This window comes from Desmodus rotundus, chromosome 2 (genome assembly GCF_022682495.2).
Source record: "Desmodus rotundus isolate HL8 chromosome 2, HLdesRot8A.1, whole genome shotgun sequence".
Lineage (NCBI taxonomy): Eukaryota > Metazoa > Chordata > Mammalia > Chiroptera > Phyllostomidae > Desmodus > Desmodus rotundus.
In genome coordinates this window covers 86,360,393-86,432,481 of record NC_071388.1, presented here as the reverse complement: position 1 = coordinate 86,432,481, position 72,089 = coordinate 86,360,393, and the positions used below count along the sequence as shown (strand labels likewise).

General features: G+C 40.6%; 1 protein-coding gene across 4 annotated transcripts; it reads left to right on the top strand.

The window, feature by feature from the left end:
- Positions 1-18,296: 18,296 nt before the first annotated feature.
- CD47 (CD47 molecule) lies at positions 18,297-71,301 on the top strand. 4 transcript variants are annotated; one of them, XM_053918338.2, is made up of 11 exons: positions 18,297-18,563; positions 31,073-31,420; positions 40,584-40,673; positions 54,010-54,117; positions 55,276-55,368; positions 56,413-56,511; positions 57,907-57,999; positions 63,491-63,522; positions 64,873-64,897; positions 65,520-65,552; positions 67,449-71,301. In XM_053918338.2, the coding sequence occupies exons 1-11, from the start codon at positions 18,518-18,520 to the stop codon at positions 67,451-67,453; spliced, it is 972 nt and encodes a 323-aa protein (XP_053774313.1). In that variant the 5' UTR covers positions 18,297-18,517; the 3' UTR covers positions 67,454-71,301. The 4 variants fall into 4 exon arrangements, with proteins under 4 accessions (XP_053774313.1, XP_053774317.1, XP_053774314.1 ...); XM_053918339.2 differs by lacking the exon at positions 65,520-65,552 and having other exon boundaries at positions 18,298-18,563; XM_053918341.2 differs by lacking the exons at positions 64,873-64,897; positions 65,520-65,552 and having other exon boundaries at positions 18,298-18,563.
- The last annotated feature ends 788 nt before the right edge of the window (positions 71,302-72,089 follow it).

The window sequence follows — 72,089 nt, the reverse complement described above, 5'->3', positions numbered from 1 at the left end:
TATTAGCTGAGCTCTCCTTCGTGTCCTTCGTTTCTTTAGCTTTTCACGCATCCATTCAGTATTAATTATGTGTCCAGCACTGTACCAGACAATCGCCCTATTAGAATTAATGAACACATACTGTCGACTTACACTGAAAGGACATTTAGAGTGTCACTAGGACCAAAAGCATCAGAATCACATGTGCTTCTTAGAAACACGTATTCCTGGAGGGCCATCCTGTGCTTAATCAAACTTTCCGGAAATGAAACAGAATTCTGCATGTTTGACAAATGTCCTAGATCATTCTTTTTTACACTCAAGTTCTCTCTTCTCTGTCCTGAAATTGTAAATGTATTAATCAGTGAATTAAGTGAATTTCAATATAAATTTTGCCTATCTAATCTGTAGATGACTAAAAGTTGAAGTAAAAGCTGATAAACCATATTAAATAATCAAACTTGAAAAAGACCTTGACAAAGGAGAAGGATAGAATAAAATTAACAATACACAACTTAATAGGGTTAAATGGTAAGTTCTGCATCTCAGTTCAAAGAGTCAACTACTTAAATATAAGGTAGGGAGGCTCTGAACTGACAGCAGTTCACTTAAAAAAGATTTAAAGTTCACTGAGAGTCAAAAATGTGGTATTATTTCTAAAAAACTAATACAAATTTTATGATAAATTAATAGAAATTGAAATTAAGGAAGGGAGGGGTGAGGTTACACCCATCACATTTTGCACTGACAGAGCACATCTATTTTTAAATATTTAAGTTACTATTTTTTTAAAAAGACATTGTCAAACTAGAATGTGTCCAAGGAAAGGTGATTAGGTAGTAAAGTGTCTTAACCCACATCATATGAAGAATTAATTGAGGAACAATGTTTTACATAGAAAAATGAAGGTGCACACGTTATAATAGCCGACTTTGTGGGATTGAAAGGCTATGGAGTTGAGAAAGGAATTAACTTTTCTCTGTACAGTTCCACAAGAAATACCTGAGAACATTGGGGCAGTCATGCGAAAGTTATTTCTGGTTTAATGTAAGAATTATCTAAGAATTAGAGGGTTCTATATATGGTACAGGCTATTATTCCCTTTAGAGTGAGTTCCAGCTGTACATTAAAACATCCATCAGAGATATTGAGGAGAGGAATCCAATTAATCAATAAGTCAATCAAGGGAGGACTTGCATGGACCAATAGTGATGGGGGGCCAGGAACTAAGGAGTATGTTTAACTCAACCCTCTGTAACTGAAATACAAAACATTTTTTTAAGGGAAAGAAAAACAAATAAGAAAGGATATCTGCATTACATAGGTGGCACCTTCAAACAAAGATCCATTCTTTAAATTTTTATATAATGTTACCCAGAATTTCACTTTCAAGGAAATTTTTCATCCACTATCTTTAATCCTTCCAAAGAAATTCATTCCTGGCATCTTTTAGGACTATCTTGGAACAGACAAGAGTCAGAAAGCCATGACATTTTTTTCTGCAGAAACCTGTATGAGTCAATCCTTAAGTGACATAATTTTAATCCCTAAACTGTGTTACTCTGCTGACACAGTCAGCCGCACCAGTCGTGGGAACTGAACTCGATGACAAGCAAGACATAGGCTGGCTGGTGCTCTAGGAGGAAGGGTGGCACAAAACCTAAGTCAAAATAGAGATAATGGTGATTAATTCAAGGAATTATACTTCCTCCTCCTTTGGAGAGCTTTGAATCTAATTCAAAAATTGGCTTTAGGCATTTGAAAGATGGAACAGAGGCAAAAGATACCCAGAAAGAAAGTGGGCTGTAGAGGCTATGGAAGACCACTGGATATACTGAAATTATTAACAGTAAAAGCTATAATAAAGTAGAAAATGAAAGGTAAAAAGGAGTGGGGAGGGTGTTGGCTGGTGGCAGTAAGTTCTGTTGGAGCAGGCATACGGACCCTTGCTGGCGTTATCTTAAGGATGCAGAACGAAACATTCAGCTGCTGAGGTGATGTCAAGATAATTCGTTTTGTCAGAGCCAACTTGGATTTTTTAGCTAACTTAATATTCCAATCTCTAACAATCACTGTCTTGTGGTTCCTGCTATTTACTGTGTTCATTTCTACCTGAGTCTTACACAACACTTCTCTGACTTTTCCACTTAACCGAAGCTAACAAACAAGTGTATAGTCTGGGACTTGGCCCAGGCAGCTTGTCACAAGTTCAATTTCTTTGCAGTGTCATGTTTTTATCTTTAAAATTTCATGAGACATTTGCATTTTCCTTGTTAAAAGATCTGTACTAAATTTTATATAAAAATTAATGTTTAATCCTTTGATTAAATTGGACAACTTAGGGAGGTATGCCACATTTTTTTTCTAATTGCTTCCCATACCTCCTGGCTGATAACTCATGTAGTTCTCTGAAGTATGGTCTGCATTTGAGAGACATGATGTTACAATAAACTTACATTACTTGAGGTTATCCGGCAGTTTCCTGAAGATTCTAACAAACACAGCGGTTTTAGGGAACTATAAATGTGGGCGGGTGTTCACCCCATTCCAGACTGTCGTCCGAAACACAGAAGCCAGAACAGACAGCATTCTAGATATTTTAAATACTTGATAATCCATAGCAAAATTAAATACATGCTACAGAAAAATGGAATTAAATGTTCAAACTTAAACATGCTTGTGGACATTTTAATATCTTCCTGTATATTAGAACTAAGTATATTTTGTTTGTTTTTATTAAGTCCGTTAATTTCCCCCGCTTCACTGCGATATATTTTCTTTCACTTAAACTTCAATAAAGAAATGATAGGAAAAAAGTGAAAGCTGCGGACATGCGCAATACAGAAAAACAAGATGAAAATTAGAACTCAAAATTGGTCAAAGAGTAGAGTTGCGTGTAATTGTTTCCATTATGTTTTGTTTAACAATTATGTTAAAAATTAAGTGTTTTTATGTGCTGAGATGTCATGGAAGTTATTAAATGTTATTATTTAGTAAAGCTCTAATAACAATTAGATTTTTAAATTACATATTGACTCCTAGTAAACTAAAATTAAATAATTAAGCCTAATATTAATGGTGAGGGATTATAGAAGAAGAAAAAGTCCATTGCGAAACTTACTTTTTATTAAAAATTTTAATCTATAAATAATGCATTTAAAAACTTATGATTTTCCAAACTTTTTTCTTCATTGCTAGTGTGTACTTCCTTTAGAGGCTGGTTTATACTTCCCAGGCCCTATTATATCCAATGAAATTTACTGAGAATCCATGAATGACTGTACACACCAATCAAAAACTTTTATTGTACAGTAATCTGTACCCAACACATTGAGGAAAGAGCACTAAGATATGGCCCTGCTCTTCAGTGGCCCACAGTCTGGAGAGAGGGAAGGACACAGTTACAGAGTAGTGTGGTACGTGCAAGATGGGAAATGTATATAGAGTACCAAGTCAGGAGGTCCCTGGGTAGGATTTTGACAGAATATTAAGTAGGACTTGACAATTGAATATCAGCGAGGAGGATCCCAGGCAAAAGCATTCGGTAGCAGCAGAGGTGTGAAGCACCGTGAGGTGTTTACAGGGGCAGCTATTATTTCAGTATGACTGGGAGAGTTTAGAGGAAATGAATTGTAGCATGAGTGAGCAAAGAAATGAGGTCAAGGCTAGATTTATCATTTCTTCTCTCTGTGTGACCTTAAGCAAATTATCTGACCTCTATAGGCTTCAGTTTTCTCATTTATAAAATCTCTTTAGAGTTATTGTGAAAATTGAAGGAGATAAAGCAGTTTCATACTATAGACAAGGATTAGCCCTTAGCACTCAACGAAGACTAGCTGTTCATTGTATTCATGGAGTTTGACACAATTAAATACAGGACTGGGACTCCAGGCTCATGACCTCACAGGACCACCTCAAGCTCACTGCCATGCCAATATCTGTAAATGGGGGGGGTGGAGCAAAGACAGAACTCTGGTTGTGTGTGTGTGTGTGTGTGTGTGAGAGAGAGAGAGAGAGAGAGAGAGAGAGAGACCCTGGAAAGCAGCAACTTCATTGTACCTGTATCTTCTACTGACAACTGGCATCCAGGTGATTATAATACTTAATCAACTTTCTATAATAAATTAAGTATGTTAGTATATCACCTAGCCTGGATAACCATGGAGCTTGTAGGGACTGTACATGTTCTTGCTCTGTAGTTTCAGAAATCCACTGGAGTATGACAAGTGAACATGCCTATTTGAATGATGCCTAGTACAGTGAAATGCAATACACATTTTTTAAAAAACACTTTAGGAGAACTTCTGGCCAAGATGGAAGCATAGGTAGATATGCTTCACTTCCTTGCACAATGAAAAGGAGGATAACAACCAATTTAAAAACAAAAAACAACTAGAACTGCTCCAAAATCAAACTGTATGGAAGTCTGACAACCAAGGAGTTAAAGAAACATTCATCCAAAGGTAGGAGGAGTGAAGTCGAGGAACCACGGCAAAGAGGACATGTGGCAGGGCTGTGGCTGGCAGACCAAGTGGTCCCACATTCATGTGCAGATAACCTGGGAGGAACAACTGGGGAGCAAGACAGACCGTATAACCTAGGTTTCCAGTACTAGGAAAATAAGTTTCAAAACCTCTGGCTGTAAAATGCTGTGGGGGTTGCAGTGACAGGAGAAACTGCCAGTCTCACAGGAGAGTCCATTGGAGGGGCCCAGGGGATCCTAGAACATACACAGGCCCACCTACCTAGGAATCAGCACCAGAAGGACACATTAGCTTGTGGGTAGCAGGGTAAGTGACTAAAAGTGGGAGAAAGCTGAGCAAGCAGCACTGTTCCCTCTTTGACCCCTTCCCCACATACAGTGCCACAACATATCGATATGGGTTGTCCCACCCTGGTAAATACCTGAAGCTCTACCCCTTACAATGTAACAGGTGTGCCAAGACAAAGAAATATGGCCCAAATGTAAGATCAAAACTCCAGAAAAAGAAATAAGTAATGGGGAAATAGCCAACCTATCAGATGCAGAGTTCAAAACACTGGTAATCAAGATGCTCACAGAAATGGTTGAGTATGGTCGCAAAATAGAGGAAAAAGTGAAGGCTATGCAAAGTGAAATAAAGAAAAATATACAGGGAACCAACAGTGACAGGAAGGAAACCAGGACTCAAATCAGCTATTTGGACCAGAAGGAAGAAATAAACATTCAACCAGAACACAGTGAAGAAACAAGAATTCAAAAAAATGAGAAACAGGAACCTCTCAGACAACTTAAATGTTCCAACATCCAAATCATAGGGATGCCAGAAGGAGAAGAGGAAGAGCAAGAAGCAGAAAACTTCTGTAAAAAAATAATTGAAGAAAACTTCCCCAATCTGACAAAGGAAATAGACATACAAGTCCAGGAAGCTCAGAGAGTCCCAAAGAAGTTGGACCCAAAGACACAACATAATTAAATTACCCAAGATTAAAGATAAGGCGAGCAGCAAAGATTAAAAGCAGCAAGAGAAAAAGAGACAGTTATCTGCAAAGGAATTCCCATAAGACTATCAGCTGTTTTCTTAAAAGAAACCTTACAGGCAAGAAGGGGCTGGAAAGAAGTATTCCAAGTCATGAAAAGCAAGGACCTATATCCAAGATTACTCTATCCAACAAAGCTATCATTTAGAATGGAAGGGCAGATAAAGTGCTTCCCAGATAAGGTCAAGTTAAAGGAGTTCATCATCACCAAGCCCTTATTATATGAAATATTAAAGGGACTTATCTAAGAAAAAGAAGACCAAAACTATGAAGAGTAAAATGACAACAAACTCACAACTATCAACAATTGAACAAAAAAAAACCCAACTAAGTAAACAATGAGAACAGGAACAGAATCACAGGAATGGAGATCACATGGAGGGTTATCAGTGGGGAGCGGTAGGAGGGAGAATGGGGGAAAGGGTACAAGGAATAAGAAGCATAAATGGTAGGTACAAAACAGACAGGGGGAGGTTAAGAGTAGTATGGGAAGTGGAGAAGACAAAGAACAATCCAAAACTGAGTAAATCTTCAACAAAGGTTGTTGAATAAATGACTTAAAAATAATAATTATTATTAAATGAACAACTCTGAGAGCTTGTGGATTAGTGATATAGTCATCATAACAAGTGAATGTTTTCTAATACATCTACACTGAAGATAACTTGATAAATATGGACAATGGTTGGTAACCTTTCTTTTTTGTTCTTTATAACTGCATGCATTTCTGCATAGGATAAAGACATTTGACTCATCCAGTGCCAGCTGTGTGGGCACTGGGCTGCACATTCCTTGAGGAATTCACAGTGCATCGTGAGAAAGAGCAAAGAACATAACCTGGTATACTGAAATCTGATGTTATGCCTCCCAGGTGGCATCAAGGGAAGGCATGATTAATTCTGACCGGGGGATTTGGAATCACATCTTCTACACATAATAGAGCAAAGGATCACATGTTGGGACTCTCACATAAAGACAATATGAAGAAATATGTGGTTTATCTATTGATAGCCCTTTTAAAAAACTCTCTAAAAGAAAAAGAAAAAAGAAGATGGAAAAACCCTAAGGCAAGCGTTTTCCCAAAGGTTCATGGGGTATGGATGGTGAACTATTTGCCCTTGGCTGCATGACCCGGCGCTCTTCCATGGACCTTAGGTCAGTTGTTAAAACTGGCCTTCTAAACGGAATGGCATTCCCATGGTGCTCTGGTCAAATGGGCAATTTGAAATAATGTCATTGTTTTTTCCCCCTCGAACATGTTGAGTTTGGTACTTGTGCTCTGAAGAAATTTACTGCTAAAAAAAATACACTTTTTTTTTTTACTTCAAAGAGTAAATAGGTCTTGAATGTATTTGTATTTTTAAGGGTGGGGATGGTGGTAAGAAATTAAGACAAACATACTTTTGACAGTTTTAATATTTCAGAATTGCAACATATATACATGCCTGATTCTTCTCTATCCCAGAGTATTCCACGGCTCCTGGCATGTCTGAGGCATATAACAAACATTCGTCAAATGAATTAATGTATGCCTTATCAAAGAAATGGTCTGTATTTCCATTTGTCCTGAGCTTCAGAATTTTTATTAAACTTACTAAGTTTTAGGGAAGTCAAACTGTGAAGGGAAGGGACGGTGGAAGGGTTTCCTTCGCACCCCGGAGTGAGTGCAATCTTTGAGGCACGGAGGACTCAGTCGGGGAATGCTGTGACCTCCCCAACCTAGCACAAAGGTGGCCTTTTCTGTTTTCCTCCTTCCCTTCACTGGTTTCAGGAGCTGGTGCCAGCTGAGTCTAGGTGGTGCGCACTTTACACTTGAATGAGACACTCCCTGCCCTCGGTTCTGGGAGCTCCACTCTGTTGCTTCCATCTGCTGCTTCTGATAAATGCTCACATTTTAAATATATTCCTATCAGCTCACTCCCAAAGTGGTGTGCCAGCTCTCCACACAGCAAACAACCCCACTGGCACAGAGCGCCTTCTTGGGTGGAAAGAATTTGGGCAGAGAGAGGATGTATCTCCCAGTGAGGAGAGATGAGAGAGAAGAGAGGGAAATTGCCTGGAGAAGCCGATGACAGAGACCCTGTCTGTGTCCTGTGGGTCTCCAGGGGCCATCAGGATGAACACAGGGCTCTGGGGTATCTATGTGGAGGGCGAGCGGGTCTGAAGTGTGGCCATGCTAAGAGCAGAGCGGCGGTGGAGTTGAAAATGTTTTGCTCTTCCTTGGAAAACCAGTTGAACATTGAATGTGCTTAGCCTGGTCGGCTGACAACCCTCCATTATGAATAAGCCCCAGGGAACAAGGATGCACGGGAATCTGCCTCCAGCCCTCAAAGCCTCCTCAGGCACAGACAGAATTTAAGAGGCTCTTCCAAGTCCCCCTGCTAGTTTCAGCTGGCAGTCGCCTTCCTTTCAGTGTTTCTTCCTTGCAGCAACTGATCTCTAGCCAGCATAATTACCCAGTGCATTTGGGAAAGATGAAGTAATTCGGTGTGGAAGGTCTCCCCAAAGAGCACGATCACAGCGGACGCCAGCAGGGCACATGCTTACTCTCTCACAGTCGCAGGGACACAGAATGTTGGAGCTGGAGGGGGAGGTAGGGATCATTGAATCCAATTCCTTTATCCTAAAGGCATCTTAAATTTTCATGTCCCAAACTGACTCCTGATTCCCCTCCTGTTCTTCCCCACCAAACCTCACCTCTCAGTTTTTTCTCACTGCAGTTAACAGTGACTCCATTTCTCCAGTTGCTCAGGATAAAAACCTTGGAGTCCTTGGTTTCTTTCACAACCCACATCTGGTCTGACCGCAAATCTGGCAGGTTTTATCTTCAGCAGATAGCTGGTATCTGACCCTGTCTTGCTACCTCCACATCTACCACCTTGGTCCCAACCACCTTCATCTCTCCTCTGGATTATAAGAGCCCCCGGATCAGCATGGGCCAGTCTGGCCTGCCACCTGGTTTTGTAAATAAAGCTTTATTGCAACACATACTCATTAGTTTACCTTATGCTACAATAGTAGCTTCAAGGAGTTGCAACAGACACCACATGGCCTGCAAAAAATACTTACCATCTCTAGCTAACCCCTTCAGTAGACTATTAAATTGCAAGGTAAATAATATCATGCCCTGCTCAAAACCCTCTCCCTCAGGGTAGAAGCTAAATTTTTATAAGTTTCTGCAGGAACTGGACAACCCCCATGATCTTCTGACCTCATGCCCTACCATGCTCCCCCGTGGTGTTCATTCTCCACCTGGCCACACTGTCCACTCCCTCCAGCTCAGGTAACCTCTGCCTCCATCCACCGCTTCTCTTCCTCAGACATGACAGGCGTGCTCCTGCTATGGGACCCTGCGTTCACTGTTCCCTCTGCTGCAAATGGCCTCCACATTAACATCTGCCCAGCTCTCTCACTCTTCATTCACTCTTTACTGAAATGTCACCATCTAGTGACCTTCTCTGACCCCCTTATCTAAACTGGCCCTCCCTCCCTATCTCCCTGCACCGCTTTATTTTTCTCCATGGTTTCTATCACCATTAATAAATGTACCACATTTCCCTTGTTTGTTGTGCCTGTTGTCTCTCCCCACCTCACCTCTTATTGGGAACCGCCCTGCCTGGTTTCAGAAGCTGTAACCCCCCACGACTGACAGCTGAGTCAGAGACCTTGGGATCATAAGCCACTAAGGAGACAAAGCTTATCTCCCTGGCCAGAGCACCGCCTCTGTTCACTTTACTTCACCCTGCTTGGCCCCCAGTGCCATGACCTGTTAGCCAATGATGGGTAAGATTCCTCAAGGGAGGGATGACCTACGATAGGCATGGTCACAAAGGGGCCCTCAGAGAAGGACTTGGGGGGCTATAGAAAAAGGGGGTGATGGCCCTCGCCCCTTGGTTTTGACAGAGCCTGAGTCCTCATTCTGTCTGTAAGAAGTCTTCTAATCTCTTGGCTGCCTTACTTCCCCTGCTTGACTTAAGCCTGAAACAATGACAGAGGGTGGTGCAGCCCTGTGCTGGAAAGGGCGGTTCCCTGGGGCAATCAGGCCTAAGAAAGAATGCATAAAATCCTGTGAAACCTGCTTTGCTAAGAATACCCTCAATTTAAATGATAAGGGTCCAAGCATGAAATGAGTTTGTTTCCTATAGTTTGATGGCCCTTTAGCTAACTGACCCTGACTCAGAATAAGCCCTCAGAGTTCTTTGAATGTTACCTATTGTTTGATCATTACTGCCTGACAATGATGAATGAAGACTTTCCTTGAGGTAATGCTCCCAGAAAAGCAATAAAATCCCGTCCAGGCAAGGGTCAGGGCACTCTGTCACTCAGAGAATGGCCATGCCATCCCTTTTTCTCCACAGGACTTCTGCAGTCTGTGTGAATTTGTTCGTCCCGTCCACAACACCGCTGGTCGGAGTCTGCATCGCCCTCTAAAACACCAAGTCCTATGAGGGCAGGGACTTTGTCTGCACCTAGCCATGGACTAGGTGTTCAGCGACCTTTTAAATAAATAAATACATTTTTGAAAGCAGTGTTGCTACAGCAAATATGAAATGTATCAGTGACTCAGCAAGAGTTTCTACAAATACTCCCATGTAGGGAAGAACCTCCAGGAGCTCCAGGCACAAATGACCTGTGGATTTGGGGAGGTGCTTTATTTCCCATTTTCCCATCTTATTTCTTACCAGTAACAAGCATCCTTGTGCTATTCTTTGAGTGTATGGCTATAGTTTCAGTAGCAGTCCAGATCTCACTCTTTTTTTCCCACCTATCATTAACACATATCTCTCTGGCTTCTATTACCAAAAGACTCTGGTCTATTCCCTTCTAAGCTGATAAACTCATTAAAGTCCAAATATTAATGAATAGTAATGTCTCTACCCCCTAGAAAATAATTTGCATTTAAACATCTTTCAGTACCTGAATCCAAAGAGGCTGATGATGTGAGAATTCCCAGCAGGCAACAAGCCTGGGCCAGTTGGAGTAGCCATGGAGAGGTCCCCGCAGCAAAATCAAATCATAGCCCATCGGCAGCTGTTCACTTTGCCTCCACAGGGTGAGCCATGTGTATTTCCATCAGAGTGTCCAAGCACACAGATACACAGGGTTTCGGTTAGGGGCACTGAGAGCACCTTAACTTGCATGGAAATGAGCCTGTCACTTACGATACATGTACACACTTACATATATTGCTATCGATTCCTTCCCTTTGTGCTTTGATAGCTTTTCATCTAGTTTACAGTCCCACTAGCAAAGACACACGTCTCTTTGGGGGGGAGGAAAAGGAAGCTGGACAGGAATAGGACTCAGCCTCCAAAGAGGTAAGAGAGGGAAAGGGGGGTGACTATTGGAGCACAAAGAGCCACAAGCATGTGCCGTTGGCCTCCTGAGGCCGTATCTACCACGCTGCAAAGTGAGGGTTCAGAGGAAGAAAAGATTGAGAAATGCAACTTTTTCTCCAAAAAAGGACTGGTTATGCCTGCAAAACCAAATTCTGGTTTATAAGATTTTAAGCAAAAATCTTATCTTATCTTTGCATATCTGGCTTATGCAAAAAAAAAGAATTCTGGTTTGTAAGATTTTGTGCTGTGCAAGGAACACACTAGACATTTTTAGGCAACCCAGTACTGGCAAACAAAATGAGGAGAATCACCTGAAGAAGAAAAAGAATATACCCTTCATCAGAAGAAGAAGAATATATCCTTTAGCCAATTTGATTGATTTATCTACCAGGATCCGTTCTTACATCTCCAAAGGCAGAAGTGCTCATGTTCATGGACAAGGATGCTGCTTGCCTTTTAAGGACAGCAGAAGTTAAGATGAGCCCTTTACCTTAATATCCCAGAACCAGCTCCAGGTGGCCTAGCCCATATGGCTGTCATGAATAAATGAATCATTTTCTTTTGAATTATGATAGAGTATAAATTGTTTCTCTCCTACTTCATGTAGTGCCATGGAGGTGCGTCTGAATTTGTCATCTGGTGAAATGGGTATTGATCTGTCCTCCCTCCAGGGAATCTTCGGTTTGTTTACCTCATTCTCTAGACAAAGAGATGCAATTATGTAACCATATAAAAGAATGGTACCTTTCATCAAAATGGCACCTCGTAAGTGGAAACTCACAAGAGATTAGCACAGATATCATACAGTCAGTACCTTTATGGACACACGTAAACCATAGTGAAACCAGTTTCTTAAACCACTTCTAAACTCACTGAATATAGAACTAAAGAGATCCTCAAGCCCCTTGGAAATGCACATAGGTTTCCATCAGAACACAAACAGGGTATTGCCCCTTCACAGCCGATATTGTAGAATTCCTGCTCTGCACAAGAGGCTTCCCTTGGAGCTGGCAGGATTCTGCCGCTTGGGCACCGCCGCCTCCCAACGAGCACTTGTGACCACAGCCAATAGAAAATGCCCAGTGCTCCAAGAGACAGTCAGGCTTCCCAGGGATTCTCCGCTGTACTCTAGGTGGGCCTTTCCCACCAAATCAAAGGGGGCAGAATTGCTGATGATATTTTCACCAAGACGGATCACCTCCTTGACAGGCCACCTGACCCTAAGCCAGTGGCTCTCAAACTTGAGTGTGCACCAGAGCTACCGGAAGATCCCTAAACCACAGCCTGCTCAGCCCCAGCCCAGAGTTTCCGGTTTAAGAGGTTTGACAGAAGGCCAGGAATTTGCAATTCCTAGTAAGTTTTCAGGCGCTGCCGAGGCTGCAGATCCAGGTACCACACTCTGAGAACCATCCCTCTCAGCCCAGTCTCTATGGAATTTTTCCTGTTCCTCTTACCGTTGTGGTTCATGGAGCCTGTGTTTGGGGAACAGCGTGTGGAGGTTGCAGCAGCTGGCATGTGGGGGCCTTCAAGCCCAGGCTGCCAATCAAGACAGGCAGATAAGTGAGGTTAAAGGGACATGGAATTGGGCAACCTTTTTCATGATTCCAAATATGCACATCTCTCTTGTCAGGCAGTTTGATGCTAGTTTATCCACTTCACTTTTCAAGTCCATCTGATGATAGTTGGAGTCTGTTGGCCCACACCCATAGCAACTCAATCAGTATCAGAGAAAAGTAGACTGGCAAGTGTACCCAGAGAACTCATGCGGCATCAATAAACAAACATCATGAGGCACAATCAAGCACTTTCGTCTCAAGTACTTTTGCACAAGTGGCTGTAGCACACCGAGAAGGCCCTGCTTCCGGCAGAGAGCAATGGTTTCTCAGCAGAGGTTTCTGGCTGTGGCAGGGGGGGACCTCTTCTGAAACTGGAAATGAGACAGCCTGACATGCAGTCAGCTTGCTCTGTAGTTAATTTCAGACATCACCCATGCGTTCTTGCCTTCATTCTTTTTTTCCCCCTAGAAAACTTCCTCCTCTAAGGACACAAAAGGCTGTTTTGAAAATCTATGTCTTTCTATACCTTAGCCCCAAGGAGGAAATAGAGTGCAGTGAAATACTGCCAACAGAGTTGGGACTACAAGGGCCGGTGAGGCTGCAAACTGGTTTTGGTTAACGCCCACATTCAAGGGTGTTCTCATCTGTGAGGAAGGAAGTGGGTAGCTGCCTTAGCTGCTGGGAATTATCTCCGAAGGGCAGGACTGCAGTTATTGAATGCTGTCAATGATGTCTGTCAGGAGAGATGACACATTTACTTCTATGCTTGTTGTATTTCCTTTGTAGGTCAGCTGGGGCTCTGCTTTGCCTCCTCGTCACCCTAGAGCCCAGGCTGAGGGAGCACCCCCGTCAGAGCCCTGCTGATTGCCATGGGGGAGGGAAAGAGAGAGTGGCAAAACGCTCGCTAGGTCTCGATGCTTCTTTCCAGCAGTAACACATTTACTTCTGGGCTATTGTGGGTTGAACAGTGTCCTCCCAAAATTCATGTCCACTTGCAGAATCTCTGAATGTGACCTTATTTGCAAATAGGGTCTTTGCAGATGCATTCAGTTGAGGATCTGGAGATGATATTATATTGGATTTAGGGTGGGCCCTGAATCCGATGACTTGTGTCCTTATAAGAAAAAGAGAGGACATAGAAACAGAGAAGAAGGCCATGTGAAAATGGAGGCAGAGGTTGGAGTGTTGCAGCTCAAACAGAGGAACTCCAAGGACCGTGGAGATCTTCCAGAAGCTGGAATATGGCTCTGTTGACATCTTAATTTCAGACGTCTAGTCTCCGGAACTATGAGAAAATAAATTTCTCTTGTTTTAAGCCCCGTTGTTTATGGTAATCTCTTAGGGCAACCCTAGGAGACTAATATCGAGCTCAAAGCAAGGCACATTATCCTACCCAAATTCGAGGGGTGGGGAGAGACAGCCCTTCTGTGCTGAATAGCTTCCCTTAGATCCACTTTCTCCCTTTCCATTCCCCGAGCCTTTGAGCGCATAAACAGACTCCTTTCTGCCTAGCTTCTGGTTGCTATTTGCCCAAAGCAGAAGTTCAGCATGTGGGAGGAGAGTAAAGTGAGGGTATTTACTTGGACACCTTCCTCTCCCCCAGGCCGGTATTGGCTGTTCCTCTTCTGAAGGTCACAGCTCCTGCCAGGAAGCCCTCCTTCAGTTTCTCCTTTCTCTCAGGGTTCTTATAAACGTTCTTCTCCTTGCACCTCCAGAACTAGAGACCAGGGGCCGACAGCTGATGTTAGCTAACAATACTTCTCCTTTCCTTGTCACTCTCCCTTAACCCTGCCGACACCCTTGTAAACAGTGCCTTTATTACTCTCTTCTCAGTATCTTCATTGGAGCCTGCCATCTGTTTTCTGCTGAGAATCAGTGGATACATACATCGTGCAATTAGGGGGAGAGCTGGAAAGTTGGTGGACCCAGTGGGGGCGACCTCACTGAGCTGAGAAGCCACACTATTGAAGCAACAGTGGGGACCACGGTGAGAGTGACAATCACACAGTTGCTTCGCTTCCACCTTTCCTTCACTCGCGGAGGAAGGAGCCCCAGCTTGGCAGCAGGACACACTCCAGCTCCACCTTTTATTACCTGTGACGTGAACCTCTCTGGTCATCAGTTTCTTCATATGCACAATGGGTATAACAGTGCTTCCCTTATTGAGCTGTTTAAAGATCCAGGGAGATAAATACAAAGAGAACCTAACTGTGGTAGGCAGAATAATGCCTCCCAAAGCCCTAATCCCTGGGAATCTTTGAATATGTTACTTTACCTGGCAAAAGAGACTTGTGGGTGTGATTATGTTTACAGACCTTAAAATGGGCAGATTATCCTGGATTCCTCAGGGGACCCAATCTAATTGCTTGAGTACTTAAAAGTGGAAGGGGAGACAGAAGAGCAGTCATGGAAATGTGGCAGAGGATGGAGAGGCAAAGGAGGCAGGGGAGGCATGACAACAGAAGGCTTTAATGTTACCCAAAGCAGGCCTGTAGATGCTAACCCCCACCGAGATGGCAGCCCGAAAGGAAATGGGGACCTCATCCTACAGACACTGAGTTCTGTGAACTGCCTAAATGAAGCTGAAAATTAATCTCCCCCAGAGCATTCAGAAAGGAAAGCATCCCAGACAATGCCTTGATCTTGGCCTTGGGAGACCAGAAGCAGGGAAACCACTGGACTTCTATGGAATTGAGAGATAATAAATGGGTACTGTTTAAAGCCCTTAAATTTGTGGTAATTTGTTCTGGAGGCATCAGTCAATAAATACACTAGCGTGGTAAAGCCTTGGTGCACCCACTACATGTATGTTATCTGTCCTCAAAGAGGAAAGTTGGGCAAAGTACAAAGAGGCCTTCCCAGGACCCCAAATATGATGTACTCTCAAAAAAAATACACCCGCTGTGATTTTACAACTAACCTTGGAGCTGGCTTTCTCTAGTGCTTTCCAGCTGTCATGAGTATGGGCCCCCTACCTGAGCAGCCTCCAGTCACAGCAGCAAGAGGAGTAAGAAGTGCTATGCTTCTCCCAATTTAGGCAAAAAAAAGCCTGGGCACAGCGACATCCAGATGGAAATTCACACCAGATCCCACTGTCATCTCTCTGGTAGGATATCCCCTACCTGAGACCCTCAGTCCTGCCATCCTCCTACTTGGAGGCACTTTCTGTTTCTAATATTTTCCCCTAATTGAAGCACAGGCTAGGAAGAAGATCATTTCCTGCTGCTGGAAACATCCTTCTGTTTCCCTAAGCCAAATCCATCTCTGTAACTGCATGTCAGTATCTCCCATCTGCCTGACCATCTAAGCCCAGTCCTCGCCTACTGAGCATGGACACTCATTGCTACCCTGCTTTATTTGATGACCCAGGCAACTATGCTTTAATAAGTGGCGCCAGCTGAAACAGTATCCTAGGACACTGGGCCCTGAGCCAGGTATCAGAGATGTGGGTCCCTCCGTGTTCAATCACCACATTGTGTACGGAAGAGCATGCGGATTAAGGGCTACCCACTGGGCACAGACTTGCACCTCAAGCTTGAATCAAAATTGTAGACACTTTGCCAACTCACAGTGCCTCTTCAACATTTCAGACCAGCAATTGGTGATCCTTTGGATAATAATTTTTGCGGTTCTTCTAGGAGGCTCGTCTCACTATAAGCAGCTTGTAATGACAAGAGCTAATATTGATTGTGTGCTTACTGTGCACCAGGCACTACTACTCTATGTAGCTGTAAAAATGTTAATATTAAATTCTCAAGGCAATTTAAAGAGTTAATTTCTATTATTTTTATCATCCAGCTTTAGAAATGAGGAAAATGGGGCTCAGAAGGGTTAAGTGACTTGTTCGAGGTTTACCATAGTACGTAGCTGAAGCTGAAACTCAAACCTTGGCTAACGTGTTTCTGTATACTACATATCACACTGATCTTCTTGGTTGAGTCAATACACACGGAGCTTTCAGGTATCGACCACACACTGTGACAGACCCTGGAAATACAAATATCCCGAGGAAAAACTTCATTTTCCCCTAGCTAACATGATAGAAGAGGAGACAGATATGTACAAACAGATATATAGATACATTTTATTAGCGGCATAAACACAGTGCAATGGAAGAGCTAATTAGATGTTACGGGGTGAGAAGAAAAGGTAGGAAAAAGAGGACAGAGAGATAGACATACCCAGGACAGAGACAGAAAGGTATCACGTATAATCAGGGGCGAAGTGCTCGTTACCCCTCCTTCCCTTTGTTTCCGCAGCACTAAAATGGAGGCCATAATGCCCATTCCAAGGCTGTTATGAAAATTAATTTTGGTAATAAATCAAATGTGTATTACCTCTGTTCAAAACATTCTAATATGCATTAATTACTCTCTCGCCTTCCACCCAAGAAACTCCTTACATAAAGATGAGCTCAAAATCCAAACAAAAGCGCTTGAAAGTGTTAAGAGAGAATCAGAAATGTAAGGTACTTAGATACTGGAGAAAGGAGCACAAGGTTATCTCAGAGAAAAGATCATCAAAACTAGGCAGCTTGCTTTGGATTCTCTCTCTAGAATGGGCCTCCTCTTGCCCCACTGTCAAAACACATCCCAGCTAGATTCCCCATCATAGAGGTGGTCACTCAGGTGGCCTCTCATTCACCTGACTAGAGATTACTCCATTCCGCACAAAGCTACATTTAACATATAGCCTCAGCAGCTCCCAGTACAAAACAAAGCATCACTCCAACTCTACCTCTGAAGGTTGGGGACAGTCCCTTCCCACGCACCCTTCAGCTTTGGGGGGGTTGGTTACTCCCAGAGACAGCTGACAGCCTTATTTAGCCAACCAGCTGCTCTGTGATACACCATGTCCAGAATGCTCCAGGTCTGGTGGGTGATTCTTTTGTATCCGCATAAGCAGCAGTTGGAGGAGAATCCATCAGTCTCTTTGGTAGCCTCAGGGTGTCAAAGCTGCCATTCAAATCATGGCTACCATGATTATTAACCATTGTTTTAGTGAAATATCTGTTTTCCTTTCTTTTTTTGATCATTAAAGAACAATCAAATTTCACTGGAGCAATGTTTGCCTCAAGTCACATCAACACATTTATCAAACCCCTTTTGTTTGCCCAGTCGAATGGGAAGTCTTAGAGGAGGGAATACTTAAAGCACTCTCTCTGATTTTAAAGAATTGATAATGCTGTGGGAAAGAGGCTACACAAGAAAACCATTACACAAAGTTTCGTAGTATAGACTGCAGTGCTACCGACTGTCAGAGAGCGGAAATTTTGTTTCCTGGATGGTATCACTTGGGGATGGGGTGCGATGGCTGAGATGCCACGGGCAGAGGATTTGGAAAAGGGGGATATTGTGGTGGGAAGTTGGTTTCTTTTCCAGCAAGAGGAAAAACAAGCAGAGGAGCTGCCAGGATAGCAGCTCCTTAGGGTAGCCACCAGAGTCTGACTCTGTGACAAGAGTTATTATTTAGGATAAATTTACAGGTAGTTTTAAAAGGGCTTCGCTTCCGTTTGAATGATGTGGCCTGTGTAATTCGGTGAGATATTCAAAGACCTAGTTGTTGTTATGGCTTGGAGCCACATTTTGAATCCATTTCCCCAGCATGAGCGGACAGCGGAGGGAGGACAGTGGGGCCCAGGGCGGTGGAGAAGCGGGCCGGCGACCGCGGAGAGCGGCGGGTGCAGTCAAGCCCCCGGTGCGCGCAGGAGCACAAGCCCGCGGTGGCGCAGACCGGGGCGCGGGGTGGTGGAGGGCGCGGGGTGGTGGAGGGCGCGGTGGGGCGTGCCTGGGAAGCCGGGCCTCGGCCACTTCCCGGTCTCGACGAGCCGAGGGACAGCGTAGACCCGACTCCACGAATGAGGACGACTCGCGTCAGCAGGCGCTGCGGCGGGGCTGGGCGAGGGCGAGGGCGAGTGCGCGTGCGCGGCTCGCGCGGGCTGGGGAGCGGGTGTGCAGAGAGGGTGCGCGGGTGCGCGCAGAAGCGGGAGCTCGCGTGCGCGCGGCCGGGCATCCTGGGCGGTGGGTCCTGCCTGCGACAGGCGGCGGCACAGGGTCCTGACTGTGACGGAGGTGGTTGCTCCAGACGCCGGCGGCGGCGGCGGCAGCAGCAGCGGGCGCGGAGATGTGGCCCCTGGTGGTGCTGCTGCTGCTGAGCTCGGCTTGCTGCGGTGAGTGGCCCCTAGATCCAGGCTCTGCGGTTCGCGCCTCGTCGCCTCCGCGGCGCCCCCGCGGGCGTGTGGGTTGTGCCCCTGCTGGGTCCGCGGTGCCCTGGAGAGGGTGGCCGGGGTGCTGGATGCGCGGGCCCTGCACGCCCGGATACGAACGTGGGAGGGCCCCGCGGGTAATGAGGCGCCCCCTTCCTTCCTCTTTCCCTCCTCATCTTCCCATGGGTGGCAGCAGGTCTCATCTCCTTCCCGCGCTCTCCGCCTCCAGACGCACACACGGAGGAAGACTCCAAACCGTGCACCTCCAGCGCAAATTAACTAGAGAGAAAGGGCGCGATCGGAGGCGAGTGGGTGGCAGCTGTTGCGGTCCCCCCTCTTTCGCACCCCTCTTCCCTCCTCAGTGCTTCAATGCGTGGGGATGAAGGAGGGAGAGTGGGAGAGCCCGGGCCTCTTGCGATGGGAAGTGCGCATTTTGGCGAAGTCTGCAAGACGGGTTTTTGTTTGTTCGTTCGTTCGTTTTGTTTTCTTCATTTGCCTTCTCACTTGAGCACGGAAGTCAAGGGGACATAACGGATACAATTAAGTTTTATTTCCAACCCACCATTTAATCAGAAGAATCTTCTGGCCGCTTGAAAAAAAATTATTAAACCCTAGAAATAGGCTTCCTGGAAACTCTCGCTACCCCCACTCCACACCAACCACTTTCATACAGTCCAAATTGTACATTCAAGTTTCCCCGCTCTATTTTGGGAAACGTTTAACAGTAGTATAGATTTCGCTTGAAATATGAAGACAATAACCCCTAGTCAAAACGTGTTTGCAGCTAAGTGTTTTGGACCCCAAGCTTTTGGAATCTATTGAAGAAAAAAAGCGTGCTTCGTAAAAACTGAGGAAGGAATAGGAGTTTTTTGTGGCTTCTTTAGGCAGCGCCTTTTTGTGAACTTTCTGTAAAATTCAAATTGAGTTTGAGTAACAGTTACATGTAATTGTTACATTTAATTCTAGAATACTAAATTAATTAAATGGATTATTAGCTTCACTGTTCCATTCATAAAGGATTGTGACTTCAGCTACTTTCAAAATGCTCTTAAGACCCTGCTTACCACTTTCCCCACTCTCTGAATATCCTACGATGTTGGAACTTAATAATCATTGTATCTATCTATTTTCTAAAGGGTTGACATTAGAGAAAGTAGTGTTTTCTGTTACTATCATCAATGATTTGTTGCTATTACTGTAAAAATAGCTAAAATAATACTGCTTTCAGAAACCTGTCTTCTGATCAGAAAGCATGTTGAACCAGATTATAAATTTGTGATGAAATATCACTAGTGCATACTGTAGGCATCAAAAGCTAATCTGAAGAATAAAAACTATAAATCATGTACTGCTTTAAAAACAGGGTCCTGTTTTCAAGTAAATTAGAACTGCTAGAATGGTACTTTTGGGGATGGGAATTCTGTTAGGCCTCCTTTAGTAATAGTTAGGATTATGTATAATTAACACTTATTCACAACTAATATTAGTGTACTCAAGTCCCTATAGAGTCATAGAATTGAGAATTTATGGTATTTTATTGTAGTTAGTCAATAACTTGAAAAAATAAAAAACAGAATAGAAGCATTATGCATTTCAGTTAAGTGTTGAATATAAACAAGGAAGTGATAGTATTTGCCATAAAATACAGCGGATTTTTGTGTGTGTGTTTAATATTTAATTTTAAAAGGATGTTTGAATAGATGTTCACAGTCTCAGAACACAAGTAGTTAGAAACCAAGGTATTTGAGAGACTGAATTTAGAATCTAGAATGAGTAAGAAAGTCCATGGATTTGTTCCTTCATTTATACTGGATCTTTGGTTTTGCTTTCAATTTCTTGTAAATGACTGGTAATCAAAGGGCATTTCCTGGTAGGCTCTACAGTGTCAGTTCATCTTTGCAGTAAAACAAGTTATGTAAAATGTCCATTCGATCTAATTACAGGCAAACCGTAAGCCCCTGCACTGGCTTACAAGATGCAGAATGAATTATTATGCTCCTTTCCTCTCCCCCCCCCATATGTCCAATTGTACTTTGTTTAAATCACATCAACATTTCCAGTGGTATTCACAAACTGATAAATAAAATCTTACTCAAATAATAGCAGTATATAAACTGTCAGTGCTTGAATCAATTTTGAGAGTGAGTTTTTGAAATTAAGGGTACACATGATTAAAAAACATGTTTATTGTCTAAGTCTAGTAGTAATTTGGCTTGCTTAAAAGAAAATGTTTTCTCCTCAAAAAGTATATTACTTTTAAACAGAAGGTGCCATTTTCAGGAAGTAAGTGCCTAGGTAAAGTAGTTACGGATGGGACCGCCCGGCAGTCTGGAGGCAGTGGTCAGCCTCACACTCACCGTCTGCCACCAGGGTATGCCTCATGCTGTCATCGGTATTTTGGCAGATGTTTTATCTTTGCCACTGAGTTGTTAATGGAGATGCGAAAGGCCAGCCAGACTCTAAAGATGAGAATAGGTGTTTTTCCCAAAACTGATAAATATTCTAAATCCAAATGTATCACTTACATTATTAAAACTAAGTTTCTGTTCTTTCATGTCGATCCAACTATTGCTAGTATAGGCATTGCTTTTAATACATTAATGTTATTTTTGTGACACAATTTTCATAAAGCCACTTCCCCATCTTTTAGGTTTTTACTGTCATAGCTTTTTATACAAAATAAAAAACTCTACCTTTTTATATCTTATGTCTCAGCCTAATATAATGCACTCTTGGGTTGTCATAAAGCTACTTTGACTTGTACTAGTGCAGATATTTTTTCTATGATAAGAGAATAAGAATAATAGTGAAGGATCAATGTTGCTGAGCTCACTGTAACACTAAAGTAAAAAATATAGAGCACCAGGAAATTTGATTCTGACAGACCTAGACTTAAAACAATAGAACCTGGATTTTCGCTCTTTGTGGTTGTGTGGAGAGAAACAGGAATTAGAAGCTACACCCTTCTCTGTTTCATCCCATATCCACGGAACAGTTGTAGTCGACTCACAGTCTGGTCAGCCCCAGCGTTTGAGAATAGTTGTGCATATTTGAACACATGTCACACTTACGGGTTAACAGACAAGGCAGGGAAATTGGCAAGTGCAGGGTCTATCAGAATTGCTTTTTATGTTTCTGTTTCAAGCCAAGTATGAGCCCTCGCTGTGTTCCAAGCACTGTACAAGGCCCTCTTGGACACAGAGACAACTTGCAGACCCTGTACCCCTTAATAACATAACATGTAGTTTATAGATGGTAGGGATTTTTTGTTTTTATCCTTCAGTGGTACTTAATATGTTTTCAGTGATTGATAAGGCCGTAATTCTGTATGTTGCTGACTTTAAACTGCCCTTCCCCCGTAATTCTAGGTCAACCACTTCAGTTCTTGTAAGGCCGCTTTAAAATCTAGTGAGGGCTTACTGTGAGCCAGAACTAAACCCTTTGTGCACACCCCCACTTTATTCCAGACCTTATTTGATCTCTGTTGAGGAGAGATCTGACTAAATCCTCCTTTTTTTGTGTGTGTGTGTGATATAATTGTTCAGATTTTATTGGTGACATTAGATTAGTAGTTGCATTAAATAACTAAGTTCCCTTTGTGATTATTAATTGAAAAAATAACAAATGCATACTATGTATACATAAATATAACACAAGATTAAAAATTTAGGCAAATAAGTAGAAACTTAAATAATCAGATGGAATTTTAGGACCAATAAATTCCCTAATTGAAAATAAGAACTTGGGGAGGGAACCAAGATGGCGGCGTAGGTAGACACACTGCGCCTCCTCGCACAACCAGAACTGACAGAGAATCGAACAGCAAGGGGGACTGAAACCAAGGAAATAGAAAATAACCATTCATCCAGACTGGTAGGAGGGGCGGAGACGGGCACTGGGGTGGAGAGGACTCGCGTGGCTGTGGCGGGACTGAGACTGGCGGAGTGTGGGACAAATGGCTCAGGCAGTCCGGGCACTAGCAGACCCCGCGGCCCCACATCTGCGCAGATAAACCGAGAGGGCCGGACTCAGAGTGGCGGAGAGTGGGGCAGGCAGAGTGGCGGGTAGCACCCTGCGGCACCACATTCGCCCACAGATAAACCAGACGAACGGGGGGCAGCGAAGCAGACCTCGCAACCCAGGGCTCCAGCTCGGGGAAATGAAGCCTCAAACCTCTGATTGAAAGCGCCCCTGGGGGTTGGGGCGGCAGCAGGAGAGACTCCCAGCCTCACAGGAGAGGTTGTTGGAGAGACCCACAGGGGCCTAGAGTGTGCACGGGCCCACTTACTCGGGAACCAGCACCAGAGTGGCCCAGTTTGATTGTGGGTATCGGAGTGGAAGATTGAAATCCGGAGGAGAGTGAGGCGGGCGCCATTGCTCCCTCTCCTAAATCCTCCTTTTTGACCGTAATTCTAACCCAATTCGGTTTGAGGCCCTAGTTTTCATGCCAGAGTCAAGGTCTGGTGGCAAACAGAATACATTTCTAGCAGGTATCTTTACTCACGAGCTTTGCTTCATTTACCTTAGCGACTGCTGGGGCTTCTTACCCCATTCCTAAACATCCATTCCAAGCAGATAGTTAACTTCCTGCTCTCCCGCAAAAAAATAACGCTGTGTGGTGTAGGCCCTCTCAACTTCCCTCCCGTCATTTCTAAACTCATCTATCAAGTCTTAGGTAACCTATGTCTCTCTATCCTTTCTCACCCAGTTTCAGAAGTATACCTATTCACCCTTTTAGGGAAAAGATCACCTGTCTACAGCTCTTCCACTTCCACCATCTTGGAGACCTACCCAATTTAATTCATCAGTCTTAATCTTAGATCCCTCCTTTTCCATTGGTTCTTTCACCTTAGCTCGCAAACATGCTCAGGTTTTATCCCACATTGAAAACAAACAAGGAAGAAGAACCAAAACAAATCTTGGCCCTTGTCCCTGCCTCACACTCCTACCACCATCGCCTTCTCTCTCTGCTCTCTTAGACTCCCGTGTTTGGTGAGAGGATAATAGCCTGTTCTTTCTCCCCTCCCATTAACTGCCCAAATGCAGTCTGACTTCTGATCTCACTAGTCTATGGACATGGCTGCAGATAAAGCAGCTAATGTAATTTTTAATCTAGAGGCTGTTTGTACTTACCCATTTAACATCTGTTTTGTCCATGTCAAGACCTTTCCTTGATGTCTGCACTGGAGTTCTTTGCTGCCTCACCTGCTTCTCCCACTACTTCACACTAACTTAGTTTATTCCTTTTTAACCATTTGCGCCATAAACATTGGTATTCCCCAGCATTTAGTTCTCTGGTACCTGCTCTATTGCTTTGCAAAGACTCTCTGGGCAGTCTTGTTTATGCTCATGATTTCAATTATCAGCTATCTTCTGGGTGATTCCCAAGTCTTTGTAGCTCCACCCTTTCTCCTTAAACCTAGACCCATATATCCTGAGATCTACTCGACATCTCCATTTAATTGTACCACAGGTACTTTAATACTTGGCCTAGTACATATTAAAAAAATTTTCCCCTAAATCTCCTAAATCTTTTCTCCCTACAGTTAATCCACAATCTATCTGGTTACTCATAATATTTTGGTTAACAACTTTAACTCTTTCCTCTTCTTTCCTCTTACTTCCTACATCTGATTTACATTGATTTTATTTGTTTGTTTTTTACTATAATGTTTGGCCTTCTCTCCAGTGGTCATTTACCTGGACTATAGCAATGATCTCTTAGTGGGCTTCCCATTCTTGTCTCCCTTCCTGTCCTCAATTCACCCTTCATATTGCTTTATGAAGTGTAAGTGTAAGTAAATCTGAGTGGTTTGCTATTGCTTATTTTATCAAGTCCATACTCCTCAAAATTATACTCAAGGAAGCCTTTCAGTATTTCTTAACCATCTTTTCCAGTCCCTTTTTCTAGAGATCACCTGAATAATCTTCTGCTTCCAGTTATTCATTCTCCTCATTCCTCTGTACATGTTACTACTCTGCCTAGAAAGCCCATCCTTCTCCATAACACTCCTACTCATCCTTCAAGACCCAGTTTAAACATCACCCTCTGGGAAGTTCATCCTTTGGTATACTCGTGTGATTTTTAGGAAATCTTCTATCTGACCTGCAACTGACTTAATTGAGATTTTCTGTTGAAATGTAGAGCTTCATGATTCCATAATCAGGTTCTAGAACTAAAAAGAAGCGGAGGATTGTATTGAAATATGGAAGCAAAATGAATCCTCCCTGATACATGATTTTTTGGTATTTCCTTTCTTGGGATTCATACTTTTTTTTTTTTTTACATTCATAAAGAATATCTTGAGTTCTACTTACTGGACCCTGGGTTAAATCCATAGGATACCAAAGGAAGACATTGTCCTCACTTTTCTACCTTTTGAGCCTAATGGGGAGACCAGTTCAGTCCAGCATTAATACAAGATTCAGTAATAAGGGTAGTGACAACACTTGGGTAGGGGACGATGGGAGCAATAAGGAGAGGATAAGTACGGTTGAGTAGTGGTAGAAAAGGGGAACAGGGTTAAACATCTCAACTGTCCTTTAGCAGGAAGAGCCAAAGGTAGTCAAGTCGAGCTGCCATGTATTGAGCATTTGCTATGTATGTGAAAGACATTGTGATAGGAACTTCATGTTCCTTATCTCATTAAGTTCTAACAAAATCTGTATGAGGTATGTACTATCACTATTCACATTATACAGATGAGGAAACTGAGGTGCAGAGGTGAAATGATTTGCGTAAGGTTATATATCTAGGAAGGACTAAGTCTTGAGCCAAGGTCTGACTCCAAAGTTGTGCTCTTACCTATATCCCCAGTGAAGGGTATGGGTCTTTTGGGGCCGGGGGGACGTGTGCAAAGGTGTGGACACGAAAGTAAATATGTGTATTTATGGGATTTTGAGAAGGTCATTGTGATTGGACTTTGGTTTGGAAACGAGGAAGGATAGGAGGTGGGGCTAGACAGGACCTTGGAGGACCTAGTTTGTATTTTGTATTAATACACTTAGAATTTAGCCTGAGAAAAGGGAAGGGCGTTGTTAAAGTATGTTAAGCAAAAGAGTACACATTTGCATTTAGAACATTTATTTTTGGGAACTGTGGAAAATACAGGGCTTGGGATGGGGAAATGTTGAGACTGGAGTCAGGGAGCCATGTAAATGGCAGTAGTTCAAGGCAGAAGTGATGAACGTCTAATTCACTCACAAAACAGACATTGGATGTAGGAACTATTAAATAGGCCAAGTCTACCAAAAATTCTCCAGGGCTAAAAAAGAGGAAAAAATCCAGTATAATTCTTAGGTTGGCTAGTAGATAATAGAATATACAGTAGGGAGGTGAGGATTTGGAAGAAAGATAGGGAGAAGGTGAATTGACTTTTGGACATGTTGACTTTGAATTAAAGGTAGTACGTTCAAGTAGAAATGCACAGCGGACAGTTGACTTTCCCAGGTCTTAAGGAGAAAGGTAGGACCTGCTTAAATAAAAAATATGTAGGTAATTGCCTTGGCTGGTGTGAATCAGTTGGTTGGAGCATCATCTGGTACACCAAAAGTTTGATTCGATTCCCAGTCAGGGCACATACCTAGGTTGCAGGTTTGATCTGGGTTGGGGCACATATGGGAGGCAACAGGTCGATGTTTCTCTCTCACACCGATGCCCCTCTCTCTCTCAACTCTCTCTTTCCTTTCCCCTCTCTCTAAAATCAATAAACATATATCATAAAAATTTTTAAAAACTCTGTAGGTACTTGAAGGAAGTACCTACACACACATAGGAAACCAAGAAGTATGGGAGAATACTGGAGAGGGGAAGGCAGTACTGACTATGAAGCCTTTAGAAACATTAATATTTATTGTGAATCAACGAATAGTTTTCAATAAAGAAAGGAAGCTGGGATGGGTAAATTAAGCAGTGGAAAGAAATGTGGAATTCAAAGACATCATAGAGACCAGGGGACAAGCGCAAGAAAGGAGCTGCCCACTGGCTCAAGAACTGTAGAGAAGTTAAGGTAGAAAGTGAACCACGCATATCTGATTTTTCACAAGGAATTACTGGTGACTTTGTCAAGAGCTGTTGTGAAGCAGAGGTGGAGAAATTGCAGATAGGCGGCAGAGATTTAAGAAATGTAATGGAAGTGAAGAAATGTTTTTAGGTTATTATTTTAGGATGCTAAGGAAGAGAAAGACAAATATGAGAGATTGTTAAAAGTTGGTGAATGTTCAAGCATTTTTTAAGATGTTTTTTTTTAAAAACCTATGTAAATGGAATCGGGGGATGTGGGAGGCTGATAATCAACTAGGGAAAGTCCTCGAGATTGATGGGTGTGGAGGCAGAAATGGAAACTAGATCTCAGGTGAAGAGATTCATTTCTGAAGAGAAGTGTGGGTGGGGGACAGGTGTGGGTTGTTGGGGTTGCAGGTAAATTTATAGCTGGGGAGTATTTGAAGCTTTTGGCTTCTCATCTGAAGGACTCAATTTCAATTAAGAAATAAGGAGAGGGCTGCTTTGGAGAACGTAGGATAAGTCTTGCATCAGGAAAGTGATTTAAGAGCTGTTACAAAGGAGAGCAAATTTACATGGAACATGTTTTAAAAGATTGAAGACCACCCAAATAGGCGGGGACTATAACAGTGTTCTGTTTTCCCCTGGTGCAACATACATTTTCTTAGAAACCTGTAAGACTGATTACTCTCCTGCCCTTCCAGAGCGCTTTGCTCATACAGGAAGGATAGCGCTTGCATAACCTTGTGTTATAAAAAGTACATATCATTCTCCCAACTGAGAATTGTAAGCTTTTAAAAGATAATTCATACCTTTTTCTCCTCTTTGTATCCACACATCCTGTCACAATGTTTCAGATCAGGTAATTCTCAGTAAACGTTGGCTGCAGTTTTTAAATTTCTGAGCTGGACTTGTGGACTGTGTCTACCATATATTGAGCCTTCTCGGCAACTACATATTGGCTGTTTTCAGGAATGTAAAATGAGAGATGACCTAGGTTGGTGATCTGTATAAACAGAAATTGTAAAAGTCCAATGATTGGGGCATTTAATATAAAATAATCTTCCCATTTTTAAAAAATTTTTCGGTAACTCTGCATCACTGATGCTCATGTTTATATCTCTCTGTGTGATTTAGACTGCGATAAGCGTATCTCAATTATTCAGTATTTCCTCATTCATGTTAATTATCTGTGGTCCCTTATTTGCTCTCTGTATTTCAAATCTTTTCATCACTTTGCTCTTCCATCAGAAGGCAGTAGGCCAAAGAGAAAACCCAGATCGTAATTTTACTATGTAATAGTGTTTTAATAAGTGGTTTTTAGAAGATAAAGTTGTGGTTAACAGCAGGTAGAGTGACGTTTTTGGACTATCCTTATTTATCAATTATTAGTGCAAACCTAATCAGGTTTTGGTTTATCCAGGTCAATTTTATTTGAATTTTATTGACAGACTTAATTCTCTTTAAATTGCTTCAGCTCTAAGATTTTTTATTACAGCAAATAATGCAGTGCAATTAGTACTTCCTGTATTCTGTAGAAAAGTCATTCACCGGGCATGGGCATGAGTTATGAAATTGTGAAGTGTTTGGTGACCACTTTTTACTTACCTAGAGCCTTCTAAAAAATGTTCACTAGGATAACTGAGCTCTTTACTTGTATCTCTTTTATTAAAGGATAATTTTTATTTATTTATTTATTTATTCATTTATTTTTTGATGAGGCAAAACATGTAATGTATTTACAGTCCAAAATAGAGCGACCATACCCTTGCTATGATGATACACTTGGGGGAAATGCAGAGAAGTTATAAAATTTTGCCTGTTGAATTCACACCCTTTGTCTTCTTATTATAATTATAGAACTGTACATCCACATAGGTTTTTTTAAGTTTCAGTCTGTGCCACTAAGATGATCTCTCACAAAAGATATCACATGTATTTGACATTCTTATAGCACATTTATTGTGGCTCCAAGAGGCCAAGTCCTGGGTTATGATTCCATCCCAACTTCCAAGGGCCAATTCTAGGGGTGAGTTTCCTGTTGGATTATTTATAACCAGGGACTTAAATGACAGGTTTGGAGGGCGTTGGCCTAACTTCAAATTGCTTTGCAATGATTATAATAAATATGGAGTCTTTAGAATTCCTTGACTATTCCATTTGGTGGAGTCATCAATCAATTTTTTGGACATTTTCTTCTCAAAGGATAATTTTTAGAAAGTAATATCTTGACTCAAACAAATATAAAATGAACACGTGTCAAAGATTTTATTTCATGCATTAATAAGCAAACCAGCAAGATGTTAACACCATCTTAGTTTTTAAAGAAAATTGGAAGAACAGACACATTTATAGGCAATCAGGAATGCTGAAACGAATTTGTGAATATATGCAAATTGATCAGCATCCCTAGGGCAATAAAATGTAATTTTTTAAAATCCTCTCTCCACCAGGTGGAAATCAATTGCATAACAAAGTTTATTTGTATCTCTATGAACACGAATGATTTGCATTACCATCAGTTTTCTACAACGTAAAGTTGTTAAATAGCTCAGTCAAACACAGTGAAAGGCACAGGCCCCTATAGAGTCAGATATTCCCGGAGGACCTGTCAGACAATGCCCAGACCTCCAGTGAAGAGACACTCAGAAATCCTTCTGTCCATCTCAAAATTGTTCTCCATATTTTCTGACTCTTTCTTTTCTAATTCCAACGTCACAGCCAGCCACTTTTTTCTCTCCTTGTTGTATACTATAGCCTCCCTCTCAAAGCTTCCTTCTCAGGGGAAATAATTCAGAACCCCAAGGTTTTGAAAAATGCAATTGGAAGTCCAGGTTTTGCCTGGGGCCTCCTAATATTTGGATGGCTAGAAGTGTAGGGAACTGAGAAGAAGTGAACTGTGGATGCCCACAAGCTTGGTTCAGACTGCAATTTCCCAGAATACTGGTATAACAATTTGCACCTGCCAGTCAGACACGGTCTGTAGGTCCTTCATGACATAAAAACGCTGTTGTGCCTAGTTTTTATAGTATTACCCTGCATATTTATAGCACAGTATTGTTTGGAGGACACTTGCCCATGTATTTTTCTCCTTTGATGCTCGCCACAATTCTGTGAAGTAGTCCAGTGTTCATTTATGATCCTCTTACTTACAGAGAGTAAACCAAGACATAGAAAAGTTAAGTGAATTGCTTAAGGTCACATACTGAAAAGTGACAGGTAGGATTTGTACTCGGGCTTTCTGAACATTGTCCAGTTCGTATTTCACTATGCATCCTAGCTTTCGATTTAATGGACATTTATTCAATAATACGTTCCTAGAATAACATCCTATGCCCCTGATTTTTATTCCCAATTTACAGAGAAGGAAGGAATCATAAGGATGAACTATTAGAGTTGACATTTTAGTTACATTTGTTAGTGCTTTGTTTTTTGAGGGAAAAACCAACTAGTTACTTAGATAAAAGTGTTGGTAAATGGCCGAAAAATGTTGAAGACAATCACAGTTTCTTCACAGTCTTGCACAATTTAGGTGAAAGATGAGTGATTGCATTTACTTTCCCGTTTCCCATTTTGTATGACAGATGGTAGTTTATCCTATTGAGAAGAGTTAGACAGAATATACCCTATTTATAAGCAGTATCTGTTCTTGGTTTCCACTTGTTTTTTAGCTTTATTTTGAGGGGGTTATGGTTTCTAAGAGGAAGGAATACCTATAATAATTCATTTGGAAATTACTGTTCTATAGTTTCAATGAAATGTGGGGCTTAGAAAATGCCTTTTAATTGTATATAATCCTTTATAATACTGGCACTCAAAGTGTCTATTGCTGTCTGTATTTTGCAATGGGCAAATAGCCACACAGAATATTTTTCCAACTTAGCTTTCTAAGACTTTCCATCTTAGTGGAAAGATGTGATGTGATTTATCTGATTTACTTTTTATATTAAAGTACAGAATATCTCACCACATTTCTTGGAAATGCTACATAAAGATAGAGATAAACTTCATATCAGTTTAGCAAGATCTGTTTGGAGAAAGTCTATAGAAGTCGAGACTGAATATAATATTTGGGTTGATTTTCTCCTCAAATATTTCCCATGGTAAGGACAATATTTTTCTACATACATGAGCAAGCAGTAGTGGTTACTTCAAAGCTCCAGCAGCCAGATACTCCCCTTGCATGTTCCAACACAGGTTCCTGAATTTTTCCCCAAGATGTATGGTAATGTGTACTTTGTACAACTGAGAATGAATAAGGAGAAGTGACAGTTTTGTTTACCAGCTGCGCATGTTTATATTAAAATAATTCGTTTCTCTTTTTCACCTTGCCTGTCTTCTCTCTGTTGGTGCAGTGCTTACTTAAGTGAACAATTGAAGCATTGCTCTTTTAGTTTAAGGATTTGTAGCATACCTAAGATATAGTACAGAATTATCTAATAAAGCGAAACTACTTGTTTTTCTTTTCTAGGTTCAGCTCAGCTAACATTTAATTTAACCAAATCCGTAGAATACACCACTTGCAATGAAACTGTCGTCATCCCATGCTTTGTTAATAATGTGGAGGCAGTTAACCTTCAAGAAATGTATTTAAAGTGGAAATATGGGAAAAATTGGATTTTCATCTATGATGGAGAAAAAGATGTTTTCAACCACAACGCAGGCTATGCCAGTGCCACCATCGTAAAACTGGCGTTGCTGAAGGGCATTGCCTCTCTGAAGATGAACAAGAAGGATGCTGTCCCAGGAAACTACACTTGTGAAGTAACAGAATTAAGCAGAGAAGGTGAAACCATCATAGAACTGAAGTATCGTGAAGGTAAGAATTCTATAAAAGCTTCTCTTTCTATTATTTGTCCTGTAGCAACCTGATGCTATTAGAAATGGGGCAAAATGGGGGTGGGAACTCCTATGGATCAAAAAGTAGGCTATTAATAATAAATGTTTATGGAATGTTTAGCAGCTTTAAGATCATGAGTTTTATCTTATTTGCTCTTCTGCTTCTCATAACAAAACTCCTTTGCTCTTTGGTATTTGTATATTGCATGGCTCTCAAATTTTTGGTCTGAGAACTATCCTTTTGGGGTGAGTAGTCCTGAGGTCATCCACTCTGCATTTCTGTTTGCTGCTATCTAAAGTACTTTCTTTCATGTGATTAATTTTCTAGGCCCTTCCCAATTATTTAGCTATTTTTTTATTACCTACACTTTGTTCAAGGGTTGACAAGTCCCAGCCATGTTCCAGCTAGGAAGAATCGATTAGAAGGAAAATCAAGAGATTACAAATCAGGTTATAATAATGTTTCCTTGAGGTTTCCTGTGTTTAGCTTTGCTATGGTGTTCTTTTCTTTTGGCTGAGATGTGGGAGAGCTAGTGATCCAATGTAATTAATCTGAATTCAGCCTTGAGTGTAGCACCATGAACTTGCCCATTCTTCACAAACTTGGTTTGGTGAGTTGCTTAAAGCTGTAAAGTTGGCTGAAGTAAACAATCTGCTTTCTTATCTGTTCCTTGCTATACCAACTGACTACTGTAACCACAGATAGGTGCACGCTGGCTTTCTACTTTGAGAGCTCTATTTAGAACCACTAGACATATTACTGATCTCGGGCTTAGACAATTTTTTTGAGAGCCTCTGCTTTAGATGGGATCAGACAGTTCAGTTGGATCAACTGTTTGCCTTCTCTTCTTCTTTCATTTCTAGTCTGTTGCCAGATTGGGAATGGAATGTTTTGTTTGATGGAATATTTTGACATTGCTATGATGAGGAATCAGGAAATCTGATTATATCCCCTACTGTGCAACTTAACTATGTTGAACTTGAGAAGTTACTTCACTGAGTCTGAGTTACCTCATCTCTAAAATGGGGATGAAAACAGATTCCTGTTTTTATGAACTCTATAGTCTAATGAGCGTCAAGTGAGACCCCTTGTGTACCAGCCCTTCGTAAACCGAAGTACTTTCCAAAAGTGAGTCGTGTTGCTGGGATGTTTGGGTTACGAAGTAAGGTACCGAGTTGGTGAAGCTCGGGTGTTAGGAGAGGGGTGTTCGTGCAGTGAAGAATGGGCGGGAGATGGCTTGCAGCAGTCTAGCAGATTTTGGAAGGCTTTTCTGCTCGAAAATCTCTCCTACATTGTAAATTTCATTACTTCGATATTAAATTGAGCTACGGTTTGGGTTTTTTTTAAGTAAACTTTTCAGGAGGAGTCAAATCATTGAGTCATATGCACTGTGAGAGACTGGAATTATATAACCTAATACATAGTTGAAATTTTTCTGAGGGAATGTACAGTTTCATAGGAATGAAAAAAATAAATACATGGGGGAGTGGCAATTTGAGAACATAGTGTAGGTCACTGAGAGGAAAATTGGTAAACTCAAGAGACTGGAAAGGCCAGAAGATAGATGGGAAAGGAATAACAACATTTGAGGTAAAGACAAAGTTTATAATTTTATGTGTGATTGTTTCACCTTTGTTTTCAAAGTACTCTATAAAAATATCAACTATGCCTACTTTGGGGGCCATTAAAATGAGAAGGCGTTGTTTTGTTGTAGAGAACGTAAAAGAATTCGACCAGAGGTCTCAGACATTTGGCTTTACACCTGTTGTTATGTTTTTGAAATAATTAATAGAGTCATGGGAAGTTCCAAGGATAGAAGAGAGGTGCTGTGTGCTCTTCACGTAGCTTCCCCCAATGTTTCCATTCTATGTAACGGTAGTTAAATGTCACAGGCAGCAAGTGCACGAAGATACAACGTGTATACTTATGTAATTACCACCACAGTCAGGGTATTTCATTGACACAAATATCTCCCTCATGCAACCCCTTTATAGTCACTTCCTCTTACTATCCCTAACCTGGCAAACACAATTTGTTCGCCATGTCTATACTTTTGTCATTTCAAAAATGTTACATAAAAGTACGCAACCTTTCAAGATTGGCTTTTTTCACTCAGCACAATTCCCTTGAGATCCATCCCATCCTGGTGCAGCACCACGTATCAGTACTTCGTTTCTGCCCACCCCCCCCCACCCGCACCCCTGTGCACTGAGTAGTATTCCATGCTATGGGGATGTCACAGCTTGTGTAGCCATCCACCTACTGTGGGACATTTTTGGTGCTCCCTGTTGTTTTTGGCTATCATAATGAAATCGCTATGAACAATCACGTATGAGTTTTTATGTGGACATAGTCCTCATTTCTCTGGATGAATGTGCAGAAATACAATTACTGGGTTGTATGTAACTGTAGGCTTAGTTTTTAAAGAAACTGCCACACCGTATTCCAGAGTGACTATTCCATTTTACATTCCCATCAGCAACATACGGGTGACCTAGCTCCCCCACACCCATGCCAGCATCGAATGCTGCCGCTATTTTGTACCATGTTTGACTGAAAAAAAAAAAAAAGAAACTCCTCTGCACAAAAAGGTTAATTGAAGCAGGGTTCTTGCAAATTTATTGTGATAAATTTACTCACCCATCCTTTGAACTTTGGGGATTAAGCAATAGAATCCATTTTTACTGTGTTGTATTTCTTGCAAATATTGGCATAAAGGAAAACTAGAAATTGCTTCATAGAGAATTCAGCTTAATAGAATGTGGATTAATGGTGGCCATTCTTTGTTGCCTTTTGGGGAGCACAAGGACTGTGTGGAAATATTATCCATGAGATACAGTTTTATATGCCTCTGTTACCCGTGTATAGTACCAAGAAAGGAACATAGAACTAACCTAAGAAAAGTTATGTAAGAAATTCAACCTATCTGACCCTCAGTTTTTATCTGTAAAATGAGGATACCATCTTCATTACAGAATTATTTGAAATGTAAATATATTAATCTCTCTCTTAGTTTAAAAAGATTTATTATTGAGTTCTGTCTAGTAGCTCAGTCGGTTAGAGCATCCTCCCCGATACACCAAGGTTGCAGGTTTGATCCCCAGTCAGTGCACATACAAGAATCTCTAGTGAGGGCATCGATAAGTAGAACAACGAGTGTCCCTTCTTCCTTCCCTTTCCCCTTCCTCCTCCGCCTCCCCTCCTCCGCCTCCCCTCCTCCTCCTCCTCCTCCTTGGCCTCCTCTTCCTCTTCCTCTCCTCCTCCTCTTCCTCCTCCTCTTCCTGTTCCCTTTCTCCTCCCCTCCTCCTCTTCCTCTTCCCCCTCCTTCTCCTTCTCCTTCTACTTCTCCCTTTCTCTCTCTCTCTCTCATCAACGAAGATTTATTGAGTATCTACTATGGGCCAGGCACTGTACTAGGCACTTTGAATTTGAATTTAGTGGTGACTAAAATACGATACCTGCTTTCAATGAAGTGGTAACAGTATAAATAAGAACAGTAAAGTAACCTAACATTTATCTGAGCACATGCCACATTCTTCATGTGTATTGCACCCTATGATCTCAGCAACTCTAGGAGACAGACGTGGGCCTTACCATTCAACAGAAGAGAGATTCAGGGTAGTTGTTCAAAGTCAGTCTTGGTCAGGATTTTAGCGTAGATCTGTCTTCAAAACCCAGTATTTTTTTAACCATGGTATATAGTTTCCATTCAAATACTGTGTTAACATTCAAATACTAAATATAAGTAATAGTTATAAAATTTGTTATTAATGTCTATATTTATATTATTAATGATACAAAAACTTAGAAGCTAAAGATTTTACATTTTTTCCAAGCAAGCTATTAGGATTTTGTTTAAAAAGGTTCAAGTACAGCAGAGTTGCTGCTTCCATCTTTGTCAACATGATATATGCTGTGTTCACAGTGTTGACATGAAGGCATTTCAAGATCCTTTTATTAGTTTTCTAGTGCCATATAACAAATAACCACAAATGTAGCAGCTTAACGCAATACCCATTTATTAGCTCACAGATTTGTAGGTCACGGTTCTGGTCACGTAACTGGGCTCTGAAATCAAGGCGTTGGCCAGACTGTATTCTCATATGGAGTTTGGGCTGTTCCAGGCTCACGTGACTGTGGCAGAATTCAGTTCCTTGTGGCCGTAGGACTGAGGTCCCTGTTTCTATGCTGGATGTGTGCTAAGGGCTTTTCTCGATTGCTAGAGGTTGCCCCCATTCCTTGCCACATAGCTTTTTCCATACTTAAAGCCAGCAAAGGAAAATCTTCCACTTATTGAAATCTTCTCACATGTTGGATTTCTTTTGTCAGGAAGAGCACACACCCTTTTAAGGGCTCAATTGATGAGGTCAGCCCTGTGCCAAGGACGATCTCTGCTTCTTAAAGTCAACTGATTGAGGACCTTAATTACACCAGCAAAATTCTTTTTGCCATATGACTCAGCAGTCACAGGAATGAAATCCATCCTATTCACAGTCCCACCTCTCCTCCGAGGGGGAAGACCTATAAAAGGCTGATTACAGCGGGCAGGGATTTGGGGAGCCACCTCACAATTCTGGGTTTGATTAAATAACAGGGATTATAGCCAAGACAGTACCTCAAAAACAGCCGTCACAGCTCCGGCTGCTGTGGCTTAGTGGATTAAGTGTTGGTCGGCGACCCTTTGGATCAATTCCCAGTCAGGGCACACACCTGGGTTGCGGGCCAGGTCCCCAGATGGGGGATGTGCAAGAGGCAACCACACGTTGATGTTTGTCTGCCTCTCTTTCTCTTTCCCTTCCCCTTTCTCTAAAAATAAATAATTAAAATCTTTTTTTAAAAAAGCCCTCACAATCCTAAAATATCAAGTAAAACTTTGGCTTGAATTTTAGTGTTGTGTTTTATTGCGATCTTCTTTTGTGGAAACTGGTGTTCTCTGTGTTTGTGAAGATTTGCCACGGTGAACCTCGGAGGTATTGAGGATTTGGTTCTTGACCACCCTGATAAAGCGAGCTTTGCAATAAGGAAGTTGTAATCTTCATGCTGGTGGAGGGAGGGTTTTGCCTTCAATGTGTAGAAAAACACAACGTCAGTGCAGCGTAATGAGTGAAGCGTAGTTAAATGAGGTATGCCGTATGTATTTGAAGGAGAGGCATGCTTAATTGATTGGAGTGATCTCTTTAGTTTTTTGAGTTATACAGTGGTAAGAAAAATAAAGTACTGGGTTTTATAATACTTAAGCTTGGGAGCCAAAGTTAAACACTCATCCATATACCACACTGTCTTAATACTGCTTCCTGGCTCTTTCAGTAACACGAAGGGTCTCTTCCTGGGAGCTGCCCGGCCTGCCCAGGAGTTGGGGCAGAGGAGTGGGCACAGACTGTGTGAGCCCTTAGCTCAGGTGGAGTGAGAGCCTGGCGCCCTTGGTTTTGTTTTCTTGATCCTGAGGTGGAAAAATATTGGATACTGTTCTTAGTCCATTTTAAGTTAATTTATTTTCTTAGTGCCATAGGAGTTTAGAGCTGAAGGAGACCTTAGAGAAGTATTTTGTCTCCTTCTCCCCTTTGGGGAGCAAGAGTTAAAGCCACCTGACAGTACTACCATACCAAATCAATAGCCTAATGGGCACATAAGTGGTTTTATAGAAAACACTGGGTTTCTCCCCATCATCTCATTTGGGTCTTGAATGTCCAATTCAATGATCCTCCAACTCTTCCCATCTTAGCAAATTAGAGAGAGGTGACATTCATGTCAGTGAGAGGAGGTAGCGCATTCATGTAAATTACAGCAGAGGTCTGCAGCAGGGATTTTAAACTGAGAGCCATGGACAACACCCGCCACCCCTCCCCCCTACCCCCCCCCCCACTTACTCTGGGGAACATACTGAAATCTTAGGGTGGGAGCTGAGGGGAGAGTATGTGAAGCTTGAATAACCGCCATGTGATTCTGATAAGCTTCATTTAAGAATCACTTAGACAATAATATTTTGTATTCTATAAACCCACCCTCTTCTGTCACTGAAGTATCTGTTATACTTATTTCTGCACAGAGGCTTGGAGTCATTAGTAGTTCTGTAGCCTATCTTGCCATCCGATTCAGGAATCACTTCTGTCACACCCCAGCTGCTTGGCCATTCAAAATTTTTACCTAAATGCTTGTCGTGATGAGACTGTAACTTCTATCATCAGGCAGTTCCAGTTCTCCTGTAAGTCAAGCTGAAGTTTGTAGTCCTGCAATTTCTCACTCACTAGGAGGGCTACAGTACTTCTCCCCCAAGTTTATGCTTCTCTAAGGTAGGAATCCCCAGTTCTGTGCACCATTGCTCATGGTTCCAGGATCCCCATCCTGGTCACCTTTCTCTGGAGTGAACCCCTGTTTATCTGGGAGTGTGATGAGTAAAACTGAAGTCAGGGGTTCGTGTGTGGGCCGCGCCCCACTGCCCGACTGCTGCAGTGACTTTCTGATGGGTCCTGCTTCGCATGGCTTCCAAAGAAGGTTTAAATAAACACGGTCGTTTTTCTTCCCTATTTGAGGCTTTCCAGTCACTTGTCATTGCTCTTAGAATAAAATACAGACTATCTGAACAAACTGTTAAGACCCAACATGATCTTGCCCCAACAGACTTCCCATCCCATCTGTATCACTAAATTGTAGCCACATTCGATTGCTCAGTTGCTGTTGCCTTGGAGTCTCTTCTTCCCTGTTTTCACACGGCAGGCTCCTTCCCATCCAAGGCTCAGATCTGGTTCTTCTCCCCAGAGGCCTTTCATTACTACCCCACAAGGTTCTGTTCATCCGCTGCTCACATTCCTCAAGTTCATTGCCCCACCTGCCTTGTTCTCTGCTATAGCGCAAATACCTAGAAGAGTATCCTACCCGTGGTGGGCTTTCAATAAATGTTTGTGTAACAAGTGCAAAATGAGTGGTCCAACCAGGGTCAAACACACCTCTTACTTTCACTAATATTTAGATCCTAAGGTTGTTGATGATTGTTCTGTTGAATAGGGAGGCCAGTGAAAGAACATTTCATTGTCAGCTCATCTTGAACAAGAGATCAGATACTGGCTATATTTTGAAGGTAGAGCCCAGAGGATTGACTGTTGGAACAGAGGTGGGGTGTGCGGGAAGCCAAGGAGCCAAGGGCGACTCCAAGATTTTTGGTCTGAGCAACTGGAGAAGCGGAGTTACCACTAATGAAATGGTGAAAACCAGGAGGGAAGGGTTGGTGGAGGGGTAGGGAGAGGGGTAACAAGAGTCAGTTTTGGACACAAATTTATCATCCTCAATTCACTGTGCCTCAGTTTTCTCAGTGATAAGGAGGGGTTAATAGTTCCACCTATAATCACTATAAGGATTTGAGCCCTGACCAGCATGGCTCAGAGGGTTGGGTTTCATCCCTAAAAGTAAAATGTCACCGGTTTGATTCCTGGTCAGTGCACGTGCCTGGGTTGCAGGCCAGATCCTGGGTTGGGGCTTGTGAGAGGCAACCAATCAATATAACACATGGATGTTTCTTTCCCTCTCTTCCTCCCTCCCTTCCCCTCTCTCTGAAAATAAGTAAATAAAATCTTAAAAAAATAATTGTAAGGATTTGAGAAGTTAATGTTCCCAACTCAAAATAATAAAGTGGGTAGAGAAAAATGAGTTGATTAAGAATAGCCATTAGAACATAGAGTTTTTACCAAGTTTTTCAGGCATGTGAAAACCTAAGAATAATTCACAAAGGTGTTTTTCCTGTAGGATTTTAGGCTGAATTGAAATGGGTTTTCTTTGGCATGGGAAGACGTTCAGTAATTCAGTTGGAAGTTAAGGTCGTATGGACTCAGAGTAACCAAAAACCATTTCTGCAACCATTGGAGCATTAAAAACGAACAAACACACAAAACCCTACACCTGTCTTCTGTTCACTCTCTAATCTGTCTTATGACTATTGCCACCATCAACAGCAAACCTATTGAGTCTCTGCTGTGTACGGTGCAAAATGCGAGATTCTGGAAAGCTAGCATCTCAGCTAAGAATTTATAGTATTGTTATATTTTGGGGATTATTGTGAACATTTACCAGAGTTTAACATCATAAGCTTAACACAAGAAATGTGTGGCTAGCACTGTGGTTTAAAAGCCCACAAGGTTCCTTACACGCTGATATAGATAGGGGAGGATTTGAAAGGGTTAATTTCAGAGCAAGGCCAGTGCTTGCGCAGTATTCAGTATTCGGAAGTGTTCTTCACACAGCAGATTCTCCCAGACAGGCCAACTTTGAAATGCTTTCGGTGCATTTACTTGGCTTTACTGTTACAGGAGAAATTCCATAGATAGAAATATGGTCTTAAAAGTTCTCAACAAATTGCATTTGAAGTCTACCACAATTTCCTTTATATAGAATGGGCGGCTGTATTTCACTGTTTAGGTAACTTGCGACCCACTTACTAGAAGCTTCCTTAACACCTAAAGCTCTTCATGTTCCTTTGTATGGAAACAGTCAGTTTAAGCCTAATTTCTTATGAGTACATCTTCTGTTCCAGAGTAAGTTTCAGAAAAGCTCGGGCTCACCTGTGTCTTGGTCTTAAATCACAGTCATGGGGGTGGGTTCCCAGTTGTACAACTTCCTCACTTCCACTCCCTGGTTCAGTCTTTACAGGAAGACTTAACTCTTCTTTAAGGTAAATTCTTCATGCCAAGCTTTGTTTTAAGCCCTTTTCGTATCTTAACTGTTAACAGTCACAATAATCCTTCAAGGTATAGGTGCTGTCTTGCGTAACTGGCGTAACAACTGAAGAACAGAGAGTTGTTAAGGCTGTCCAAGGTCACGGGATTGTAAATTAGAATCCAGTGTCAGACCCCGGCAGTGTGGCTGTGGAGCTTTGTTGTCGGTGCCTGTGGCGTGTTACCTCCTTCCGTAAATCACAGCTGAGGGAGAATGTCGTGCAAAACACTTAACTAACTAGTGTTTTTAGTTTCGTAACTATCTGTTATTTAAGGAAATTATGTGTAATTATTTATGTACTTGTTTAAAGTCACAGTTTTAATTAATTATCTTTATCTTCCATCTCCACAATAAAATACATTGTTGACCATTGATTGGCAGGACTTAAAGTTACTATAGTATATATTAATTGTGATTTTTTTGTGTTCTTTCTTCTCAGTTTCATGGTTTTCTACAAATGAAAATATTCTTATCATTATTTTCCCGATGTTGGCTGTGCTTCTCTTCTGGGGACAGTTTGGTATTGTGAGTAAGTACTTGTTTCTCCTTTTCATTTATGTTTTAGTGATGAAAAAATAAAAATAAAATAAAATAAAATAATTTTAAAAAATAAAAAAATAACTAAAAAATAAAAAAAAGAAATTGTCACTTCTAGGAGGTAATGTTAGTGAAATATCCTATTTAAGTCATATCAGGAAGTGTGATAATGTTATAAATAAGAATATACAGTCTTAATTTTCTCCTTGAAGTATATATTGTCCTCCATAATTTACTGCAGTTCCTAAGAAGTTTTTTTTTTAAAGAATAGTGGTTCAGTGAATTGAGCTGGTGTGGCTCAGTGGACTGAGTGCCAAACTGCAAAGCAAAGGGTCTCTGGTTCGATTCCCATTCGGGGCACATGCCTGGGTTTGCGGGCCAGGTCCCCATGGAGGGTGCATACAAGAGGCAACCACACATTGATGTTTCTCTCCCTCTCATTCTTCCTCCCTTCCCCCTCTCTAAAAAGAAATAAAATATTTTTAAAAAAGAAGAAGAGTGGGAATCCTAATAATAACATACCTAAAACTCATGCTGATTTTAATGTTTACTGAGCGCTTACACATCATTTTGTTTGGGGAGGAGATGGTCACAGCCTACATTACAGTGTTAAGATAGGATTTTGCATTTTTGAGCATTAAGACTTCCCTCTGTTTATTTCCCCCATTTGAGCTTCTCTTTCTGCACGTGTTCATCCTTGGAAAAGCCCACTTTGAACCATGTTTGTCATCCTTACTGTGCAATTCTGCAGCCTCTGGTGGGTAGCCACAGGAGGGTTCTGTTCTCTGATGGTGTTTTGCTGAATAGTCATGTGAGCAAACTTCTCAGGGCAGCTCGTGGTGCTGCATAAGAAGAGCATCAACAGTGTAGACTTGTCAGTGCCGAACAAGTAATGTGCATTCTGGTTGAAGATTATACTCAACTGTACAGTTGACCCTTAAATAACACAGGGTGAGACTGTGCAAATCCACTTTTATGTGGATTTTTTTTTCAGTAAATACCTTAAGTATATTTTCCTTATGATTTTCTTAATAACATTTTTTATTCTCTAGCTTATTTTATTGTAAGAGTACAGTATATAATACGTATAACATACAAAATACAATATGTGTTAACCAACTGTTAATTTTATTGATAAGGCTTCTGGTCAACAGTAGGCTATTAGTGGTTAAATTTGGGGGAGTTTAAAGTTACTTGGCGAGGTGTGAGTCCACTTAACCCCTGTCTATTCAAGGGTCAACTGTATTTGCATACCAGTGTGGTAAAGGAGATCTACAAAATTAGTGAAGTTTTGAGGTGACAGTCTAAACTTTTAACACGTAAGAGTCGTTCCTTGTCTCCTAGGAGTGCACTGAAATGGTGGTTGAAGGCCAGTCAGCATTTATGCAAGGCAAGGAGTAAACAATGCTGATTTCATTCATCTGTGTCATTCTGCAACCTTTAAAACAAGTGAAAACTAGTAAAATATTGTAGTGGGCTGGCCTGTTGCATATTTCATGAACTTTACTTTTACTCAGAAGTTTAAGGCATGTATATCTAAAATGATTATACAAAAATGGAAAAGGAGATGACTGGTTATATATGAAAGGCTCTTCTCAATCTACGGCACTCTGAAAATGATTTCAAAGCTGTTCTCAGTTTTTGTCTAAAAGGCAAAAAAAGGGGAAGGAAAGGGCTAGCAGTGACAACTGCCAGGACATTTCACTTCTCTCACTCTGAAATGGTGTGTAGAATTCCTGCAGAAATTTTCTTAGAATTTTAAGAAGCCTTTTGTATCAAGTAAATGATTGGTATAGGGTCAAGACCTCGTCAGTCTTCACTTGATATTAGGGAAGGCCTTGAACCCTATTGGCAGACCCAGGAGTTAAGGCTCATATCATATAATTTAGGTGAAAAATCGCCTTTGTTAAGATCAGAAGTTATTTCGCAGAGTGTGGTTTGTTGCAGGTGGGTTCATCGCAGTTTGCTGGTTGTGACATCCTCGTTAGTAACGTGAAACTTAGTGGAACAATGAGTGAGTCTGTTCCTGGCAGCCATGTTTTGACAAAATAAGACTTACAGGTTTTGTTCTGACTTTAAAAAGTAATACATATCACTTAAGAATACCTTATAGAATATGGGAAGTTATAGGAGAAAAAACAAAAATAGTCTAGAATCCCACAACCTAGAAATAAACTGTAGGTCTAGTCTAGTGAATTTTCTGCTTCCTTTTTGTATTTTTCTATGTATTTTTGTTACCTTTCTTAAAAAAGAAAGAGAAACGATTAAATGGACTTGTATAGCTTATGTACATCCTGATCCCCCACCATGTTTTCAGAAATCGTTTTATAGCTGCCTCTGCTTTATTTTCACTGATGCCCTATGATTTACTTAATTCTTATCTTGATGAATATTAAACGTTGTTTCCAATTTTTTTAATACTCTGAAAGTAACTCTGCTAAAGACATGTAAGACCGGAAATGGCAGTGTATGAGCTACTACTGCAGGTGAGACCACCTGCCTTTCACCTCACAATCCTGTCGTCATCGTTCGAAAATCTCTGCTGATTTGATGGGTGATAAAGATCTTGTTTTAATTTTCATTTTTGTGTTAGTGAGGTGAACGTTCTTTTCTGTACTTGTTCTACTTGTCCTATTTTAAAGAATGTACTTATGAACCTAAATATTTTGGTGGCAATATTTTATTTAGGCTCATCTTAGAACAAACATCTGTGGTGTGTGTGTGTGTGTGTGTGTGTGTATAGAAGGCACCTACACATTTGATTCACTCAGCCTGGATTCACATTTAAAGGTGTTTATACAATAGTACCTAAACATTTGTGGAACTCTTGTGCTGTGTGACAGGCACTATGCAAAGTACTATCCATCTGAAGTCACGTTCACATCTCCTGCAACCTTCATGGGCGCAGGTACTATTGTTATAAATCCTATTTCATAGAAGAAAGAGGGGCACACATAGGCTGGGCTGTTGGCCCACAATTACCCAGCTTCTGGGCAATACTGGGATTTGATCTAGTGTTATTTGCCACTACTCTGTACTGCATCCCTGTCCTGAACTTATTTTGAGATTATTTTGAGACTGTATTTTTCCACGAAGAGTGAACCTATATCTGGCACACAGACCAAGTGAAACTGTTATTGATAGAATAGAACGTGAACCTGCTTTGTTTATTTATTCAGCAAATGCCCATTGACAAGATGCCAGCGGATTGCTAGGCAGAGGACTTCATGTACATGATGTGGAGGTGAAATGCATGTTCTCCCTGGCTTTGTAGCTCTCATATTTCTGCTGAGGAGACAAGTCAGTGTGCGCCTTCTCGGCCATCTGTCACATCTTTGGGATAGACATGGGTCTAAATCTACCATTTTTTGAGGGAGTGGGGGACCCTTTGTAAGAGGCCTCCTGTTTATGGCCTGGGGGTTCAACCAGCAGGAGAGTCCTTCTGTTTTCTATTTGCTGCTTAATTATACACTTTTTTTTAATGTACTAACATAAATGGTGCCATTTTTATTTTAAATTTTTAGTCACAGAGATATTAAGCCACATAAAAAATAAATGTTTTACTAAATTCATCTCACCTTTTATTACTTCTCTGTTAATTGTCTTTATCTTTATGGAATTTTAATATTTATCTCCATCGTTATCAACTATAGGAGAATAAGCAGCTATGTTTATAATCTGGAGATTGCACACTTTTTCTTTTTTTCATATTTTTTAAGTTTTTCAATTACAGTGGATATACAGTATTATATTATTTTCAGGTGTGCAACATAGTGACCAGACTTCCGTGACTAAAAAGTGGTCAACACCATAAATCCAGTCCCCATCTGATAGCATGCATAGTTACCACAATACTCGTGACGACATTACATTCCCTATGCTGTACTTTGCTATCTCCCTGATTATTTCCTCACTACCAATTTGTACTTCTTAATCCTCGTTTACACATCCTCCCAACCCCCTGCCATCTGGCAGCCATCATAATGTTCTCTTTATCTATGAGGATATTTCTGTTCTGCTAGTTTGTCTATTTTGTTTCACTTATAGATTCCACATATAAGTGAAATCATCTGGCATTTGTCTTCCTCTGACTTACTTCACTCAGTACAATACCCTCTAGGTCCATCCATGCTGTTGCTGATGCAAAAGATTTCTTTTTTTTTATGGCTGAATCATACTCCATTGTATATAAGTACCACTTCTTTATCCATTCATCTATTGATGGACACTTAGATTGCTTTTATATCTTGGCAATTGTAAATAATGCTGCAATGAATATATGCTGTGTGTGTCTTTTAGATTTTCTGTGTTGGGTTTCTTCTGATAAACACCCCAAAATGAAATTGCTGGGTCTTTCTTAGTCTCTTGTTATAGCCCTTATTTTAAAGTCTATTTTGTCTGTTGTAAGTATTGCTACCTCAGCTTTTTTTGTTTACATTTTCATGGAATATCTTTTCCCATCCCTTTACTTTCAGTCTGTGTGTGTCTTTCAATCTGAAGTGAGTCTCTTGTAGATAGCCTGTGTAAGGGTCTTGTTTGGTTATCCATTCAGACACTGTATGTGTTTTGATTGGACCATTTAGTCCATTTGTATTTAAAGTAATTGTTAATAGATATGTATTTATTGCCACTTTATTAGTCATATTTTTATTCTTTTTTTCTTCTTAAAGAAGACCCTTTAACATTTTTAATAAGGTTTGGTGGTGATGAACTCCTTTAGCTTTTTCTTGTCTAGTCTTCAGTTCTAAATGACAGCTTTACTTGGTCGAGTGATCTTGGTTGTAGGTCCTTGCTTTTCATCACTTAGAATATTTCAAGCCAATCCCTTCTGACCTGCCAAGTTTCTGTTGAGAAATCAGTTGACACTTATGGGAACTTCCTTGCAGGTACCTAACTGCTTTTCTCGTTCTGCTTCAAGATTATCTCTTTGTTTTTAACCTGTGGCATTTTAATTATGATGTATCTTGGTGTAGGTCTCTTTGGGTTCATCTTGTTTGGAATCTGCACTTCCTGGACTTGTATGTCTGTTTCCTTCACCAGGATAAGGAATTTTTTTATCATTATTTTTTCAAATAGGTTTTCAATCCCTTGCTCTCTCTTTTTTTCCTTCTGACACCCCTTTGATGCGAACGTTAGTGTGCTTGAAGTTGTCCCAGAGCCCTTACACTGTCCTCATTTTGGTGGGATTTATTTTCTTTTTAGTGTGCCAGTTGGGTGTTTTCTGCTTCCTTATCTTCCAAATCACTGACTTGATCCTTGGCTTTGTCTACTCCACTGTTAATTTCCTGTAATGTAGTCTTCATTTCTGACCGGTTCTTTATGCTTTCTATCTCCATTGTTTTATTTCCTCTCTGTTGAACTTCTCACTGAAATCACTGAGCATCCTTATAACCAGTGTTTTGAACTCTACATCTGTAAGATTGCTTGTCTCTGTTATTTTTAGTACTTTTCTGGAATTTTGTTCTGTTTCTTCAATTTGGACATGTTTCTTTGTCTTCTCATTTTGGCTCCTTTCTGTGTTTGTTTCTATGTACTATGTGGAGCTACTGTGTCACTTGGTCTTAATAGTGTGCCTAATGTAGTAGGTGTCCTATAGGGCCCAGTGGTGCAGCCTCCCCAGTCACCCGAGCTGGGTCCTCCAGGTGTGCCCCATGTGGGCCGTGTGCACCCTCCTGTTGTAGTTGAGCTTTGATTGCTGTTGGCATGTCAGTAGGAGGATTTACCCTCAAGCCAGTTGGCTGCGAGGGCTGGCTGCAACCACAGTGGAGGATCTGCTGTCCAGGGACAAACCCCACAAACCAGGACTTACTTCTGCAGGCTCTGGTGCCCGATGAGTCTGCCCTTTGAGTGTGTCTCTGGTGGAGGTGGTTAGGTGGTTCCCTGGCATGGTCTGAAGCTGGCCACTGGGTATATCAGCTTGGGGCCTCCCAGCAAGTGCAGGCTAAGATCAGCTTCTGCCTGTGCCCTTCCTGGGGCCACTTGGCATGAGCTACAAAGTAATCTGCAGATGGCTGCTACTTATGCTGGGCTGGAGATGCCTAAAAGAGGCCAAGCTGCACACCGAGGCTAGCTACCACTAGTGCCAGGCCTGAGGCCAAATAGCAAGAGGAATGGGTCATGCTGAGGCCAGATGCTGCTTGTTTGGGGTTTGTGAACCTTTGAGAGATTTTAGGAAAATCTGAAGCATGAGCTAAGACAGGCTGTTTGTGTGGGAGAGCTGCTGGAAAGGGCTTGAGTGAGCCCACAAGTTGGGTGGGGCAGTCAGTGTCTCCGAGAATCACCAGGGCGGGGCTAGCAGTGTGAGCCAGTTTGATGGAGACTCGGATGTGGGAAGATCTCAGCAAAGGAACAGTGGTCTTTGCCAGTACTTCTGTCTGGGAGGGAACTGGCCCTTCAGCCCTTGCCTCTGAAGCCTCCCTGTATGTCCCTTATACCCCTTTCAAGCTGCAGCCCCCGCACTGGAGCTCAGAGCCAGTGAGTCCAGTATGTCTGTATGTAGGCCCTTTAAGAGGAACTGCCTGGGACTCCCCAAGTCATTGGTCTCCTTCAGCCACAACCTCTGCTGGTTTTTACAGCCAGAAGTTATGGGGACTCCCCTTCCTGGCACTGGAACCCTGTGCTTAGGGGCCAGGCATGGGACTGGGACCCCTTGCCTCTTAGGGGTGACCTCTGCAGCCAAGCTATCCCTCCCAATTTTTATTTGCCACACGTGGGTGTGGGACCAGCTGGTTCCTCACCTCTGCCCCTCCTACCCGTGTCATGGGGCTTTGTCTGTATATCCTTAGTTGTAAAACTTCTGTTCAGCGAGGTTTCAGACAGTTCGCAGTGATGGTGTCCTGTACTTTAGCTGTAGGTTTGACGTGGTTGTGAGAGCATGTGAGTACCACGTTTGCCTACCTGCCGTCCTGACGGGAGCTCTGGTGACACACTTTTTAGAGCATGGTGTAGTGCAGGGGCGTCGAGCTCATCTTCACCGGGAGCCACAGCAGCCTCGCGGTCGCCCTCACAGGGCAGAATGTAACTTTAGGACTGTGTAAATGTAACTGCCCCTGAACAGTTAAGCGAGAGCTCGGCGCTGCCGCCAGGTAGAAACAAGGTGCCGGGCGGGATAAAACAAGGTGGAGGGCAGGATTCGCCGCGGGCCTTGTGTTTGTCACCTGTGGTATAAGCCAGGCGGTGAGGGACAAATACCATATGATCTCACCTTTAACTGGAACATAATCAACAAAAGAAAAAAGCAAACAAAATACCACCAGAGACATTGAGGGGGGGAACTGTCTAAAGTGTAATAGTAATTCTTACTCATGGCTTTCACTTTGTAGATTTCTGGTTCTCCTTAACTTCTGATTACCATTTATGGTCTGTACTTGACCACAGGGGGTTTCTCTCAGTGGTTTTTCTAGCTCCGCATGTCAGTCTTTTGGTGGCCTTAGATAAAACCTGGACCTTCCATAGGCTAAACATTCAGTAAAGACAGCAGGTTATGCCTTCACTTTGAAGAGAAAGAGTTTCTTTATACCAGGACAGTATCTTGAACTGAATCTGAGGAGACCATCGCTCCTACTGAGGAAGGAGCCCGAGAAGACTTCTGAACTCCTGAAGCCAAGCCAAGGGCCCTCAGATATGGTGAGCCCTACACCACCTTTTGAACATGAAGTTCACTTACAGGAAAATGTCCCTAAATACCTTTGCCTTTAGCTTTAACTTAAGGACTTTTAAGCAGAATCTTAGGCTTAGCAAACAGCTCAGAGATTACTGGAATCAAACACTGAGCTTTAACTGAGGTAACGAATTTCTAATAGTATTGCATTTCAGGCAGTTGGTTTTGTTCTCACTCACAGTTTCCCGCTCCACTGACGTGAAGTTCCTGGTTGATTTTCAGGGCGGTTCTTCCTCATTCTTTGATAATATAACAGGCACTTTGACTCTTTAGATGTTTGATAAGAGATTTCAAGCGCTGCTTACCTGACTTCTTGCTCCTATAAGATTTCGGTTCAACTCCACGTCAAGAATTGGCTAACATTTTGAAATTCTTTGAGATAGGTATATCTAGGCCTACTTGTCCCTTCTTGGAACTTTTGCTGTGTGCAAGGAGTCTTCCTCTACACAGACCTGTGAGACTATAAGCATGACCATACAAGCTGAAACTCTGTGAAGCAGTCTAATAATAAATATGAAAAATGACTACTGCTCCATGGCCTCTAAAACTTTTTGTCATAACAGTAAAAACTCTCTTACTATACACCTGAAACTAATATAACATTGTATGTCAGTTGTAATTGGAAATTTTTTTTAAAAAAACTCTTACTGTCAGTAATAACTGTATTAGAAAATAAAAAACAATAAAACTAGTATTTAGTACATGGTAAACTAAAATATTAAAACATTGAAAGTGAAAGTAGTTTTAACATGCTTGCTTTCTCGTCATAAAACTTCAAGTAGGGAACAAGCATCTTTTCTGTGCTTTGGTGAGTTGTCACACTCTGTCCAAGTTCAGCTCAGCTTCCAGGGTTTTGTCCTGTGCATTTTCAGTGTCATGTACTACCTCTAAGAGCTCCTTCCATGCGAAGTGTTTGCCAGAGCGACTTTGTACGGGGCACCTTTCCTCTTTGTGTCACAGCCTCCTCACTGTCCCAATTTATGCCGATATGTGCACTTTTATGAAGTTCCTCTGGCTGCACATAGAGAGTCTCTGAAACAGCAGTAGTGTTGACATTCCCACGGTCAGCTCTTTCTTCCGTAATGTCATTTATGTTCTATTCGAATTTCACCTGCAGCATTATCACTTCTCATTTCTTTGCTCTTTCATCTTTATTGCCCAGTTTCCTCTTTGGATTATCCATTGTAAATGTCACAGTGGTTTATCACCGGGAAACAGGAGCTAACACAGCATATGCTTTGCTGTCCATGCACGAGGTGAATAATAGATGGACAGTGACCAATCCCCAACAGCCTTTGAAAAAAGTGACGTGATTGGTCACTGATCATGATACACATCTGTTATTCATGTTGTGATTTGTGGACTAAACAGATGGCAGTGAAGTTTGCACTTTAGGCAATGACTCAATATATTATGGTACTGAAATTCGAACTGTAATTTTAGAGGACTTGTATTATTTAGCTACATCATGATAACTGAAATTCATGCATATCAGAGCTATGGTCTATGTGGGCCTATATGAACTTATCAAATTCTGTCTTCAGAGTATCGTGAAAACTAAGATGATAGATATTATTCGATCTCCACATTGACCTCCAATTGCTCTAGATTTCATTAACCACAACCTGCATTCTATCTCACATGTGCTTTATATCAGTGACCAGGGAAGGAGGAAACCCTGCTGGAGTATCTATTTTTAACATTAGCTGTTTCTTCAGGTGGCTAGAGGGACATGCCGTTTCTTCATTCACATGAATGAATTATGTAAAGGGACTTTCTTAGGCTAGAATAGACCCACGCTTTTCATTTAACTGAAGAGGAAGATCTGGGAGAAACACTTCCCATCCCTCACTCCTCCCCTGCCCCAAACATACATACTTACTTACACATTAGAGCATAGGGTCTTGAGGCAGCACTTAGAATAGTTATTTGTCACACAGTAAGTGCTCAATCCATTCTTGAATAAAGTAATCTACTTGTATCTTGATTTGATTGAGATGGGCTAATAAAAGGGCCAGCTACATTATAGCTACACAGTACATATTTGTAGAGCAAATAAATGAAGCAACCTAGCTCATTTCTGAAAAGTAGCTGGCTAGATTTATAGATGGTATCAAGTGTTTTATAGATAGTATATAAAAAGGGAAAACTTTAGAATTCTGAATTTCTTGACAAAAATAGAATATTGCCTCCCAATGTTTTTGGTATTCCTATGTCAGGTAGCACTAAGGTTATAAGTTCTGGTTACAAGGTTAAAAATGCAAAGAAAATACCACATGCTAGTGAGGATGTGGTGCAGCAGGAACTCTTATTCTTACTCATTGCTGGTGGGAATGCAGAATGGTACAGCTACTCTGAAAGATAGCTTGGCAGTTTGTTACAAAATCGCATATACTATTTTGCATGGTGATCCAGCAGTTGTGCTCCTTGGCATTTATCCAAGTGGAGTTGAAACTTATGTCCACACAGAAATCTGCACGTGGATATTTATAGCAGCTTATAGATGATTGCCAAAACTTGGAAGCAACCAAGACGTTTTTCAGTAGGTGAGTGGATAAATGCCCTGTGATACATCCAGGTAAAGAGAAATGAGCTATCAAGCATGACAAGACATGGAAAAACCTTAACTGCTTATGACTGAGTGAGAGAAGCCAATCTGAAAGGCTACATGCTATACAATTCCAACTGTAAGACATTCTGGAAAAGGCAAACGTGTGGAAACAAGGAAAAGACCAGTTGTGGCTAGCAGTGGGGCACAGGGAGAGAAGCATAGGCGGGGCACAGAGCCGTGTTATGGCAGTGAGAATACTCTGTGTGATTCTGTAGTGATGGATATATGTCATTGTACATTTGTCCAAACCCACAGAATGTACAACACCTACGGCAAACTGTGGACTTCGGGTGATCATGATGTGTCAGTATAGTTTCATTCTTGGTGAAAAATGTACCGTTCTGGTGAGTGATGTTGATAATGGGGCACTTACACGTGTGTTGGGGCAGGGAGTCTATGGGAGTTCTCTGTACTTCCCTCTAAAATTTGTTTTAAAGCTAAACTGGTGCTTAAAAAGTATTTAAAAAGTGTAAATACTGTTATTTCTAATATTCAATTTTGTGTATTGATTTCGGTACTTTTCGCCGAGGGGAATCTTTTAAAGCATGCAGATTTTTTAAATTACAATACACAGATTGTCTTACCAAGCAGCCAGAAAATCATACCAGGAAGTTTGATAAGAGCCTGCTGTTACGAACACATTAAATTATCTTTATCTTATATTATAGCATCTATACTAGATTCCAAACCCTTTAGCTGCAGTGAAAATATTGACAACTGGGCTGCAAAACACTATCTCCCCACTTGCTGTGGGATGTGCTAAAATGTGGCCATTGTCAGCAAAGAAAATGAGTCAAAAGAAACTCTTTTTAAAAGATTCACTAAAGAAAACATGGAGATAGACACTTTTTCATTACCTGTGTTTACAGAAATAGATCTCACTAATATATTTGTTAGAAATGGTTGTTTAAGCCCTGGCCGGGGCTACAGGGCACATACAGGAAGGAACCAATGAATGCATAAATAAGTGGAACAACAAAGTCGATGTTTCTCTCTCCCCCATCTCCCTCCCGTTCCTCCCCTCTCTCAAAAATCAACAAATATAAATGGTTGCTTAATTTAAGAAGAGTTGCAGGTAGCCTGGAAAATAAATAGTAGTAGAACCAATTAATAGAAACTAAAGCTACCTAAAATATTTATATGCAAAGCTTTTGAAAAGGTCATTCTATGGTAAAATACTGTCAATCATAGTATTTTATGGTCTCTTATTTTTGTTGCTGTTCTCGGTATTATTTTTTTTTCCTTTAACTCTTCTAAGCCTCAAGAGGTTGAATTTTATATAAGAGTCCAACTCTTATTTTTAGTGAGAATGGTACGTCAGCCTTTTTGCATGAACTTCTACTGTACTCTGAAGGTGGACTCTTGCTGCTTACTCTTAGTAGCTCTTTTATGTATTCGGTTAAACCTGGAAGAGTATCTTTTGAATGTTCGATTAATTGTGAGGTACATTTGAAACAGCTTCTATTTTATAACCCTTTTGTAGAATTTTCAAGCTCTATGTAGATAACAATATGCATTGAATTCAATGGAAAACCTCACATGTGTCTAGAGAAAGTTTATTTTCTATGTTTGTGCCTTTTGTAACCTATATACTGAATTTTATCCTCACTAGTGGTTGGGCCTAGAAAATAGGGAATCTGTGAAAATCTGTGCCCTATACGAAGGCAGGGACATGACTGAGTCATAGAGGTGACTTATGTGACTGAGTGCTAAGTTCCAAGCCTGCACGGATCAAATGGAAGCTTGGAGAACTTGCCGGATTGTTTTTCTCCCTTTTCTGATGACTGTGAATTCCAGTCACTCATCTCCAGGACTGATGATTGATGAACTCTCCATCTTCTCCCTAAAGAGAATAAAGTTGAGGTTTACAATCTAACATATGAGTAGGTAGTGATTTTTGGGAATCTTTAGGGGACTGTATTATACCTCAAATACCTTACCATAGGTTATCATATAACCCTAGGTTATAAAACCTTTCAAATAGATATTGGCATGGTCGTTTGGGGGTTATTTGTTGTTCATACTGTGTCTGTAATTTTAGTGGATCGAATTTAATGCTACATATAACATTTTTTAAAATTTGCCCCCTCAGGATACTGATTAATAGCGTGGATGGAACCAAATGAAATTTCAATCATGCACTATTTCTCTCTGTAACTCCGTCTGCTTTTAGGTTACTTTTAACAACTTTCTTTGTAAAAAATTAATTTTAATATTAACCAAAACAAAACTCAAAAAGTGAAGATATAGTAAAAGAAATAATATTATTAGGCTTATCCATAACATTATTCTTTCAGGAAGGTACCAGATTCTTGACAATAGAGCTAGCACCAAAATCAATAACAATGAGTCCTGTTGAGTACTTACAGTATATTTTTAAGAAAATATTTTAATTGAACAATTTAAGCATTTCCTCCTCTCAAGATTTCCAGTGTGTGGTTTATTCTACTTTTTAAAAACAAAATATCTAGATTTCCAGATGCTTTACTAATTTTATATAAGCTGGAACAAAGTTTTCTTTTTCTCAATATTACTACTTAGTCAATTATTTCCCTTAAGCATTATCTATACCAGTTGTAAAGCTGAGGCAGTTTCACTCCTCAGGGGACATTTCACACTGGCTGGAGACATTGTTGATTGATACAGCGTGGCGGGGGTGGCGTCGGGTGCTCCTGGCATGTAGTTTCTAGGGAGGTAGGGATGCTACGAAGCATTCTCTAGTGTACAGAGACGCCCCCTTCCCCCACGAGGACTTACCTGGCTCTAAATGGTAACTGGGAAAGCCTAATGTAATGTCTGTGACTGACTTATCTATAAAGTGTAGGGGGATAAAAGCATGACCTACAAATTCAGCATCCATATGTATACTGTCATGACTGTTAGTCGTTGACTTATGAAAAATTTGAGGTGGCTTGGCGTGATGTGAAGGAGTTGTTCCTCAAGGGCTGTTCACTTACAGGAAGTTGTCAGTTTGTTGCTGTACTTTTTAAGTTGCAGAAATGCCTTCACTTCTTGAGATTGAGTTCATGGAATTCTTTTTGTTTTTGTTTTTTTAAGCACTGAAGTATAGTTCCAGTGTTACGAAGGAGAAGTCCATTTTTTTATTTATTGCTGGAATAGTGCTCACTGCGTTCGTAGTTGTCGGAGCCATTCTTTTGGTCCCAGGTAAGATGTACAGTTACTGGGCGGGAAGTCAGGATCGATGAGGTTGAGAACATTGCGGGAGGTGGAGGTGGGGGGGAGGGTGGAATAGTAGTTTCCTAAGGCTGCTATAACAAATTCCCACAAACTGGGTGTCTTAAAACAAGAGCAGTTCCCTCAGTTTTGAAGACCTTAGGTCTGAAATAAAGATATCATCATGGGTATACTACTCCCTCCCAAGACCCTAGGGGAGGATCCATTCCTTGCCGCTTCCAGTTTCTGCTGTTTGCTGGCAGTCTTTGCAGCTCCTTGGTTTGGGGCAACATCACTCCAATTTTCTGTGTTAAATCTCTTTCTGCCTTTTTCTTCCAAAGACATTTATTGGGTTAAGGGCCCACCTGGTTAGTCCAGGATAAGTTCCTTCTTTCAAGATTCTAAATTTATTCATATCCTTTGCCATATAATGGAATACTCACTCTTTGGCTGTATAAATTAATATTCACAGGCTCTGGGGATTAGGAAGTAGACATACCTTTACGGTCATCACTCAGCCCACTACAGAGGCAAACTTCGTTGGCCGAGACGTGGATGTGGGACTAAATGTGGGAAACGAGTCGACCTGAAACAGCGTTTGCATTTGGAGGGTGGGACTTGAGGATCTGCAGCACATGGAAAGAACAGCAAAGACAGGCCGGGCTTAACGTGCAGCCTGTAGAAAGCCATTGTTTTTTGAGCAGAATACAGTATGGGGGTAATGTTTAGGAACATAAATTTGGCAGCTTTGTTTGCAGCTGGAGTTAGTGAGGATGTGGGGAGGAAGGGGATAAATTCAGAAGGTAGCTAGAAAGAATAACTATTTTGACTTTGGGACAGATTAAATACAGCAGATTAAGGGATTGGTAAAAGAGGCTCCAAGGTAGGTAAGAAGAAAGCAAAGCCAATTCAATGTTTTGGCATGTTGAGACTTAGATGTTGACATTTAGATATCTTAAGTTTGGTTTTAAATAAAACAAGTCACTTATTTTGTGTGAAGTTTGGGGGGAAGCACATATTTTTAAACATTTTACAGTTTATAAGAGTAGTATTACTATAAAAACATTTAATAAATTAAGTACTTTGACTTTCTGTGGAGTAGGAAGTATGTATGAAAATATTTTAAATATTATTTGCATTTATTAACAGGTGAATATTCAACAAAGAAAGCCAGTGGACTTGGTTTAATTGTGGTTCCTACAGTGATATTAATATTTCTTCAGTACTCTATGTTTATGATAAGTAAGTACTTGTTGTTTTAGCATGATTGTGCCTACCTTTTTCATTTAAAAATGGCATTTTTGATTAAAATATTCTTGTATGGTTTTTTATAATACAATGAAAGTTGGTTTATCTCCCTAGTTATTCTTAGTGAAATTTTCCCATATGGATTAATTTTAAGGTTATGTTAGGTTTTTAAGGTGTTTAATTATTTTGTAAGAAATGATTTTAATATATATATAATGCAAGTCAGTTGATTTTAAAAATTATGCTATATAATTTCTGAATGACTATCTTCATATTCTTATTTCAGTTTTTTTAAGTTATAAGTAGATAGTAAAACATTCCCATTCTCTCCTTTTGCTAAGCCTCACTTTTTAAAAAAACTAGTTCTACAAAATAGAGTTATAGTTATAAATCATAGAGTGAAAAAAATATATATATATTAGTTATTGGAAAATCTTAACACTGTAGTTTTAAAAGAATATATATAATCTCCAACCTATAATTGGTAATGTTTTCACTACATTTTGGGAGTAGATCACTGAATATTTTTGTTACTATCAAAGAATCTATACTTTTTCTATTTGCACATTTAACTCTTGGTCTTACAGTCTCTCTCTGGGTTGCTGTACATTGAAAGGTACTAATTTGTTATAAAAACACAGATCTAGACCCAATATGGAGGCTATGGTGTTCACAATGACATGCTTGCATAATGGTTCTCCATCAGAGCAATTTTGTGTGCGTGTGGCAAAGCCCTGCATAATAGCCATTCATATTATAAAATGCACAAGTGTGGTAAAAGCAGCAGTGTTCTCAGATTCTAGGTGAAAACTGCCAGTCTAGCTCAGCTCACTGCAAAAATAAAAGGCTGCTGAGTGTGTGCATCTGGAGCTGACTGCTTGGGTGGAATGTCACGGTTTAGATCACTGGGAAAGCATCTACCAGCTGACAAGGAACTCCAGAGTCAGTCTTTGGTCAGACGATACTAGCCTTGATTGTACAAAATACAAGTCGAACTGATTGCTTCTTAAACACTCTCAACATGCTTTTTCCTCAAAGGTCCAGCTGTTGGGCTGTCCTCCTCCAGCATTGCCATACTGGTCATTCAGTTGCTGGGCTTTGTGCTCTCTGTAGTTGGACTAAGCCTTTGTGTCTCAGGTAAGGATCACATTCTTCTCTAGTCCCAATTTCTCTTCTTACTAGGACTTTCTCTTGGACAGAACTCTCTCTTTTTTTTTTTCTTTGTTTTTTGTATTCTTTTTTTGAATAGATTTTATTTTTAGAGCATTTGAGGTTCACAGCGAAATTGAATGGAAAATACAGAGAGTTCCTCTGTACCCCATGTACTCACAGCCTCCATGATCAACATCCCCCACCAGAGTGGTGCACGCGTTACAGTGTGTTGAACCAATGTTGACACGCCATTATCACCCAAAGTCTATACAGTTTTTTATTAGGGTCTACTCTGGTGTTGTATGTTCTGTGATTTTTGTAAGTGTGTAATGACATGGATCATGGTCATAGAATGTCATACAGAAAAGTTTAACTGCCCTAAAAATCCTCTGTGCTCTGCCTGTTCATCCTCTCCATCCTGAAAACCCTGGCAGCCATTGATCTTTCTACTGCCTCCATAGTTTTACATTTTCCAAAATGCCTTATACTTGGAATCATATAATGTCTGGGCTTTTCAGATTGACTTCTTCCCCTTACTAGTATGCATTAAGGTTCCTCCGTGTCTTTCTGTGGCTTGATAACTTACCTCCTTTTAGCACTTAGTAATATTCCATTGTGTGCATGGACCATAGTTTGTTTATCCATTCACCTCTTAAGGGACATCTTGGTTGCTTTCAGTACTTTGGAAAGGGGTTGATTTGTTCTAAAATCATAGATCTAGACACACAATATAGAAGTGCATGTTTTGCATGGCTATAATTTTTCAACTTCATTGGGATAGATACTACAGAATGCAATTGCTAGATTGTATGTTAAGAGTATATTTAGTTTTGCAACAAATTATCCACCTGTCTTCCAAAGGGGCTCTACCATTTTGTTTTCCTACCAGCAAGAAATGAACATTTCTGTTGCTCTACATTCTTGTCAGTATTGAGCGTTGTGAGCTTTTATTTTAAACTCTCATTTTGCCCCCACTGAGATCAGTGCTTTCCACATTGGCTATTTATGGCTTATGGGCTCATTGTTCTTGCCGCCAAACTGCTTAGAATCGTGGGAGAGCTTTTAAAATAACCAGGCTTCACATGGCTGGAGGCTTAGGCTTTACAGACTGTCTTCCATTAGTCCTGATATAAGGTGCACATTATGCAAACAACGAGTTTTTTATTTTAATAAAAAATAAAATGAGTCACTTAAAAAATAAAATTGAAGTCATTTCACTGAGTGAAGAATGGATGAACATATGTAGGTAAATTTTGTTTCTTGATAATAATAAAAATAACTATTTTCCTTAAAACTTGATATTATTACTTTTATTGTTTCTTTTAAGAAGTTCAGTTATTTCATGTGAATTTCTAATGTAAGATTTTATTTGTTTTACAGCGTGTTCCCCAGTGCATGGCCCTCTTCTGATTTCAGGTTTGAGTGTTGTAGCTTTAGCAGAGTTACTTGGACTAGTTTATATGAAATTTAATGGTAAGTTAAGTTTATTTTTGTTAGTCTATGTTAAGATTTCAGATATACAGGGTGAGGCAAAAGTAGGTTTACAGTTGTGAGTACATGAAATACAGAGTTTATTCTTGTATTATGATTTACTAGCTATTTTATTATTTTCCATATGAACAACTGTAAACCTCCTTTTACCCCACCCTTTGTAACTAGGAAAATGCTTTTTGGTTGGTTCTTACGTTAGGATCAAAGAAATGTATTGGTAACTCAGGAAAGAGGGTAGAAATCGTATGAATTAATGAAAAGTTTAGTTTATAGACTATTGTAAAAGAAAACGGCTTTATGTTTTAGAATGTATAAACCCTTTTATACGATGGAAAAGGAGACCTGGTTGAGGATTCATTTTCATAAATAGGAAAGGGTTTTAGTCAGCCCGTTGTTTTATGAGAGAGCTCTCCCGGAGATCTGTTTGTCATTTACTCTTCTTGCACGTTGTTTACAGACCTTGACACCCATAAGCGGGCAGGAATTGAAATTCTGAATCTGTCACTTTTGCTAATTAAAGAGCAGTGTCCTCTGATACTTGACTTTAAAATATGAATTTTAAAATTTAGGCTTTTATTACTTTTAAAGTCAATTGTTACTAAATGTGGAATTAGCTTATTGTTTCTAAACTGTATTTAATCTGCCAATTATCATTTGACAGCTTTCTGTATAAATTATTTTTAATACATATATAGAGATAACTGCTTTCATTAGTGCCTAAAGATGTTTCCTACAATCTGGTTTATATTAGTATCCCTTAAAAAAAACTTTTTTAAGTTTATGAAGTAAAGCAAACTCTTAAACTTCTAGCAAAATAATCAAAAGTTACAAACTAATGGAGTAAAAAAAACAGTCTTTCTGCTTTGCTTTAAGTGAACTTTACTGTATGTGTTTCTAAAAATTTGTACAAACCTTGAATTGTTAAATTCAAATAATCTTTGCATTTAACAACTCCACATAGTCAAATAATGTTCCATATGACTTGCACAGTACTTTCAAAGAAATTCTATCTTTATTTTTGAACTTCAGCTTTTGCTGGCTGATCATTGAATTCAGTTCTGTTACATATTCTTTGTTTCCCTTTAATTAATGCTTATTAAATAATTAAAATACAATACTTAAATGTACCTATTTTAGTCTATGTGCTCATAAAGTCATAGTTTTTTCGTCAATGAAATTTTCTGAGTTCATGCCGCCTAAGTCCTAAGACACATTTAAGACTTCTAAAGCAGAGCGGCATTTATTGGGTAGCTATTGTGAGCATCACACCGTGAATGTTGATACATACTCTGTTTTTGTTGATTTGTCCAATCACCATTTGCCTGGTTCTTGAAAATGACACCGCTGGTATGTCAATCCCTATGAGTACCTGAGAACAGTATGTGAGCTACAGTATCCATATGACATTATGTAGTATTAGGTGTCCCTGACTGGTGGTCAGATCTTTTTTCTTTTTCCCCCTCATTATCCGGCTTGCTGTCCCTTTCATCGCCATGCTCCGCCATGCCTTCCCCGTGTAACAAAGAATGATGTTCAGTACAGTCGCCAGTAGGTGTGGAGATGCTGACTCAAGTGGAGATAGGCATTGTCTCGCTGCCGCCCGCTTGACCTTGCTCTCCCCTCCTCCATTGCCCGCATCCCTCAGAAGCCTGTGAAACCAGTGTCGTTACAGACGTACTGTTCTCACGTTAAAATCAAAGTGAAAGTGAAATGATGAAAATGTCCCCCGGTTATTTTTTATCATAGTTTAACATATAAATATACCATATAGTAAGTTAAGAATTTAGTCCAATTTTATTGACATGATGAGGATAATCTAAATTAACTTTTCAAATCAACTTGTCTGATACTAGAGTTCAGAGGCACACCTTCCCTCAGTTGAAGGGCGAGAAGAGAAAAGGTACAGGAAAGTTGCTCTCTGGATACTGTACTGGGAGAATCGTGTTTTTCTTACGTAATCTATAAATCTGATTGTATGTAACATTAAGGTTGCAAATTTGAGCATTCGAATCAGGAAGTAAAATTATAAATGTTTCCAAAATAACTTTTACTCTTTGCAGATGCTCTGCTTTGGAAAAGCCTAATGAATGTGTCTCAACTTAAATGCAGTAAAATCCTCAGATAGTTTTTTGAAAAATCCAAGCTATTTTTTAAGATTAAATTAGTGTCCCAATGAGAGGTTTAACTTTTATCATTTTCATTATTTCCAAGTTTAAATTTGTGGCCTTACTTGTTACTTTAAAGAGTAAGATTTTAACTTTCATTTTTTCTGGTCTTTTAATTATGTTAGATATCTTTTTAATGGAAGCACTTAAATTTTATGAAAGGAAATTAGGGTCTGGGGACAATAACAATGGGAGAGCATATAGAAAGTTAAAAGGAACTAACTAAACACGATAAAGTTAGCCTTGCTATTTACATAGGGTGTTTATATACTTTTTAATTTTTAAAGACGTTACGAACATAAGTACATATAATCATATTTTGATACAAATCAACCTACTAGCAGTCAGAAACCATATTTACCACATCTCAAATATATTAGAGTGACATGGAATATATATATAAATTAGTGATATTTCCCCCCCATTGTTGAGGAGAGGTGCACTTGGTATCAATAGAAAAAAGTATTTCTGAAAGGTCAAAATCTAAGAATATTAATAGATTTATGGCATGTGTCAGGCCTTTCAGGGAGAGAAGAACAAATCAAGAAACATTGCAAGTGAGCTCATATGAAATGCTCAAGGCTTCGAAGTTTTAAAACTACGTAGCTATGGCTGCCGATGCCTTAGGCCCACAGTGGCAGCAGATAAATCACAATCATTCTTTTGTTACATAGGTCATATGCTTATTGGAGAGGATTAAGTCAAGTGAAATTAACTTCTGCACTGGTTGATTATATAGTATTAAAGGGATCACAGCTGATCTGTGTCCCTTTGAATCACTGCTCTTTATAGATCTTTTCCAGAATTGGCTAGCTAGATGTGATATTCCTGTGCCTGAGAATGGGAACTCGCAAACTACTCTTTACAAGTCATTAGGATAGAAAAGGAGCTACTTGACAGTTAGTTCTTAGTACTAATTCTGATGAATAAATTTCTGAGCTCAAAAATATAACTCTAAAATCTTACCTCTGACTCTTCACATTGCCAGTCAGTAGTTTCCAGGGCTGTTCGGTTCTCTGATTCCTGGGTAGAACATAGAGGGAGGGCTTGGCTTAGTTGGAGTGAGCTATATATACATGTAACAGTCATCATAGTGCCTAATACAGTTCTGTAATTTGGCCTGGTTTATTTGGAAGTTCACTAAGTGTGAATTCACTCATATTCCCAAACCCACTTCACTCCATAGTGCTTTAAAAAGAAGCTTTCTTCTTCTTTGGTTGCAAGGACCAAACCACTCTCCATGTGCTTCCAATTAAGGGAGCTTTACTTTAAAGCCACACATGATAGTAACAGAGATGGGAATCTCATGAGAGCAGATATGAGGGGGGACCCAAAACACCCAGAATTTATATTAAAAATTATGTATTTATTCTGGCATGTTTAAAGTTCAGTCACTTTCAAAGTACTCTCCATTAGCTGCAATACACATATTGAGATGTTTTTTCCACTGCTCAAAACAGTTTTTGAACCCATCGATTTTGATGCCTTTTAGTGCTTCTGCCATTTTTCGTTTCACTTCTTCCGCATTGGTGAAACTTTTCCCTCTGAGGGCTTTTTACATTGGGGAAACAAAAAAAAGAGTTCCTCAAGGCAAGATCGGGTAAATAGGTAGGGTGGGGCATGAGGGTCATGCCCTTTTTGGTCAGAAACTGCTGAACACTCAGCGCGGGGTAGGCAGGTGCACTGGTAAATCACCTTCATGAAATGGGCAAACGGCTTGAAAGAGTCTTCAAAACAATTTCACCGAAGCCAAACGCAGGCTTTCACAACAACGCCAGCTGGTACATGACGCTAACGGGTTCCCAGAACACTCACCTAGATGGGGAAGCCTGTACTACAAGGAGCCCGCCTTCCAGAAGATAATCCCGGGGTTTTTTGGGTCCCCCTCATACATAAGTGGGCCTCTCAGAGAGTGGAACAGTAGGTAGTTTGGGGATTGGAAGTCCTCAAAGGTCTGGGTCGTCCTGTTGCCCTCTGAGGAACGAGAGTCGGTGAACCCCTCCCCTGTCTACAGTTCCTTAGTTCCTCCCTCTGTGGTTCTTCTCCTACTACCCAGCTAGTCCGTCCTCTCTTTTTATGTCCTTACCTTGCATCCAATTTATGTCTTCTCACTGCGAGCTTTTCTTACCTAGAGCTCTAAGCTTTGAGCTTCTCCTCGCTTACTTTCCATATCACCTTCCTTTACCATCAGCAACTTTCTAGTCATCATTCTGTTTCTCCCCTTCAGATTTCCTCAGGATGAAGAAACTTTCCAGGCCAGTCAGTCGCCATTTTCCCTGTTTCAGAGGCTTGGCAGCTTCTGGTTCGCCTGTGGGGTGGCTGCCCTTGGGTCGGTTCTCACTCACCCCCATTTCCCATCAGCTTTGGGAGCTTCCTAAAGTGGGTATGGAGGGATAGTAAAAAAGTAACAGAAAACTAGAGCAGTTCTGGGGGCCTGCCTCAGTCTGCTAATACGCAAACCCAGTGCCGTCATCCCATTTGGAGAGCAGCGGAACTCACTCACCAGTAGCGTCACCCTCTGAGAGTCATTTGCTGTTGCTCGTTGCTGCTTTTGTGACTCTGACTCTGTACTTAGGACTGGTTTTCGCTGCTCTGGGTCCTCGTCACTAGATTTTTGTAAGAAAGCATTCTCTTCTCTACGCAAGTAGAGCAATTCTTTTTCCTTTCGTCACTTTCTTCATACCCTGTATTCCTTCATCTTCATGAACCAGTCAATCCATTCCGAAGCAGTGAAGGGTAAGCTAAGAAGGAACACATAGAGAAGGGCCTGATTGCAGCTAAAACTACCTGTCTAGAATAATTCTTTAAACTCGGAGGGATCTGAATATTTTCTTTCATTGTAGCTATCTGGAGCTTTGGAAACTTGAAAGATGAAAGAAATTAAAAAGAAGACTAGGCTTCAAGGAACAAGAGCAGTGAGCGGTGGGAGGTGGAATAGAGGCAGAGACTGGTCATTGTCACATTCTGTCTACTTATTAGGGAGGGACACAGAGTCGACAGTGGTGTGAGTGGATGACAGCCTTTCTCCGCCATGGAGCGGGGGAAGTTATGGCATGTGCAAATGAGTGAATGTGTATGTTTAGTATTTGATGGAGGTGCATTATTTGTATCATTTTATTCTATCGGTTCATATAATCAGGGATGTTCTGTATTTTTTAATAGACTGTCAAAACTGGAACTCTTTCAATGGACTTTGTGGCACCTCTAGTTTCAGCCTGAACATTTTATTTTAAAACTAAACAGTGCATTGCATTGTTTTAATTGCTTTCATTTATTCCGTTTATTTTCTTATTTTTTAATTTTACCAGCTTCTGATCAGAGGACTATACAACCTCCTAGGGTAAGTTAAAATTTCTTAAGTGAATTGGGTCTGATTACTTGATGATTTAAACTGAGGGAAGATGATTGAGATACTGAACCCTTTTGCTGTTTAGTGTAACATCCAATAGAGAAAACATTGAAGTCATTTCATGACCTTTGCGTAAATAGGTCTAATTCTACTTTTAAATGTTTGGTCATTTAGTAGCAATGGGATAGACTAAATGATTCCTTAAGGTTATGCTAGCTTCTCATCGCCAGAACTGGGAAGTTTGTGTGTGAGAATAAGGGTCCCTATCTCTGCTGAAGGAAAGCTGATTCCAGCATAGTGCCTCGCCTGTTGGATGTATTCTATGTGCGTATACAAAACAGTACTCAGGCTTCAAGTGAGGGAGGGGTTTATGTTAAGTTGATTTTATTAAAATAATCTATAAAATAAATGTGAACATTGCTTTAAAATACCTATTCTGAATTATGATTTATTTCCCACCTTGCCTCATTTTATACGCATTTTTCTTCCTCTAAACTGTATTGTAGTTTTCACTGTATCTTGGATACATTATTAAGCTACTTGAGAAAATTCCAACAAAAGGAGTAAATTTAGGAGATAAACTGAGAGCAATAAATGAGGGGGTTAAAAAAGAACTTTTATACGTAGAAATTGGTTGTGGTGAAGGGCGCAAGAGCTACTTTATGCAAATAAAACCTGGAAAGTACTATGCTGTACTCATCTTCCTATAAAGGATTTAACGATAGCTGTATTTGGAATGCCAAAAGTGTGTGTGGCAGCAAATAGAGATTACATATGCTCCTAACTCTGACAAGCCTCAACCGACAAACCTGAAAGGCAAGGGAGAGAAGGGGTGTGGCTGCCACTGGTATTTGCTCTGAAGAGATTGGTGCGTGGCTGCATGGGTCACAAACACACAGCAGTTTCCACGTGCCTCTGTTAGAGATAATCCGGCCAACAGACCTGTAAATCCTAACACATCCTCTCTCCCTGTCACTGAATTTAATTTGCATGACTTAAAAATGATTGTTTTGCTCTTGTTTCTTGTTTAACTGCATTACTTACATTGCTGTTTATTTTGAACTTTAATAATTTTTTTTGAGGAGTTAAGATTTCTTGAATTGAGAGAGGCTGGGTGGAGTGGGAAATTTTGCATAGGAAATGAATGTTAAGGGAACAGTACAGTTATTATTAAACTGTTGGTGAGACTTGGCAAGCTTCGTGTTTAACCTTCAGTGCCTTGTTTTTGGACTAAAGGGTTCACTGGTTACTGTAGTTTAAATGTTAGCTTATGTAAATTTCAGGATGAAGGACATGAAATATATTCTATTTTTATATAAATATATTTTAAATATTTTCCAGAAAGCTGTAGAGGAACCCCTTAATGGTATGTGGTTATTACAAACATATATTTTTCTTCATCTGTTACCCGATCATAATTTGAACTGGTCCCCAAATCAGTTAGAATATTCTGTGTGTGTCTTGGGAAGAATCTAGTTTTTTTCCTTGCCTTGGCCTCTCTTTTCTGATTATTAATCAACAATTAGCAGTATTGCTTTTGTAATGTTCTCGCCTCTGAGGAGAACGCACTGTTCTGTGCCTCCCAAGTAGCTGTGTGCATTGGTCAGGTGAGGTCTGGCGAGGGGGCTCCTGCCTTTTTATATTGGCCATGATGAAGTGTAGCACCCCAGTACAGAAAAGTCTCCATTCATTTTTATTTCAGATTTATAAATTTAGAATGATACAGTCCATCACCATGGAGTGAGGCCAAAACATTTCACATTCTTTCTCCCTAAATCTAGATCTATATTCTCAACTGACTGTATTTCCGTGGTGGGGGCTCTGGGCATGATCCACAGAAAGGCATTGTAATCAGATGCCTTACAATCAACTTGGATTTACAGCTGTGGAATAGTTGGCATGATATTACTGCATATTTGTTTATTTACAAATGATTTTTAATTGTGGAACCTTACTAATTGCTTGTTTGGCTTGTTACTAATTCTTAGCATTTAAAGAATCAAAGGGAATGATGAATGATGGTAAGTGTAAAATGCACCTACAATTGTAGACTGCTTAAAATACGGCCATTGAAAAGAAATAAAATGGCTTCTTGAAAACACGGCTTTTTAAATAAAAGGAACACTGTCAAATCATAAAGGTTTACATTTCTTGATTTACAAAACTTAAATCTGCTCTGTTGAAATTGCAAAAACAGTGATGTAAAAGCTGTAGGGTGCACAGCAAAGAGAAATTACCGCTTTTTCAAAACCGTACTTTAGTTGCAGTGTCTGGTGACTGTAACTTTAAAATCACCAGATGTAAAAGTTACATTTAAAAATCACCAGTTTCTATATGACACAGATAACCTGACACAAATCTTTATAATCTTGACAGAGTTTCTTTTGTGCTTGTGTTGGTGATTTTGTTTTATATAATCCATGGAAGCTTAATATCTCTGCTTTTCCACAAAGGAACTTGGGTCTAACCTTTTGGGAGAAGATTTAAAGAGACAGAGAGAAAAATGTTTAATCACTCCAGCTTTTGCTTCTTTGGGGGAACTCTGGGCTAACAACTTAAAGTTTTTATTAAGTATTTCAAAGACATATATTTGTTCTTAAAGAAGTCAGAGATATTGAATACTGTAAGTGTTCGTTTTTAATTTTACCTGAACATGCTACGGTACATCAGTTCTGTTTTTATCTTATCAAAGACTTCTTCATACCTGTAGTGTTTGCAATCATGCCTTGATCATGTACACAGTTCACTTTCCATTTTACTGTTTTAAAGTCTGTGACCTACCTGCTCACCTCTGTAGCAAAGTGCAGCACTGAACTCGAGAAGCTGTACTCCCCTGAGTACAGTTAACGTTTGCGGAAGAGAAAAAGGACACTGATTGTGGGTTGGTGGGTTGAGTCTAAAACAGTGTCAAGGCTGCGTTCCACAAGGACGCACAGCGTGACCCCACTAGCGTAGGTGTGTGTCACAGCCTTTATTACAAATGCATGTTTTACTATGCGAACCACGGCCCTCCAAAAAATCGTAGTTTGCAGGAATAAATTAAATGGTATTTAAAAAAGGACTGGGGCCTACAACTGCACCGTGGTTTGTTCATGTTTTTATTCTGGTATTCTGTTTTTAAGTTTTATTGTGTTCTTTCCTTCTTCTGCTGTGGAGTCATTCTTCTGTAGTGGTATAGAGAACCTGGTGTCTTTTTCTCTATTGTCAGAAAATCAGTATAAGAACCTTGAGTGCCTCTTCCTTTGTTAAGTTCCCTTAAGATGTAACTGTTTTTGATCGACTGTATCAGGAGATACAGCAGTGTCTGTTCGTTCATAACATGTAAAATCTATCATGACCTTTGAAATGTCTTTAATTTTACTAATATTTAGCTGTTCAGAATTTGCCGGTTATTTTTAAATGTCTGTCTGGTGGGGTTTTCCAGCTGACAACTAACTGCTCGGTGCTCACAGCGTGGCTGCCTCGCCAGTGGGCGGGGCTCAAAGTACCCTCCTGGGGGTCACGGTGCCACGTCCTCTTTCGCTCACGCCTGATCCCATGTTTATTTCACTTACGTTAAATGAATGATGTAGACTTAAAGTGAATGTGACGGCATATTAATCTACGAGCGATATCCTCTGCTTTGAAAAATTAACACCTCTTGGCTTCTCCTCTGCTAATCCAGCAAATGGAAATGACCAGACTTGGTTGATCTTTATTTTCATTTGGCATTGCCCTTTTCCTTACTGTGACCAAAAAGGCTAACGGTTTGCCTGCCTTATATCTGTGACCTTTGCAAATCTAAGATTAAATACCTTGTCTTTATTTTTAGATACCATATACCTCAAACAACTCCAAATCTTTAAGCTACATCAACTTGTTAATGCATAGAACAGAGACACAAATAGTAATTAAATGTTCATTTTTCAATTTTTCAGAGTAGCTGAATTGAAGTGATGGACTCAGATTTGGCGAGTAGTAAGATATGAAAAGAATGCACTTGTGTTTAAGCACCACGGCCTTGATTCGCTCACTCTACAAGACAAGATGACTCTCATCTTTAAGAAAAAGTAAATCATTGACTTTTAAATGGTTATTCCAGTTAAGTTTTTATTCAACAAAGCATTTGTGATTTAGTTAATAAAAGAATTATGATGTGTCGTGTGCCCAATTGAGATCCAATTTTTTATTTTTATTTTTCTTCAATTAGGGGCAAAAGTAGAGTGGGCAACTTCCAAGAATGATGACTTTCAGATCCTAGGACCTTTTGACTCTAGGTCACCAGTTTAAATTGGTTCAACTTGAGAATTACCTGGCATTAACCTTGTCGTTACCCAGAGATATTGCTGAAAAACAGGGGCTTCCATCAGACTTCAGCAAACTCAGGTTTGTAGCCGCATTGGCAGTTACGGTGTTAGCTGAATAATGTGTCTGCCGCTTCTGGATCAAGGGAATAGCAAATTAAGTCCAGACAGGAATTGGGCTGGAAGCATTTTGTGCGCTGCTGTCGTGAAATGTGCTATTGATGGAGATTATGCTCTTCATTCTTGGGGGTTGCCATTCGCATATTCTTCCTTCAACGTACAGTGTAACGGATCCTTTCCAGATTTAGGGTAGTTTTATTGATGGATGTCTTTTTCTTTTATTCACACAACCCTTTAAACCCTGTCCTGTCCTCCTGTTGTTTGCTTCTGCTGTACAAGCTGTAGCACCTTTTCTCCTCTTTGAACATGGTCCAGAGACATGATAGCATCATTGCAGAAAGGAGCCAGACTTGTTCTCAGAGAATTATGTTCACACTTGTCAGCAAAAATAGCGATGGTTGTAACATATGTACTCCCTTCCTCGGATTCGAAGGCACAATCTACGGTGTTTCTTCACTTCTTTTCTGATCTGGGGCATGAAAAACCAAGATTGAGGTTTTAACTATGTGTCTCCTGCATGGCAACATACTGTGTGTCACTGTCAGGCCCATGGGCCAGCCCTCGAAAGGGTGGTTTTCTTGCTGTTGTATCTCCGTTGCATGATAAACACTCATCATCTTCCTCCTGCAGTCCTGCCTCGTGTTCCCCTGACGCTAAGATTGAAAAAGAAAACAAAACCCCCACGTTTTCTACCCCGTTAGAAGAAAATTAACATTCTGACAGTTGTGATTGCCTGGAGTACTTTTAGATTATTAGCACTCGTTTCCTCCTTTGTGGGTGTGTGTTTCTCTGTGCACATGTATGAGGTAGGCACATGTGTCTTCCGTGTGGACAGCGGTGGGGTACCTGCAGGAGAGCAAATGCTAATTCATGCTCTTAGCAAAACATTGAAAAACAAACATCTTTGTCGGGTGGGATTATATTTGATGCAAATATTTGATCCCTTAAAACTTTCAAAACTTCTGGGTAATTTGCCAAGCCTTTTGACTGCTCACCAATACTGTCTAAAAATACTAGTGATTCTTCCTGTTTGTGTAATAATAAGACATTCATATTCGTAGTTGTGTTACAAATAGTTATTTCTTAGTCCACTAAATGTCCCCATGTGCCTCTTTTATGCCAAATTAATTGTCATTTTTCATGTTGGGACCAAGTGGTTTGCCCATGGCAAACCACAACTTATGACCTGCTGATGCCTCTCAGAAAACTGAACACACTATGAAGACAGCTCTTCTCGAACAAAATGATGACAAAAATAATTTTCCCCTAATTGTGTTCCTGTCCAAAATATTATCATATGTAGAGGGAGCTGTATTCCTTTATACAGATCTCATGGCTCCTGCTGCTCTTTTTTCTTCTGAAAATATTTGTATTTTAGTAATATCATTTGTTACTTTAGAAATCAATTTTGATGAAAGGAGGAAAAAAGCCGATGGACTTTTAAAAAAGATCCAAATTCCTATTCTCTCTTAAGAAAAAGTCAGGTATGAAAATGTTTCTAATAAACTTTTTAATAAACTAACATCGTACCTTTTAATACGTAGTAAACTCTCCTTTATTGGGGGCTCAGTCTTGGGACTTACCCGTCCTTCATGTTCTCTTTGATGCTGCCCATCCTTTGAGGCACTCACTGCCCGAGACCACACAGCGAGGTAGCAGGAGAAAGGCCAGATGAAATCAACTCTTGCTCTTACTGGTTGTCAGCTGCCCTGGAAAAGGGACCAGAGCAGCAGCAACCCTCTTGCCTGGGCATCATTGGGCCAGTTCATTCTCAGACTTGTAATGGCTCCCAATTTTCTGTCACACCGAATGAAAATTGCTAACAATGTTTTGGGCATCATATATGTGTTCCTCCCATAATCTGATTTTTACTCACTGATGCAATTTTTGCCCTTGACTCTTTTGTTCAGTTTTATTTATTGTATGTCCTCAGAGTGATGCCATTTGTCATTTTCGCAACAACCTTTTCAACCTTTCTGGCCAAATCAAATTTTCCCTCTGCCTCTAAACATCATCCTGCAGCCCTGCCTTCCCTACGGGCTCCCCTTTGCAGTCGGTCCCCATCTGCCTACCTGCCTCTTTCATCCTCACTTACCTTTCCCAGTACTTCATGTGTCTCTGCTTAGCTCTGTCGGTTTGTCTTCCTTTCTCTTCCTGCAGTATTTTGCCTACATTAGATGTTCAGTATATGTTTGACGATTGCATTAGCTGTCTGTAGATTTTCCATTATTTTTAATAGGGTGAGCTAGAGAGTTTTCTTTTCTGACAAATTTCACATGCTCTGAAAACCTTCAAAGGTGATGATTTTTCATCTGGAAACTCCAGCTTTATTCTGTTTAAATTTCTGGGGATGTCAGAATGAAAATAATGAGGCTGTCCCATAATTAGGAACATTGCTTTTTTCAGGATGCTGTAGTCAGTTTAGTAAGTGACCACATTGTGGTTTGACTAATAAAGCTCAAAAGTGATAAGTTTACACTTCCATGTCATTAGTGAGAATTACACTCTGTATCACTGTCGAGATTTCTCTTGTCCTGAAACAAGTGTTCGAAAATCGACATCTGTGGTGTTATGTATGGAAATACATACCCCTTTGTTTACCTGTCCTTGGAAACTGGAGAAATTGTTGGGCAACCCTTATCTTCTCATTGTGTTTTATTTGATGGAGAGGATGTTCAGAAACAGTTTTACATGTGTCACGTTTTCAAAATCACTTAACTGCCGTCAGCCGCTGGGGTCCTTCGTCCAGTCATTTTCCGTGGCTAATAGGAATAGTCCAGGTAACTTTCAAGAGATGAGCAGTGAACAGGCAGTGTTCTTGCCTTTGGTTTTTGACAGCTCTTATCATTTAAGACCAGTTTTTCCAAAATTCAGCCCTTTGAAAAAAAAAGAGAGCATTTGTAATACGCTTCTCTGTAAGGCAACATCAGTGGAATCTTAGACATGTTGTTATCAGGGTAGATGAGAGAGTGAAACATTTTTGTTCTTATTAAATGGAGAATTATTTACAAAAAGCCATTGTTGAAACTTATATCCCACACCAGATGACTATCCATTGACCATTCTAAGGGAAGAGAACGCCGGCGCTGCTGCGTGCGGGCTCCTCTGCGGCGGCTCCCCTCCGCAGCAGTTAAGGGTGTGCCGTTTGTTGGTAGCCATTTTGCAGTGATTTAAAGACCAAAGTTGTTTTACAGCTGTGTTACCGTTAAAGGGTTTTTTTTTTTTTAGATATGTATTAAATCAATTTATCACTGTTGAAGCTTTGAATATCTGCAATCTTTGCCAAGGTAATTTTTTATTTAAAAAACATAACTTTGTAAATATTACCCTGTAATATTACATATACTTAATAAAACATTTTAAGCTATTTTGTTGGGCTATTTCTATTGCTACTACAGCAGACCACAGCACATCTCTGAGAAGTTTTGTCTGTCACTGTACTTTCAAGTTTCTATCCTAGGTAACAACGAAAAGGATGACTTAAAATATTAATATATACATTCTTTTTTAAGGTAAAATGTACAGTAAGTAAACTTTTGACTGGAGCACAGTTTTAATTAAAAGTTTTAAACAAGTCCTGTGTGTTAATTTTTCCCACTGTGTAGTGCAGATATCGCGTGAGAAAGTAAGAGGCCTGGGCTCTAGTCCCGGCTACGCTACTTACTAGCAGAAGACCTCGGCAGGTAAGATAAGCCACCCACCTGCGTCTCAGTGTCCCTCCTCATCTGTAGAATGAGATAGGCCTCTTCCAATTAAATTTAAATGATTCTCCATTTTCGTTGGTTATCAATTGGACTATTTTGATTGCAAATGAAAGAAAACCTAAACCTAAGAAAAATGGGATTTATTGACTAACCTAACTGAAAATTCAGACATATGACTGGATTCTAGACCCAAAACAGTGTCAGAAGGACCCAGTGTCTCACCCCCTTCAGCTGTCCCCTCCTCCTCGTTGCCTGCCTTCCCAGATTTCATGTGAGGACAAAGGGCTGACTATAATCCCCGACTCCCCTTGTTCCAAGTTCAGGGAGAGTAGAGGGGAGCAAAAAGAATGCGTCTCTGCCTAGGCCAGGTGGCTCAATTGGTTGGAGTGTTGTCCCGTGCACTGAAATATTGGGGGTTCAGTTCACGGTCAGGGCACATGCCTAGGATGCA

Coding starts and splice junctions, on each gene's coding strand:
- CD47 (XM_053918338.2), top strand. CDS start 18,518: ATGTGGCCCCTGGTGGTGCTGCTGCTGCTGAGCTCGGCTTGCTGCG. Junction 31,421..40,583: donor AGAACTGAAGTATCGTGAAG/GTAAGAATTCTA, acceptor CTTTCTTCTCAG/TTTCATGGTTTTCTACAAAT. Junction 54,118..55,275: donor AGCCATTCTTTTGGTCCCAG/GTAAGATGTACA, acceptor ATTTATTAACAG/GTGAATATTCAACAAAGAAA.